General features: G+C 29.4%; 1 protein-coding gene across 3 annotated transcripts; it reads right to left on the bottom strand.

Moving 5' to 3' along the window:
- Positions 1 to 1,136: 1,136 nt before the first annotated feature.
- LOC126838451 (GTP-binding protein Di-Ras1-like) lies at positions 1,137 to 49,659 on the bottom strand. 3 transcript variants are annotated; one of them, XM_050572859.1, is made up of 5 exons: positions 17,873 to 18,043; positions 5,587 to 5,827; positions 4,174 to 4,349; positions 3,903 to 4,097; positions 1,137 to 2,301 (listed from the first exon to the last, which is right to left on the bottom strand). In XM_050572859.1, the coding sequence occupies exons 1-5, from the start codon at positions 17,885 to 17,887 to the stop codon at positions 2,176 to 2,178; spliced, it is 753 nt and encodes a 250-aa protein (XP_050428816.1). In that variant the 5' UTR covers positions 17,888 to 18,043; the 3' UTR covers positions 1,137 to 2,175. The 3 variants fall into 3 exon arrangements, with proteins under 3 accessions (XP_050428816.1, XP_050428818.1, XP_050428817.1); XM_050572861.1 differs by lacking the exon at positions 17,873 to 18,043 and adding an exon at positions 17,184 to 17,338; XM_050572860.1 differs by lacking the exon at positions 17,873 to 18,043 and adding an exon at positions 49,554 to 49,659 and having other exon boundaries at positions 1,138 to 2,301.
- Positions 49,660 to 51,832: the final 2,173 nt, after the last annotated feature.

A 51,832-nucleotide genomic window follows, 5' to 3' on the forward strand; every position in this document is an offset into this window, starting at 1 on the left:
TCTTTCAGTTATTCAAGTTTAGTATTACTTTTATCTTACCCACTTCTACTTTACCATACTCCAACTCCCATTTTAAAATTAATTAGTAGCTATAAATGTAATTATTCAAAACTGGTTATCGATTAGTAAGCGTTTTTAGCAAATTATTCTTAATTTTAAAGCTAATTAAATATGTACGTTACCGCTTAATTTTAACAATTTGAAAAAGCTCTTAAAAACAAATAAGCATTTAAATATTGTAAAGTAACATAAACTAATATTTCTCTAAAAAAAAAAACTACAAGTGTCTAGTACTAGTGTCTCTTAGTGTCTTATCCTTAATGAATCAACCTGTATGTACCTAATGGTTAACAATACAATTTGTTTCAGTATAAATATTTATTTGTAAAAAACAGTATTTATTTAATAAACAATTATATATTATTTAGGTAAATATAATAAACTTAAAAAATAATATTTCGTCTGTATAATATTTGTATTATTTATTCAATCATTAATAAAATATCTGGCTTTGTATTATTAAAACAGTGCACACATTATTGTGGCACCAATTTAGTCATACCTATTTGATATTTCTAGGAAAATTTGCTCACTATAAAACTATAAAATATTCAATAGACGGCAAGCTATTTTAAATATTATACTTTTTAAATACTTATTGTAAGGATGAATATTAATTAAATTACATTTAATTGATTACTTTAACTAATAAACTAATCACTAAAAGTTAGTGTATAAATCACGTATTAGTTAGATAATAAAAAAAACTCTTATTTTACATTTCTAGATATGATCAAGAGTCCAAATTCCGGCAATCCTTAATACTTACAAAATTTGTAAGACGACAAATTATTTAAATTATACTTATACGTTTTATAATATATTATTTTTTGCTTCTATTTTTAAACTAATGAAATTGATTAATAAAACAAACTTATTAATATAATATATATATCTATAAGTAATTGTACATTACAATATGTAAAACAATGTTTTTTTTTATAATTATATAAACTATGTTATTCTAATAATAGTGTTCAATATATTCCCATCAAATATAATGCTAATTGTATTGTTATAAAACAACGATTAGAAGCTAAATTCAAATTAAAAATATACAAAGACAAAATGGAAAATTTAATATTATATAATAAGTATAATGTTTTAATGATCTTGTGCATATTATAATATATGTATTGGATATATATTTTGTATATTTATTCATAATATATTATATGTATAATAACATTTAATTTCGAAGCTGATACAAAAAAAAAATCACACTTAATTAGCCCACGTTTTGAGGTAATACTTATTTTTATACTACATATACTTGTTTTATTTAAAACTCAATAATTATTAACTAGTTTTATCTCCTAATAAAAATTATGGTATATTTTTAAAATAATTATACATTTTTAACACAAATCGCTTTTTTAATCAATTCCATGTATAGGTAACCAGTGTATTTAGTTTGTTTATTAACAACCCAATAAATTCTAATCACAAAGCTCATTTCTGGTGTACACATTTTCCTTCAATTCGTTCTTATAATTATAATTAATTTATAAAAACCACCCTTAATTATCCGTAAACTGTTTCGTTTAATGAATAAAGCTCCTATATTTCGTTCCGTGTATTGTACTAAGGTCAATAATAATATGTAAGTTTGTTGAGGGAAAAAATGCATTAATAATTGAATAGAAGTATAGAAGTTTTCTTGGACAGAAAACTTTGCCTCTTGAAATGTCTAATCAAAATCTCTACTTTCACGGTATATTAAACATTTTTATCATAATATATATGTATATAATATATACGATATTATAGATTAATATAATTTACATAACACATAGGTTTTAATTTATTACTATCAAAAGGTGAATTATTAGCGAAAGCATTACAGGACCATTCAGCCGGTAACAATTACCATTGTTATGCTAAGCACAAATTTGAAAACGAACGCTGACCTTTAGCTGCTATGATCAATGTACAAACAAATGCGGTTCAACAGGGAAGGGGAGGAGGGGAGGGCTAGTGACTATAAGTACAATATCGTGTTAATATTCTAAACATTGTATCGTCTAGGTACATACAATCGGGATAATATGTTACCTAACTTAATATTGTTGCAAATTAAATAGTACATTGAGTAAATATTGGACGTTGTTCGTATTAAGCTACAGTGCACGAATTCCTTTTGAGCATATAACGACCTTTGGCTGAACCTGAACGGTTTTCCACGTAACTAGGAAGTGACATTCGTCTGCGTTTCACGGCCGGGCTCAGATTGTATTGAACCTAAATTGAAAACGTTAAATACATACATATCAGTTATCCATAATGTCGAACATATTATATAGGTTGTAATTGTTACAGTCAGGTTAAACAATTCATTAATCGTTAGTGAATTCTGGTTCGCAAAGTATGGTAAATTGAACATATAATTTCTTAATTCTTTTACTACTACAACAATAATACATTTCAGAAGTAAGTAAAAAAAAAAACAATTTTGACTACAGCGCTTTATTCATTATTTAAATATTTATTATATAAATTATTTATATTTTACTAATTTTTAGTTTTCTTATTGTTTTTTCCTCGACTTTCCTAATTATTATTTATATTAATGACATTCTTAAAGTATGTACATATTATTTTATATTAGAATGTACAATGGTCGTAATTAAATTAGTTTTTCTGGGAATTATGGAAACATTAAAAATTTAACATAGGAAAAAACAAACAATGGATGGGAGCCGTTTGGGTTGCATCGGGAATTATAGGACGCATCTATGACCTTCGGCCGTTTTCTCTGTGCTGTTATTTTATTCTTACATTTAAATCTAATTTATTCTATCTTTCCTTATTTATTACTATAAAAGTTGAAATTGTCTGCGTCTAAACCTATAGAGATATAGAATGCAATATTTAATATGTACAATAATATAACGCAATATGCTAATTTGTTGTTAATACGCATAACACCATTATACCTAATATCTCATTACTAGAACTTTTAACCTTCAAAATAATAATATAGTATAAAATATAAACATTAAAGAAAATATTCTATGGTGATAACGATTGTTCTAAAAAGGTATTGGTCACTCAAAATGGGTAGCGAACTAAAGAACACTGTTGGCTGTTTACAAAAACGTCTTGTCCTTTTAATAATAGATTACGGAGAAACAACTAATGGGCCAGAAACTAAAACATTATTGAGTAAACTTATCTGTCTATGATCATCAATAGACAAAAGACCGGCAATAAAAGCTTTTAGAACTATGGCAATAAAGCGTATTTTCGGAAAAGTTAGATGACCGCATTTCCAAAGAAAACGCACTAAGACAGGCTCAAAAAAAAAAACATTAGAAGCCATAACAACCCTTCAAGTGATATCTTGTAATCACATACAAAAATATTAATCAAATGAAACTCATCTAGTCAAAGAATCAAAAGTAACTAAAAAGCGAAGACCTTAATCTCACAGAACGAATAAAAACTTAAATTTACCGACACTCGCTTGGCTATTGAAAATTACTAAAAGCATACCTTTGTTCTCATAATAAAACAGATTATTCGATAAAAAATGTAATAAAAATATATATTCCTAAATTTAGTTGTATAAGGCTATAGCCTAAACTAAATAAAATGTATTGCTTATTTAACTTAAGACAATTTTCTTCATTGTAATAATATGTAGACTGTATTATTGAATTTGTGGTAGTACACTCAAAACATCTTTAATGGTGGTCATAGTCAGTAAAGTTCATAAATGACTTTTAATCTGTTACGGTTAGGTTAGGTGCATTTAGGTAAAAAAAAAAGTATGCAGTTCAACTCTCAATCTCTATATACTAAAATTTTAAAATGAGCTTTGGTACTAAATATTTGTATACCTTTGCTTGAGCTAACAGTTCCTTAAACACTTGCACGATGTTTCTATTGTCTTTAGCCGAGCATTCCACGTAACCACATTCCCAGTCGTATCTGGCAATGGCTTCAGTAATTTCAACTGGCAAAAACCTATCTGAAAGCTCACATTTGTTTCCTACGATGACTATTGGTATCTTTGGACCTCGCATTTCATTTATCTATAAAATCAAATAATCATTAATTGTATATTATGGTTAAATTTTACAATTGTACATTCAGACTTCAGTGTTTCACCTGTTCTTTAAATCGTTTCACTTGATCCCAAGTATCTTCTCGGTCGACCGAGAATACTAAGAGAAAAGCATCTGCTGTGCTTATGGATAGGTCTCTCATAGCTGGAAACTGATAGGCTCCCGATGTATCTAAAATTTCCAATGTCAACCGGGCGCCATCGGGCAGCTCGTAATCACCTATAAATCAACGAATATGGATAAAGTAAAACTACTGTCAAACTTAAAACAACAAAATGAAATGTTTAAGTATAGACTAGTTTCAGTTTTTGATCGAAATTTAAGACCGGGCTTGTTTACATTTGTATCGGCCATAAAAATAAATCATACAAAATATTCCAAAAATACAGAGAGTATAATTGGTCAATAATACTTTCAAGATTACATTAAAATTACAGAGAAATGGACTTCAAAGAGATCATAATATATTAGTATATATAATATTATGGAATCAACGGAAAAGTCAATAAAAATTGCTTGATTAAAATTTACTGGAAGCAAAGATGAGCAAAAAGTATCAAAATATGCAAATATTAACAAGTGTAAATAATATTAAATTGATCGGTTATCCAAAAAGTAGAAAAATCTATTATTTTTCACTAAATGTAAAATATAAGAAAATTAAGTTGTAATAAAATGTAACTTTGTAGGTGCATTATGATTAATAAATAAATTAAGTTTTTGTATCTTGTATCTATGTTTAGCACTAGCTAGAATCAAGATATACATATTTTTTGAAATTCTGCAAAAATCAATAACTTTGGACACATAGGGTAGTTTTGAGTACACATTTTAATAATTCAGTAAAATGTATTTAACATTTTTTCTCATAGTATTATTTGGGAAAATGTCCATGAAAAAATATATTTCACCTAAAAGAGAAATTTTAAATACACCTTAGTGGACTAGTTCCCAAATAACTCATTTATACAATATGCACGCAAGTTGTAATAAATTTGAGTGCGATAAAATTATTTTTATTTTTATAAATTGCAAAATTTAAGGCAAAAAAAAACATCACGACAAACTTAAAATCTTTAAAACAATACTTATGATTAAATTTGTATGGCTTTATCTAACGAGGGTTTCTTGTGTTATTAACCACAAGAATATCAGTAAAAAATTATTTTTTGGTGGGTAATAATTTCAGATGCCTGGGGAGGGGGGGGGGGGTACCGACTATGATTTTGTAATTAATTTTCCGAATTTAGGATATTGGATATCATTTTTTTTTAACTTGCAGAAAAGCAAGGAGTGGAGTTGTCCTCCTCTTCCTCGCTCCTCTTTGCGGGCGCCCTAGGTTTTAAATTATGCACCAGCTAGACAAGAGTATACAGCCAGATAAGAGATACGATATTTTATTTATTAACTACGTATATAATTTCGTCACAGGGTATTATCAAATAACAAATCTTACCCCTGTGCAATTCTTCGATGGTCTCCTTGTATCGGACTGGAAACCGGTCGTAAAGGAACTGCGTAACAATGGAAGTCTTGCCCACTCTGGCTGTACCCATCATCACTACACGGTGTCTTATCTTCATGACCGAATTGCCACTGCCACCGCTGCTGCTGCTGTTGCTGCATGTCGATTCGCCACCCATCGATGACAACCGAATGCGCTCTTGCTGTTGGCTCGGCATTGTTTCAACGTTTTTCTAATACATTTTTAATGAATACAATATTAGTTAATTTGTAAAAATTTTAATTTGTTTGACGACGACTTACAATATTAAAATATGAAAATTAATTTACGGTGATAGCGTGACAGATACTATTTGCACAGGATCGAAAAAATCTTTCTATCCGTTTATTTAATTAACGTCAAATTTAAAATATTTTTACTCGATAACTGCGTAATAATAACGTTTAACTGCATTATTATTTTAGTAATTTAATATTATTAAGAACAAAAAGCATAGTATTAAATATACATTTTTAGTGTTTTAAAAAAAAAAATCTAGTATAATCATGGTAATTTAATATAAAAATATTTTAGAATCGACAACATAAGACGCTTGTTAAATGTAAATTTTAATAAAAAAAATGTTTTATTTTAGGTACCTAGTAATAATTTTGCTTAGTACTAAAATTAAATAATACTTATCTAATTAAGATAATAGCCGATAAGATAGTTTAATTACAGGAAAATCCGCTACACATCATAAATGAATTTTGAATTCAAATCAAAGGAGGAAATTGATTAAAATGAGCTCATTGGATAGAGCGTACAGGAGTGATGACAGAAATGTTTCTGAAAATATAACAATTTAAATTATGACATCCATAATAATAAAATAATTTTTTTGATCAACTTTTGTTTTATTTGGGACGTGATTAAATATTTAATTTAAAATACTAATTACAATTCTCAGACAAAAATAATTATAAAAACTATAATTTAAAAAATCATCTCATGATGGCAGCGTTGGGCCTTCATGGCCCGTTAAGCTACATGATGATGATGCTAATTTAAAAAATATCGTGGAAATGTTATAAAAATATATTTGAATAAATAATAACACTTTTATTGTGTTTTAAAAATATAAAATGTTTTTTACCATAGTAACAATTTGAGAAGCTATATTATGTTTTATCTATATATAAATCAATATTCGATATTGGTTAACGTTATTGGCACACGTGGTAAATCGAAATTAAATCACATTATGTTATCACAAACTTAAAGTTCATTGTATCATAAGCTAATATGAGCATCGTAATCCTTCAATGTGAGCAATCGTTTTTACGAAGTGAAAGTCGGTAATCATCTCAAACTTTTTTAACCCTCAACAGGCAAGACTCGGTCACCTGTGACCGGAACGATTTTTAAAATACTCCCAACTAGATAATATTATCAAGAACCGATTTTACCCCACCCTATACCTTTTTGTAGACTATGAAACAGCTCGTCTGTATTTAGTTTGCTCATCTGCTTTACCACAGTGCGCTTCCTGCTTCGGTAAAATTTCAGTTAAAATAGCCTTGCCTGTGGAGGGTTAAGCATATACCTTACTATATTACCTACTTATATGTTCAATTACTTTTTGCTTCTAATTTATTTAAAAGACGTTATATAGGTATATATATTTTTTAAATTAACACCGAAACGTCTATTTTGTGATGTTGGATTTAATTTGTTTTTTAAATTATATATTATACACAAAAAACATTACTAAGAACTTTAGTACATTCATTAACTTTTTCAGCGTCTGGTTAGTTACTATTTCATTTTATTTTTATGAAATATACTTATATTGTTATATTACTTAGTTTTATTTGCTTAGATTAATATAAACTGTAATTATAACTAATATGTCTGTATATTTCAAATCAAACGTAGGTATTTGAAAAAAAACCGTTCCTTAGATAATTACACTTTTAATTTCTGACATCTAATTATTATATTTTAGAATAATGGAATAGTAATAATATTATTATTGTACATTGTACATGTTTGTTTTAATAATTTAATTATTAGTCCACATGACATACCTTTATATACCACATCTGATATATAAAGTTCTTTCAACCGTAAGAATAAATAAAACAATATAGTATGGAATTTAAGAACAAAAGCCAAAAAATAATAATAATAAAAGAGCATTCATGCGCAACGTCCTATTTCAAAAAATGTAATTTACAACGTCTGTCTTAGGCCATAAATAAATAAAAATGTTTTTTTTTCATTCGAGGTATTATTCAACTATTAGATGTTCAGATATTTGTGAATAGTAAAACTTTACAGGTTAATAAATATATAGAATAATAATTATTATTATTTTTTTATTAAGGGGATTAAAAGCCAGTGGGTTGATCTATAATCCCCTTACGAATTATGATGATCGTATAGTCTTAATTATATGTGCTGGCCAAACGTTTGCATGACAACTACGACTCGTTATTATTTCGAAGGCAACTAATATGTTATTATACTTTTAAAGTAGGCGCGCTACTTTAGTATCGCTATTTTGTGTCATTTTTCGGACTGGGGGGGGGGGGTCAAGGCTAAAACATGTTCCATGCTAAAAGAAATCTAGTTATTATTTTTCTTTTGTAAATTGTTACAGACTAATAAAGAAAAGTAGGAAAAATTAAATTAAGTTTTTTTTTTACAAAAGCAAATTTTTTTTTTTTAAACTCTGAACCGTTAGATTTTCTTGATCGGATTCAAATAGCGATTATAGGTGGCATTATATGTGGCATAATATGTGGTAACAATTTCCTTTGTCTCTTCAGCAGCCGTTATTCGCTTGACCAAATGCCAATGACCCACCCATTGAGTACCCATGTTGTAAAGGGCTTTTTTGTGCTGAGTCGGGTTGACAGGCTGTTAATTTTAATCAACCTCATGTGTATTCAACACCGGACACGTCATGACTCATGGCGACCTTTTAGTTTTAAATGCTCATTATCTAGTCCCTAAATTCTATTAAACACCGCTAATTTAAATGCACGATAAAACAATACCGTTTAGCCGACTTAAGAATGTATTGATTTTATACAAAGAAATCCTAAGTACTATAATTTTATTTTGATGACCGATTAGGCCACTTACGATTCTAACAGCGTAAAAAAAAAAAGGTGTACTAGTAGGGTGACGAGAGAAGATAGGATAAGGAATCAATAAGTAAGTGGTAGCATAGCAATAAGAGTGATAATGAAAATAAACGCAGGAGGGAAAGAAGGGAAGAAAAAAAGAGAGTTGGATGCAATTGAGAATGATATGAGGACTGCTTGTGCATGCGAAGAACGATGTAAAAGATCGTACGGTGAGTGGAGGTTTAGGACAAGGGAGGCTGACCCCAAATAGTTGGGATAAAGACGAAGTAGTACAAAGCAATAATAAATTATTATAATTAAGTAGTATTTACTCCTGTCTTCTTATGTGAAATCTTTAAGTATTAAATACTATTTAATTTTTAACTTTTCGAGGGAGGAGAATAAAATAAAGTGCTTATGTGATATTGTAAAAGTAGAAACAGAAACGTTCAGTTTAACGATTAAATGCAATACTTGCGTTTATTTATTCTGTATGTTTTTTTCTTCAAATACAAGTACCACACGTGGATACCATCGGTAAGCTTTAGACATTCAGTATTCAGCATTCAGCATACACACAACGGATCGAAACCGCACGTTATTGTTGGTATTTTTCTTTTTCGGTTCTCAATCTAATTTCGATTTCGATTCGTTTGCGTTACTTTGTACCGTACATAATGCTATAAGCCTTGTGTAAGAACCAAAGAATGAGACCGGCAGAGACCCGTCACTCCGTTTTTATGAGGTAAAAAACGTATTAAGCGATTATTGTCCCATATCTACTGCTTTACAACGGTGAATTCGCCATAAGAACCCTGCAAGTGCCACTGGGGGAAAGCGTGAACTCTTTAAGAGTTCATTTTTAATACTTCATGAAGTGGACCATACAAGAACGCTCGACTATATTCAATACTTTAGTGTACAGCTGCCGTTTACCGACTTATAGAAAAATTTGGCAACGAAAGACATACAATTTTTTAAGTATTATGATTAGCTATACCATTTAGATAAATTCTCGATTTAAAAAATTTGATCGAAAAAATTGCTGTACATTTATTTTAGATTTATTATGGAACTAACTCACCGAGGCTAACATATTGACTTGGTAAAGATCGCTTTGTTAAATCAATATGTATCTAAAAAAACTCTATACAAATATTACTTTTATTTTGAAAAAAATATAATAAACATTAAAAATGTATAAGAAAATTGATTATTGGAGTTATTATCTATGTATACTACAAACCACTATTTGAGCTCTTTTTGTACTATTCTACTATTACTAAGAAAAAAAAGATAAATAAAATAAAATTAAATACGTTTAAGATTTCTAAAGTAACCATTACAATAAATGATTACCAAAGGTATGTACAAAACTTAACGCAACTCAACCGCCCTACCAGGAATAGTAAAACATGTAAGTATAAATCATAAGAACTGTTTTTTCCTTCATATTATGTTATTTTTATTATCAAATGGAGTTTGCAATGCGTTTGTGTACTTATTTTATCTATACGATGCGCCGTTTTATAATTTTTATCATGACAAAGAAGGTGCAACTGCAAGTACCCTGCAAAACGGACGTTTGTTTCTTATCTATTATTAGGATTCTATCCTATGGACTATGGGGATAACCCGTAGATGTACTATGGAATGTGGCTAATTTGTATTAATGTTATAATACATAATTAAATGGAGTATTGTCACAGTATTACCCCCCTCCTCCCGCCAAGGCTTAGTAAATGTAAATAAAAACAACATTTTTGAAATGCTTCTATACTATATTATGATATAATGCAATATAATACCTTCACTGTTGACAACGATGTCACGTTCGAGCATTAAGTTGGTATGCAAATTTTTTACCTAGAAGATTAAAGACAGATTTTCAGCTTTTAAATCCTTGGCAAGTACGCTTAATGTACAAAAAGTTTAAGAATTTGGATTTTTTTTACTATTATGATAATATTTTGTATATATTGTTGTTGGTTACGTATCGTACGACATTTTATAACCAGACCTAACCCAACTTGTGACTGGGAGTAGTGGTGGGGTAAAAGAAGAGACGGGTTAGTGATTGTTAGAGCAATGCTAGTGCTCTATTTGCTTTATTAATGTATATTTTTTCTTTTTCCATTAATTGTAAACTTATGTCGTACATTTCAACACAATTTAGTAGTGCTCAATACACGTATGGTCGTTTTTATTTTGTATCAGTTGTCTTCAAAGATAACAGTCGGTATGATATACTTGGTAAATGCATTGTGAGTTTGCTGCAATACAATGGTTTTGTGACGGTATCTTTATGCATTGTGTTCATAGTGTCTATTCTTTTGTGTTTGTCACAAATGGTTTTCTTAATAGAACGTCTCACCACTTAATAGTAGTAAAATGTAAGGTACATCGAGTAAAGTTGTCTCAAGAAATTTTTATCGAAAAAATGAAACAAAACACCCCAAAAAGTAAGTTTTGTCAATTGTATACCATGCTCAGATTAAGAGGGTTGTATTCACAAACTACTAATTTGGTCCCAAGTGTGAACCTAAAAGTATGGTCCGGATATTTTAACAGGTAATCATAGTGTCTTATCAGATAAAATATACAAGTTTTTTGTTTGATTTCTCAGCTTGGCAATGTTCCCATGTTAATAAATTATATTAGTTTATATTGATTCTAATTCAAAAGAATTAGACTATAGTATGGTTCTTATAAGAACTATCAATAATAATTTGTTCGATTTGTATATAGTTTCACATTTTCTTATTTTGTTGGTTCTATGAGTCCTGTACGTCCTTTAAGTAATATCATATTTTTATGATTTATACGGTACTATTTTGTATTTATTTTTTTTCATGTATAGAATATATTACATTTAAAGGGTGTCCAATAAAAAAGTTTTCAATGATATTAGTTTTACTTTAAAAATAGGATAATTTATTAGAATTTAACTACGGTTGCCAATGGTTTGTGTAATATAACAATTACAGATACATTTTGTTCAAGGTTTTTATAAATATCAAATTAGTATTGTTTTTTTGGCTGCGTAAATCAATAAAACATAATACCGCTTACATGATATAATGATTTATATCATATAATTATAATTTAGCACAAAATCATACATTTTATAACATTATTTTAAATACCGATTTTATTCAAGAAGTTTAGTATTATTTAGTATTATCATATTATATGCATTACAGTTATATAATAAATTTACGAAATTAGTAGTTCTTAGTGACGTTCAATATAATTTAATAACACATTTAAATTGTATTATTTTGTGTAAATAGATCTAATTTGTACTAATATACTTAAAACTAAATCAACGATAATTTTGTTAAATGTATGTTGATTTATCATTAAGTTATTTCGCAAACAACAGTACACAATTAATAATGTAATTATTTATTTAATTAACCTTTCTTATTTTGTAGCTACTATCGTCTTGGTCTTGTTCATCAGTAAAATTATTCATTATTCGTTTCCTTACGGTAATATTTATATTAAAATTAATGCCATTCTGTTCACACATAGAACAACGTCAATCTGATACATCTTAATTATAACTAGAATAACATCACTTATAATATGAAAATAATTTACGTTACACGGCGTGGTATAAATTGATTAATTCGTTATTGTCACTGAGTCAGATTACATTCTTTTCACGAGCAAAGTAATAATTTATTGTTAAGAGTATGAATTGATAACGAAGTATCTTAGAAAACAATAAGTTTATTGTTACTAGTCACAAACTTTGAAACAATGTAATATAATATATTATAAATAGAATGACTGTATAGAAAAAAATGTTTATGAAGTTGCAAGTTTTTCATGTAGCCGACCAGATGAACCGTGACAAACTAGAACGGCAAAGTTTTTTAATAAATTAAAACATAAACTTTTTCTTAAACTTTACACTGCGTTTACCTACGTCTATTATTTCAAAACCAACAATTAAAAAAAATATTTTGTGCTGTAGATAAAAAAAACAACGGTGTTTGACTCCCGGTAGATATTTTTATTTGAGATAACACATTACTGGACAAACATATTTCCTAAAATAGAGCATATATTATAATACAATATGTCACATTTTTAATTGCACAAATTTGTGGTGAGACACACCTCGCTCAACCTAATGTTGCCCTTTTACTAAATTATATATTGATATGTGTACTTTATAAAAATGGTTTATTTTTATTTTTCGTAAATTTTTTTAGCTAACTGTATTTCAAAGTCAGTGGACGATTTTTTTTTTCAAATACCGCGTTATAGATATTATACTGTATATTATTAAGTGTAATGTGAATACTGTAAATTACCGACTGTTTTAGAAGAAAAAAGCTATAAACATATTTTTACATTAAACAAACGAAACCCTTTTGGTACTTTTACTACTACCCTTTAAGTCTAATACAAAGAACCATAAAATTATATTTACTAGTTTTCTCTGCAGTCTTCTCATATCAATTTGATACCTAAGTGTCGATTTCAGTTTAAAATAAAATACCCTAACTTTCAGTTTAACTTATTCTATACATTTTACGTTATTTTTTCTGTTAGTAACCGATAATTTTTATCACTTTGTTTTCCGGTTCCGTTATTTTTCAATAAAGTATTTTGTTTCGTATATTCTTGAAAGTAATAAATATTCAGAAGTGCGTGGAGTTCATGTTTCAAATTGCATAAAGTTTCAAATCACGGTATCCGGTGTCGCACATCTATTGAATTTATTTAACATTAAATTATCCGCACAGTCTTTCAACGATTATGTACACAAATTTAATTGCAAAACGTTTAATTGGTTCAAAGTATTGCTGTAAGCCAGTATCACACAATACAATACTACTACTATTATTATACTTAAACGTACATAGGTACGTTTAAGTATAATAATTTGTCTTTCATTTGTTAGTAAACGATTTTTTAACGACATATACGAACTTGTTTAATACGTTTTATTTAGAAATTTTTCGAAATTTTGTTTTGAAAATTTGCAAATTATGATAGTTGTACCTGTTTTGTAAGGCTGATTTATTATTTTGCTCAGATGGTTCCTTAAGCCGCGTTGAACATTTTGTACCTATAGGTTTTAAAAGCCTTGTGTGTCACACGTAATAATTGTATGTTTGGGAACATTATGCATGTATACTAAACGCGTGTTTATTATAAAATCATTTTTCATCGTTTAGATAGAGAGGGGGAGGGTGAAGAGTACATATTAGATAGCAGTTATAGAGAGCACTTTGTTGTTTAACAATAATTTTGTTTTATTTTTTGCATATAGACAGATCGAGAAGCGTGGATAAATAAGATAATAGCGTGGTCGATCCCTCTTTGCTTTATCCTGGTAGGGTTAAAGCGTATAAGAAGAATAGATAATACTCAGAGGTGCAACCAACAGGGGTTGACTTTTGATCTGGACCTCCCCCCCCTCCTTGGATCGTATAAATGTAAAAAACAAACTCTAGCCAATTTCTACGCTCCACGAAAAAACATTAAATCAAGGATATGTTCTTAGTCTTATAGATCATAAAAAACCAACTTAGTAGTAAAATTCATTAATTGATAAAAATCGTAAAACGAAATGCCACACAAATTTTGGAATGATCTCCAGAGGTAAAACATATCCATGTCAATGACACTTGAATTTTGCATAAATATAATATGTATTAAATATTACTATTGTATATTTAGATCATTAACCAGTTTTTTTTTTGTATAGTTATGGTGTTTGACTATTGCGTTATGAAATGTTCATTAGATAAGTTCAATTTGAAATTTTATACTTAGTTGTGCTATGAAGGAATTGTTCATATTTGGATCTTTTCCCCCTTCTCTTTTTAGATAAAACATAGTTGTGCCACTGGTAATATCTATGAACTATTCATCAACGTTTTCTAAATTATATTATGTGTTATTACTATGACAATATTCATATTCTTTCTTTATAAATTTAACATCATGCATCAAAAAGTTTAAGAATATTTTAAGCTTTGTTTATACAGTGTTTAAGTTTGTAACTGTTTTTATAAATGTTTGGCTGTAAATGTTTAACGGTATCTAACATGATAATTTTGTTAAAGTTATGGCCTCCAGTTTGTGTGGTATATTGGAATATTATGTTCACAGCTTGTGATTTTGCCTTGACCCGAATTTATTTTTTTTTGCTTTAGATTCAAGTTTTATTTAACATTAGCACAGTTTTAAAGCCATTTTGGACATTTTTCATTCCGATAACGACGTTATAGTTAAGTTAAGCCGGGATGAACGGTCGAGCCTGTTCTTGAAATAAAAATCTTAAGTATACCTGCCTTATTACCTTGACAATAATAATTTTAAAAGTATATTGCGTTATGCGAACTTGTTGGGTTTGAATGGCATATTATTTATACAAGCGTGGGCCGTGGAGTATAACAAATAATCAAACTAAATATTTGCTGACGGCTGCAGCTGACTGATATTGTATGTATCGAACGGTGTGGGTCAACGCTTTTGTTTCATTTTTTTCCCGTGTCGGGCATTAATGTTGTTCAAAAACATGTCAACTCCTCGCATCAATAACACCGCAGATACAGCGCATATTGTCTGAAAAAAGGCTATTTGTGTTCTCCATTTATCACTTGTCCATTATAAACTTATCATTAATAATAATTTCGGATGTGTAGCGTAAGCTAATCGCGGTAGCGTGAAGTAAAAGCTATCAATACTTAATAATATTTTTTTTCAACGTTAAGTTTTTTCCCCTACACGCGTTATGATAAAAAAACATATCTAATACAATCCATGTTGTGAGAAGGCAAAACATAATAAATTATATATTGTGTACGTCTCTAGAATTTAATATGGTTATGTTAGGTACTTGTTGTGTAGTAAATCATTTAGGGTACATGTGGGTAGAATGTTTTAGTATAGGCTGAGAACAAAATCGAAAAGCTGCGTGTATTCATTACAAAAAAACCATTATCACCGCATTGCTGGCATTTGTAACGAAAATAATATTTAGAAAGTTGCCAATAAATGACCATAATACGTGCATACGGTCAAGTAGTATAATATTATCTTTGTTTATAGGTACGTTGAGAAATTTTCATCCCAAACGCAATATAGAATTGATAAAATCATTGAGTTTTCTTTATTGTATTTGAATCGCTTTTTGTTAATAGCGCATAAAAAACTTTCAAAATGTGGTAACTTTGTAAATAATTGTTTTTATGTGCATCATGACGTGCATAATACTCGACATTTATACCAAATTTCGATACTGTAAAAATATTTAATTAAAGTTTATACTAGTTGAAGTTGCAAAACAATTTAACAAAAAATTTAACATATGCCCTTTTAACAAAAAGCGATTCATTTGTAAACAACACCTTCAAAGGCAATTATCATGGTTAACAATACTTAAAATGTTTGAAAAATGGGAAATACTTGAGGGAAACTATTAAATATATATAAATAAAAATAATAATATGGTAAACATTAATTATTTTCCAACAACTAAGTAAAATAAACCGCGAATTCTGATAATTTATTTGACTGAAATATCTAATTACAATGACTACTTGTTGTTGTCTATTACTGTCATTCAGATAGAATTTACAATATTGAAAACCTTTTTTAACGCATAGTACGCGTTCTAAACATTGGCGGTTGAAAATTATACCTATGTTATTATTAAATGATAATTTTCCACCGTTTCGGGTTTCCTCAATTAATAACGCCACTATGAATTTAACTAATAAATGAACTAAAAAACACACTTAGCTTAAAATTGATAAAATATATAGTGTTTGTCCATACACAAGCGGTACTAATTCTATTTAATAAACAGTTTTAGGAAAAACAACTTCTCTTGAGTATTAATTTGAAATAAGTAATATTCTTGGCCCTTAGGTTTAATATTCCAAACAAATAAAACATATTTTGTACTAGTAATTTAACATATTTACTTTCTTTTACAACATCTATTATTTACAGTTTAATACAAAACCTTATTTTCGGGCTACCAACAGTTCTTTGACTACAAATATCATGAAATAATTGTCTAATACACCATAGAACAATATAATATCAATGTTAGACGTGTAAAAACTAAGACAGTAGGTGTGCTAAAACATTGATAATATATTATATTTGCATTTCAACAGTATTTTAAAAAAAAAAACACCTAAAAAAATGTTAATATTTAATATTTGCCTCGTGTAAAAATAACTATTAACTTTGATATTCTTGATTCAACGAAGGAAGTAATGTTTTTCGGACTGTTATAATAGGAAGATGTAGTCCGAGTGCTTTTGTATATTGCTCATTTACGTTCGCAGTTGCCCTTCGTATTTAACCTTCTCCCATTTTTTTTTTAAAATTAAAATCGAATTAAAAATGTTACACTAAAGGTGTAGTCCTGAACGAATTAACGTCGATTTGGGAAACGAAACTAAGCAAAATTAAAATATTATGGCTCACCGTAGAACACCGGACACCGACGATGCGCTTAATGGGAGATACCTTTGAGTAGGTACATGGTTGCCGTTATTGTATAGTGTTTAAACAGTTGCAACTGGTGCGTTCACTACTGGACGGCATCTGGCTACTTGAATAAATGAGTTTTTCCAGACCGAGTTATCTCGGTAGCCGTACAAAGCCCGTGGAATATCATTAAAAAAAAAAATTAATTATCGATTTGAAGCTGTTTAAACTTCACGAGGAATTCATTTAACAAAAAAATTAATTCAAATTACATTTATATATTCCAGCGTGTACAAAGATAACATGACGACCAATGATGTGATATATAAGATAAAATAAATTAACAAACTATAATGATGTATTAGTCACGAGCGGGCTATAGTATTTTTGTAAGTAGTTTTGTTAAATTAATTGCAAACGCTTTTCATCGGAGCGCTCTTCTCCGCCTTTTCGTCAGTTAAATTAAACTGGGAGCCGATGACAAAAAAAAACGAAAACAAACGATTTGTCTTGGAACTTTGGGAAATAAAACAAAGAACGCTTCGCTTAAAATAATTTTATTTATTAAGGGCGGATTATTGTTATACTGTTACCAAGTCACACAGTCATACAGACTTTTGTAGTGAAAATGGCGATTCAAAAACATATGGAACGGCTCTGTTTATAGTCCGTATTTAGGCACTTACCTCGATTCGGTACATCTTAGGAATTCACATCTAGAATGGCAGTCGGTGGACGAAAATGCATAATATATATGTAAATTTAACTAAAAACGCTTATGACGATGGAAAAATTGCTAACAAAAAGGAAAAGTAACCGCAAGACAAGATAACAGCTGCAGGGCGTATGTTTGTGTAATGGTCTAAACGCAACTGTCGAGCGGGTGACAAACGCCGTGTAACCGTACACGCCTAATTATATTGCAAACATATGTATAACATCACTCGTTTATTACACGCATAGATGTAATTTAAAACGAGCTGCGGGACCCGCATCGTATTTAGGTCAACAGCAGGAGGAGCACCTAAAATACCCTAAAATCTTCGGCATGTAGTTTTCCAAATGTCCAAGTTTCGGCAATCGAATAGAAAAATTCAAAGCAAACGAAAATCCAAAAATAACTTGTATCATTGTGTGTCAGCACCGTATTGTAATTTGTTATCTATAATACACATAATGATTAGCTTCACATCCAAATTCTAGCAGTCAGTTTTGATGACGGAAAAAAATGTATGTATGAACGCTTTTTTTGAAAAGCATTTGTAACACATTTGGGGTGGGGAGGAGTTTAACGGGTATATTCGGTTTAGAATGGTTTGGTATGGTATAAGAAGAAATAAAAAATCATTGGCTAAATGATAAGAGATTGCTGGTATGCAAATCATCTGATAAGAGATGATTGATAAGTCAGGACCGAAGTCGCCATTTTCACAGCCAATATACATTCTTAATATCCGTTCATGTGATTATGCGATTATTGTTAATAGTATTTTTTCAACGAGATTTAAATTAATGTTGGGTTTAAAAGAAGAAATTATTAAGGGCACTGAGGACGTTTCCATGCGATTTCAGAGGTTTTTGAGAAACGCATTTCTTTGAAAACTGTGCGAATTCATTGAATCGAATCTTAACCGAATTCAACGAACCACATTTAATCTTTGCTGGTTCTCTGGTAAGAAAAAATAAGAAAACTCAATTTATTATGATCAGTGTAAGAAAGATATTCATAGTTTTTTTTTAATTTCCTCTCCTCTTCCACCGATATTTAAAATAAAAGCAGGCCAATATCTTTTTTAGATCTCCAATTAAGATTCTTGAACAGCAAAAAACATAATATTACAGGAAACGATTGATTTTTGTATGATATTAAGTATGATTGGCCGATCTTAGCATCTTCAAATAATTATATAAAGTGTTTCCAACCTTGTAAATATTTATTATTGTATATTAAACGACGCAGAATAAAAAAAATATATATAGTAAAAATAAAAAAAAGATCTTTTCATTATTTCGTCGGTGCTTTGTGTAACTATATATGCTATATTTAACTATACAATTTTAATGTTTTTTTATGTCTATTATTATATGTATGTTGTAACTATATAAATATTTATATGTTGAAATATTTTCATGTTGAATGGCATCTAAGATATTTTGTGTTATTGTTTAAATATTTTTGCTATCACAGGTTTCAAATAAGGAAGGATTTTCACTTGTCATTAGATGTGTTATTAAAGTATGCAATATCTTTAGTCTATTTATCAAAACTTCTATTTCTCTTGGTAGATATAGAGGTGGCCAATTGTACTTATATATTGATTTTTATTTCATATAATATTGTCCTTTGATTTTTCCAGTGTAGTTAGGTATATGTTAAAATCTTTTGACTATAATATATACATTTGTTTTTTTTTTAAATTATTTTTTTGTGATTTACAACGTCACTAATGTTGCATTTGAGACACTATACATTTTATTCATCTTAAAACTCGTGTATATTAAATGTATAATATAACAAGTAAAAACTAACGTGGACACTTAACTGTGGAGATGTTACCTATAACTTAAGTTTTAAATCTGAGCTCAAATATACATGCACAAAGTACATACTACATATACCAAGAGATTTTTCGATTTTGGGAAGTACTATTACATGCGGTTATGTCCTGGTTGGTTCGAACGTCTGTAAAAAGAATAGGTACTTAATGTTTATTATCTTTTTTGTTAGTTTCACAATATTTCTTCGAGGAGCTATTATTTATAGTTATACAACTTTGACAAAGAACCTATTGATTTTTTAAGGAACTTTAAAAATATTCATTCACACAGAATTCTCAATTCTTCACGCGCTTTCTGATGTTTTTCAGTTTTCTTTTGTAATGCAGAATACTTGGACATCTATACTTGGATATATTGCTATTTCAAAAGTAAAAAAAAAAAAAATCAGAATTTAAAAATCGATCGCTTTCATGTTGTTCGGCGTCAAGAGATATTACAGCCAATGGATGTGGAATTCGTTTCGATTTGGTCTGACTAGCTCCCATGTTGTTTTATTACCTATATCACTGGGATGTGTGCGATAAAATAAAAATACTTAGCACATAATATTTACCCAGAGAGCCTGCTGCTTTTGAGAAAACATGATAAAACCATCGAAGCTATAATATCCTGTATGGGAAATACGGTATGAAATGGGAACAGGGAACCTTTTTCTAAAAACACTCTTTTACTATAATGCCAGACGATAAATTAATTTATTATGTCATAATAAAATTCAACGGTACACAAAAACGTTTATACTTTAATAGTACGTCATATATAATACATATTAAGCTCTCAGCTAATAATATAATTAAGCTATAGTTAAGCTTATTAGCCAATAATCATAGTATATTCTATCTAATCATAATTGAATACGAAAAAAAAAAAAAAAATATATATATATATATATTATCTTATTTTTTTAAATATTAGCTTCGCATCAAAGCACGGTGCTAAAAAGCTATTTTGTTTTACAAAGAAGTATTTTTATTTATTTTATTTTTGTGTCCCGCGATATTTCCGAAACCAAAGGAATAAATAATAAAAACAAGTTTTGGAAAGATTATAATCCTTGAGCTTTCGGTCAGGTAAGCATTTTTAATCCCAAAATAATAGGGGGCTACCGGAATAAATATGGGAAATACTAACGTGGTGTTATACAAGAATTTTGCAAATTAATTTGTTTTCCAATTACCGACATCTGAGTTTCCAAGAAAAGAATCATCTTTTCTGTTTAGGTTTCAGGTGCGGACATATCCTATGGTAAACGCTTAAAGAATACACCGATTTGGGACGACCGTTTAGCGAACAACCCGGAGACGTGAGAAATGGTTGCGGATAATGAGGCGTAAAAGGGTTCAAATTAGAGCATCTGACCTAAATAATGTAAGACAAGACGAAAAGAAATTTAGCAGATTAATCTTCGGAGGAAAAACTGCTCCTTCATTACTTTTATTTGAAACAATTCCACTTTCGTAGCCATTAATATGCTAAAACAAGGGAAGGAAACATGTTACGTTTACCTTAAGAGCCTTCATCCATAATATTTTTACTGGAAATCGTTAACCGTTTAGAGTCTTTATTCTGTTTAACGATTTTTCAAAAACAATTTTGCTACATTTCGTTCATTGCATGTTTTATATTTTCAATACAAGACACTGTCGTTGCATAATGCATTGTTTATAAAGAAAAATAGCGATGGGACGGGTATGATTAATTTTTATGTTTTTTTTTAATTTATACTTTTGCTTTCGTAGAAAATCCTATACAAGGGAGATATGTTGTTTTTTATGTGAAAAAGTTAGTTTTAAAACGTAGGCTGCCTAAGTGTTATATTATTATTATTTTACTGTTATTGTATAATGTTGTTTTATTGTCTGCAACCGACTTGGCCATGCGGTGAACGCGGTTCGCTCTGTCGTTTTAGTTTCCACACTATACTATATCAAAGTTTATGCGATGGTCTAGCTGAAATATTACTATACACTAGCATAACTTCCAGATATAATGTATTTGTTGTTATTAATATTTATTTTCTTTTTGTTTTAGACTGTTCGTGTCACTGAACTCTTATAAATATTGCAGATTCAAACGTCAGTCGTCGAACGTGCCTGCAATACTATATTTTTTGTTTGGTCTCGCTTTGCTTTCGGTGGAAAGTTGGGAAATGATTAGCTATTCCTTGTATGCATAGTTATATAACGCATGCAAAACTAAAGTCTGCACAACCGACATATACACAAGATAATATTGTATAGTGATTGTTAACCCAAACACATAGTATACCGATATCGTTTTTTATTTTTCCCCTTTCGTAGTTTAAAAAACAAATTTGCAGTAAATTACATATTTTATTTCGTTCCACGAGAAAATTTCAATAGAAATTGCATTCGCACATGGTATACCTTTGACGTGTTCATACATAAATTGTAAAAAAAAATCAATACCTACACCATATTATTATAAGAGACAAATTATTTTCGTTGTACGTTTATTTTCTAAGACACTTTAATACCCTTTATGCGGGTAATATACGACCCGAGTGTTCTTACATCGATACTAAATAATACTCTTGAATACTTTTGAACTATGATAATAGTTTTGTTCCAATTATGAATTTGAGTAACAATAGAAGCTTCATTTTTTTTTGAGAACAATACGAATGCAATTCGAATTTTTAACGTGATATTTCAAACTAAAAATTACATGTTTGATAATATTTTAAAATATTGTTATAAATAATATTGTATTTATTGTTATAATACATATTATTATTATAGGAAAGGGGTATTCAAATTACAAACCCAATATCGCGCGGTAACTTACACCTTAGGGACTTACCCTTAACGACGAGTATAATAAGATTATTTAAGTCTAACTGATGTTAATTTAACTTTCGAACTTTGTTTTTGCTATACTCTAAAACTTTCACACATGGACTACTGCCCTTCCTCCCCTGTGCCCTTCATATATTATACTATTAATAAGGGATGATCTTAAAACCTATTGTAATGTTTAAAAATTGGTTTTATGGTCTATAAAAATCGACCTCTAAACATTTTTACATGTTTATTATATATTAAGAAATGTATTTTGAGCGAAAAGCTCTTTAAAAAATATGACATTTGATGTTTTTCGGTCAGTCTAATATGTATGTATATATTTATTAATGCATATAGAGTACATGTTACTGTTACCAACAAGAAAGAACATTATACAATTTCTTTTATACAACATATATTATGTAGTAATAGTGTTTTAAGATGTATAGAAAAATTATAGTATCAAAAAAAAAAAAAAAACTGAAGGGGTATTCAAGTCACAAGAAAACCAATGTTTTTGAAATTATCATCGTTGTCTCTATTTGTCATAGAAGGTCTCCTTTGACATTTTCACTAAGTTCATTCTGACAAATTGGTTCTCTTGACCAACCTTTGTCATTTTCTTCATTCTAGATATAAAAGTTGTCGTGGAATCTTTGGTTTTCTCATCCATATCATTTTGAAGTATAATTGTATATTGCACTAATAAATATATATTTTATAAAACGTATGTATAATATATATATATATATATATTAGGGTGGTCCTTAGTTATAGATGAAGAATTTTTTTAAAAGGTTTTTCATTGGGCTACCCCGCCATTTTGTTCATTACTATGAAAAAAAAATTTGGGTAGAATTTGATTTTGATATCTCACCCCCTTCACGTGCCGCAAGGGGGTTGAAAAATGACCAAATGGGGTAGTTTTATAGTTTTTCGAGTTTAAGTAGAAAGCTATTGCATTTAGCATAAAATTACATATTAACTTTATGATAGATCATTAAATTCTCTATAAAAAAGATTCCTATACATTTTTCAAAGAATGCATTATTGTCCAAGAAAAAAAATAAAACATACCTTTTTTCATTTATTTGGAAAAACTGGTTTTCTACGGTTATTTAAATATGTTTGATGAACGATTGGAAATAGAGTAAAACGCTTTCAATTCATTTTATACAAAATTAAATTTCCTACAAAATAGAATATTAGGAAAAATTTAATACGATCAACCATTTTTTATTTAAAGATCGTTTAAACAAATATATTGTGAAAAACGAAAATTATCGTTAGAAAAAAAAGTATAGAAATTGACCCGGGAACAAAATAAAATAATCATATTTTTCCTATTATTTAAAAAAAAACAAATACATTTTAGCTAATATTTATTTTATTGTACACATCACATATAACGTTATTTAACTGTTAACAGAGCCAATTAAAGCATACTCCACTACGTATCTCTTGAAACTCTATGTTAAATAAAAATCCTTTTCATTGTGTTCGTTATACAATAATTCATTGACCAATGTTAAATATTATAAAATATTATTTTTTAAACTTTTAAGTGATCTTCTTAGTAAGGTGTTTAATTTGTTGTTATTTAAAAATGTATCACTATTTCCACTTTAATAATTACAATTTTGTTGTTGTCCTTTTTGAAAACATTTTATGTTTTTTACCAATATTATAAAATCACTAAATATTTACCTTTTTGTAGTATTTTTCAGAGCTTTTTAAGTTAAATGGTAACTTATATATTAAATTACCTTAATAAATTAAGAATAATTTACTGAACAATTTGATTGGTCGATAACCAGTTTTGGATAATTACTTTAAACGTTTTAAAAGTTAATAGAAATCTGGTAAAAATATAAAATATACAAGTTTGAATATTGCTTAATATTATAAAATAACAAAATAAAGAATCTCCAAAAAGAAAAACTATAAAATTGCAATCATTTTAAGAGAAAATGAGTGTTTTATCCTTAATAAATATACCTATAGCTATATACAGCATAATGGTGTACAGCAGAACTTGTAGGAAAAATTTTCAAAGAAAAATAATTATAAATTGCATTTAATAATAACAGTTTTCATCGTGATGTGTAATTATTACACAAAACTGATAACAAGTTCCGAGAAATGTCAAAATTATACATGTTGAATTTTTACTAGTGTAATTATTTGTCAAACATATTACAAGATACAAGATACTATTATATAATGAAAGCGACCAATTTACCCTAACTATTAAAGTTATGTAGATTTTGGAGAAAAAAAACACTAGCCACTTTGTGTTTATTGTAATAAAAAAAGAGGGTTTCATTTGAATTGCTGTACTTTTATTAATGCTTCAAAGAATAGTTAAAAATGCTTTTTAATTTTACAAATTTAAGTTCTACCTAATATTCTATTTATATTTAATTTTTTCGAAAATATAGTAATTCTAGCGTTTAAGGTCTTCCGAACTTATACAAATATCATAAAATAAACTCCCATAAAAATATTCTGTTCTTTATAACTTAAAAAAACTAATAAAATTTGACGAATTTCAAGAAATTGACGGGAAACAACTACGTTTCTCGGAAACGTTTTGTTTCAATAGAGCTGTGCAAGATATATACATATATTTTAAACTAATTAATTAATCATAAACAAGTAATTGTTAAATCGACTCGCACAGCAAAAATAATTAAAAATCACACGTTGGAAAGAAATAAAATATTAATAACACAAAATATTTCAATACCTAATAGTTCTTAAACATTCAAATTATTTTATATATTAATAGGGGTCACACACCGCATGGCCAGAATAACTAACAAATTGTTAATAAGAACTGTAATTAAGCCAAGTAATAATAATTGAATTATTATTCCGAAACTCGAATGATAAAATACCAGAAATGCAAACACCAGATGTATATATGAACTATGCACATGCGGCGATCCATACATTGGACTAACCGGAAGAGCAATAGAGACCCGGATAAGAGAACGTGGAAGGGATGTGGACTACACAATAAAAAATAGAAAAATTTACAGCTGTAGCCGAACATAAAGAAAACAGCAGACATAAGTACACAACGTTCAGTTCGACGAGGTAAAAATACTAAGCAATGAAGCTAACTTAGGAAAAATGATGTTGAATGAAGTAATAGTAATAAAAAATTTCGCACAGCATTTCAGTAGAAAAGATGTTTTTTTTCAAAATTAAAATTATTACATTAGTTAGTTCAATAATAATTTAGTATGAATGAAAATCATTTGGCTCTAAGATCCTTAATGAAGGAGAGGGGGGGGAATGCTTTTAAACAAAATACATAGGTAATCTGCGTCTTCTTTGACAAAATATGCACCTCTCGGACATATATTTAAAATTACTTAACAGCAAAATCGTTTGCAGCTGGTACACACAAAGTGAATTTATATTTAAATAAATAGCCATGGCAATGGAAATAACGGTTGGTAACGTGAAACTTAGACCGCGTATGTTGTTAATTACGTTTTGCAACTACCGCCAAAATGAATTTAAACCGAGTATGAAAACTTACCAACGTTTGTATTGACCAAGCGAGTAAGGATATTATATGACAATTAAATAACAATAATATTAATAATAATAATTGTACAAGTATTTATTCAAAACCACAGACATTCTAGGACACCGAAACGTGTATTGGATAAGAAAAAATACCGGATGGTATATTGACAAGTTTATCCCAACTGTATTTGTGGTAATTGGAACTCGAATCAATATTATTTAAGGAAGCGTGTATAACTTAAAGGATCCACCGAGCCGAAATGTAATTGTGTGCATGCACGGTGGTATATAACCCACACAATTATTCGCATTACCACACGAGCGTATCGTTAGGGAGGTATAAATACGTTACTAAATAATTGGTAACGCGTGTCATCAAAGTTTTGGAACAGCGCTAAGTGCTGGGTAAAATTCGGATTTTTTAGAATTTTAAATTTTCATAAATGTTAGTATCCCATTAAAAAAAAATGCGTGGATGTCGGGGTATAGTAAAGACAGATTCTACTGAAATTGGTAAATACGCTGTTCTTTCAAGAATAATTGTTACTGAAAGTTGATATTTTTAAGAAAAAATAAATGACAATATGACTGAAAAAACTGAAAATAAAGCAAACTTATCATTCCTTTTAGAGCGAAAGGGTTTTTAATGATTTTTTGCATTTTTATTGTACAGTGAATAGCTTTTGTGCTATACTTACCATTACATTTGGAAGCAATCCGAATATTTATCGAAAACTAATAAAGTGATGATATTTTAAAGTATAACAATCATATTTTACCTGGCCGTTAGAAAAATAACATACATTTTAAAGGGTTTTTAAAAGTTTGTGTGTTACATCTTATAAATGCCTTATTTTTAATTTTCTCTTTAACTATAGAAGACAGAATATTGAGTATAAGTTCATTAGAAAGAGCTTGTCACTAAGATATAAAATATTAAATAAAACAACTAAAAATAAATGATGTAAGTATTTTTTATAATTAAACAAAATGTCTATTCTAGCTAAATTTTTCTTTAGCAACGCAAATCTCTGAAACCGTTGTACGGATTTTGTTATTAAGGGTCTTATTACAATCACCTTGGTCTGTAGAAGTGCAGTGAAGAGTTTTAGGACTTATATAGTTCATTCGCTACATAGTTTTAAAGTTGTATATCATATCCCCCTACATTTTTATACGTTTTGAATTGATTGCTCAATAATAAAAAATTAATTTTAAATAATTCTTAAAAAATTAAAAATCAAGAAAGTTTACACGCCGACTTGGCAATCGTTTTTGTACAATTTCTGATCTATAGATTTGCCACATAAAGAAATGAGTCCTGACACAAAATTATAAAAACAAACAATTCACACCGAAATTAAACATTTCATTTTGGACTTTTAATCATCCTGGTTGCGCCAAATTATGACTGTTGGTGCACACCGCGTCGATGGAAAAGCAAAATGACATTTTCACAATTCACGATTAAATACAAGTATGTAACGTTACGGACCAAATATTTTGACATTGGTACCGTTCGCTGTTGTTGTTGGCACGCCAGGATTTCAGTATGAGCTCGAAAGCGAAAAATGAATTTAAATAAAAAAATAAAAAAAAGAGTTATTTTACCTCCAAACAAAATATATTTTCACAGCATTTTATTATGTGTGAAGCCGACGATATTGCTATGTAATATATTTTTTATTTTTGCTTGTTATGTTCAAGTCACATACGATTCTAAGAATGTTAGTCGACGGCTTACTACCGTACGTGCGTTGTCGGCGCAGAACTTTGGCTTTAACGCAAAGGTTATATAAGCCGGAAACCGAAGGTGATTTTATGGTTACTGAGGAACGTGACTCTGAAGTTGCCCGCCCTTTATGGGGGAGAAAAATAATGCGGAATTTTAGGCGAAAACGTAATTATATCAATTTTTATAATGGCAAGAATTGATTTAATTATATGAGACTCGATTTAATTAGGGCGGATACAAGGGGGGGGGGGCTATGAAACTTGAAGCTTTTCCCTTGTGTATTGTACCTATGCATTATAAGTGTAGTTTTATGTTTATTTTTTTTTATAATATAATATATTAGATTTTTTTTTTTTACTAACCAAACTATAACTCTATGACGACTATTGCTTATATGTATATATGCTAGCTTTCTTCTTAATATACCTTGCTCGCCTCATAATTATACGCCTTTGACCTTGGTCTGTCCTCCCTAGCTGAGCGCCATCGTTTCGCTGGCCTTAAATTCCTCGCAGGGTTATTAAACCATAACATCGATTCACCTGTCCTACTCTCTCTAATTTGTTTTAGAGTTCCACCTCGTTTATCCCGTTCCTCCGCCCAATTCTATGTCCCGCATGCCACCTTAAATTATATGGCTAATGAGCCTTTAAGACATCTAATGTCGGCTGCCAATGCGGATCCCTCCTTTAATGATTTATTAATAATTTAATTTTGTATAAACTATATTTTCGATATTGTATTGTATTGTATCTATATTTTAGTTTGTATTGTATTATGTGTTATCTCAATTGTTATATCCAAAAGGGCCCTGCCCGTATAATCTAATAAAGTGAAATATTGTTTTCCTTGTCCCTTCCACCTTTTTTTTTCTAGATCCGCTCTGCTTATCCAAGTTTCAAATCGCATTCAAGACCGGCACTTGATGGATACTGTGAGTAAACACATAACACTGCGTCACTGTATGTAATTTGCTTATAGATTTTCAAAATATGGAAATCATTTTCTATCATCTTAGGAGATTGCTTGGACAGAAAAAACTAACGTGATTTTGCAATACAAAGTAACTTGTGGAGTTAAAACGTAATTGGACAATTAACGTTTAACATTCTACTGGGCAATGCACAACGTGGTCGGTTTTTGGATTACGACTTTCATTTGTTTTTATTAACCAAATACTGTGATTTTATGATTGCAATGTGAAAAAAGTTAACTTCGTTCTTGAAAATGTTCAAACGATTGGTACATAAACGCTGTATATTATACTACATTAATACTCGACTCGTGCCAGTTAATTCTATTAAAACGTTCTCAATTCTCGATACACTTAATTGGATTGCTCTAAAATATCGTTTCGCAGCCATTTTATAGCCTTTGATATTTTATATTTTTAATGGATAATTTAATGTGATTTCGTTATCGAGTTCCACCCGTCACTTTTGTAATTAAGACGCAGATAGGACTTTCAGCCGTAACTTAATATATTCTTTAGCCACATCTTAATTTTTCCCTTTTACTTTATAATGACCGGAATAGTAAATATTATAATCAGGGGTTCGGAATTCGTTCCTATTTGACTCATTTCTCTTTTATGTTCCGGAACAAATACCCGGAACTCGTTCCTCGAGATATTCGTTCCGGAGCAAATACTCGGAACTCGTTCCTTTGATATTTGTTCCGGAACAAATAAAATGTAATTGTTCCTTGTCATTATTAATAATTTATTAATGGAGCAAAATGTATTTGTTCTACGTATTATGTTGTTTCGTTCGAGTTTATTGAAGGTGCACATTTTTTTTGTTACTTTATTCTTTGTGTGTGGTATTTTAGAAACAATAGACACATTAATGTAAGTTAAATATTAATTATTTTAAGTTAAATGTTAATTAATTTACCAAAAGATTATAGTTAATGCATTTAATATAACAATCAATGTTATTTTCAGTGTACATAAATGTATATAGTATATACATGGTGAAAGTTAACAGAGCTATTATAATATATTTTTACATACTGACAAAAATGTATGCAACTAATCCATCAAAACCATCAGTCCTTTAATCATAAATTAAAAAACACTTAATTTATATTAATTTAATATTTTTTTGGCTAATTATTTATGATTAATAATACATTTTCAGTGTATTTTTTTTACATAGCATATACAGGGTGATTCTTTTATCATGAACCACTCAATATCTCACGGGGTTTAATAGGAAATTAAAATATTTTTTTTTCATATTGTTGTTATACAATGTGATCTCAATTTTTCACAATTTTTTTTGTTTTTACCCCCCTCAACTAAGTTTTTTTGATAGCAACTTTTGAAACTTAAATGGTAACGTATATATTTTATTAACTTTTTAAATTGAGAATAATGTACTAAAAATTTTGACTGGTCGATAACCAGATTAGGATAACTATTTTTAAAGTTATAAGAGTTTTAAGTTAGGATGGGAGGGGAAGTGCGGTTTGGAAATGCGCGCAGATAAAAATAATCTTACATTCCTCCTTTCCTCCTGTCCTAAACTTGAAGCTCCATCACAAGTTGAGAGGGGGGTAAAAACAAAAAAAATTGTGAAAAATTGAGATCACATTGTATAACAACAATATGAAAAAAAAAATATTTTAATTTCCTATTAAACCCCGTGAGATATTGAGTGGTTCATGATAAAAGAATCACCCTGTATATGCTATGTAAAAAAAATACACTGAAAATGTATTATTAATCATAAATAATTAGCCAAAAAAATATTAAATTAATATAAATTAAGTGTTTTTTAATTTATGATTAAAGGACTGATGGTTTTGATGGATTAGTTGCATACATTTTTGTCAGTATGTAAAAATATATTATAATAGCTCTGTTAACTTTCACCATGTATATACTATATACATTTATGTACACTGAAAATAACATTGATTGTTATATTAAATGCATTAACTATAATCTTTTGGTAAATTAATTAACATTTAACTTAAAATAATTAATATTTAACTTACATTAATGTGTCTATTGTTTCTAAAATACCACACACAAAGAATAAAGTAACAAAAAAAATGTGCACCTTCAATAAACTCGAACGAAACAACATAATACGTAGAACAAATACATTTTGCTCCATTAATAAATTATTAATAATGACAAGGAACAATTACATTTTATTTGTTCCGGAACAAATATCAAAGGAACGAGTTCCGAGTATTTGCTCCGGAACGAATATCTCAAGGAACGAGTTCCGGGTATTTGTTCCGGAACGAATATCTCGAGGAACGAGTTCCGAGTATTTGCTCCGGAACGAATATCTCAAGGAACGAGTTCCGGTATTTGTTCCGGAACGAATATCTCGAGGAACGAGTTCCGAGTATTTGCTCCGGAACGCATATCTCGAGGAACGAGTTCCGAGTATTTGTTCCGGAACGAATATCTCGAGGAACGAGTTCCGGGTATTTGTTCCGGAACGATTACAACAGGGAGTCATGAAGGAACATGTTCCGGAATTAGTTCCGAACCCCTGATTATAATATTATAGAAACACGACGCCAATGCATTTTAGATAGATTTTGTCAACCGTTGGTGTTAAATGTAATAAAAATTGATTATTTCACACTTGCACTTTATGGCGAATTAAATCAGTTAGATGTACACGTGTAAGTACTCTTTGTAAGTTAAGACGAGCACAAAACTAACAGATATATCCATCATGTATACTTAATCTTGTTTTAGATCCGACACATGCTGTTCAGTAACACACAAATAAAATGATGGTAACAAAAGTGAAAAAGACAAAATTATATTATGTGAGAAATAACACATTCGTGTCACGCGTGGTTTTATTGATTTAGGTAAAATGCATCTCACGTCTGTATTTTTTTTATAGGAAAAAGTAATTTTACGATTATTAGAATAGAAAAAAACGCTTGCCAAATCAGAGTCGTCATGTAAAATTTCCTGGTTTAAAATTTTTGGAGACTTGTTTAAAGTATATCTTTTATTATTGAGAAATCAATTTAAAAAGTATGAAAATAAAAGGGGAAAAAATGTATTTCACTAGTCCATTTGTTCTCCGTTAAAAGGATGAGGGTGGGAATGGGGTTGGGGTGGGGGTGGTTTTAAGGATGAGGTTGGGAATAGGGATGAGGATGAGGTCATGGATAAGGATGAGGATGAGGATGAAGATGGGGAAGGGATGTTAAATTTTTTAAATTTTTTAAATTATGTTTTGTTTTTACAACGAACAAACTTAAATTAATGGTTAATGAATTACTAGCCAAGTAAATGTTTTGCCAATAAATTGATTAAGGCCAATTATTAAAAAAACTACTAAAAAACTTTTGGCCTTAACATAAAATTAATCATCACCTACCATTCGAGTACCGTGTTTACCATTGTCACAAACCAAGTGTTTATTTTGGGTTAGCAACGAAAAAAAATTCGAATGGTAGCAAGGCTTTGGATTTCAAGCGAAAAAAAAGGACCGGACGGTACTTCGCAGAACGAGACATAAAAATGTATCCCGTGGTGTTGCGTACTTGAACGCTAGCTGTTAAAGTATAATATGTAATACCTTTCTTAGAAAAATAACTTTAAGCCATTTAACATAGGTTTCATAACATTTTTTTTAAACACAATCTAAGTGATGTTTCTACTTCGTGGAAGATTTTTCAAAATACCTAAAGAAATGTTTTAATTAATTTTTTTAACGTTAACAGTAAACAAATAATAAACAATAATGCATAATACATTTTGGCGATCGTCTCAGAATAGATGATACAATATTATGGTATATAATATTATTATACACACTATACTATTGTCACCATCTCATTATTAATATACTATTATAGTATAATATATTATTATTATATATATTTATAAAACAAGTAGACTAATAGCAAAACGGGAAAATAACCATATAATTATCCTTTTAATTTATTAACGGGAATATTAGATACACATAACGAATGTCTATTAATTTGTTTATAAGTTATTGGTATAAATTACCCAAGAGAATCATATACATAATTTTAGAAGAAATAAAGTAGCATATTAGGTATATTACCTCTCATACAATTTTTCTTGGTGATTTATTTTCTTTTTGTCGATTTAATCGAAATTTGTAAACTAATCTAGATTTTAAATCGAGATCTAAATAACGAGGTCAGAGGAAGTAAATACACCAGGGAGTTATATTCGTAGACCGTATAATACAATAAGTTTTAAGAAAATTAATTGCCTTAAACCCATTTAACGCTGAATTAATTTTGCCCAGTGTACACTACTGTGCTGGGATACAATTTTTGTTTTAAATGTTGAATCTATAAATCAAAACATTATACACCCCTAATTTATATATCAATGGTCGAGCAGAAATGCAATACGAGTAGTGTAGTCGTGAACTCGAAGAGAAAACTACAAAATATCTTTTTAAGAATTATAGTGCAATAAACATATTTTCCTTTAGAATTTTTATTCTGTTCCTACCTAGGATGGGTAATTTTAAATTGTGTGAGAGATGCAATGCATACTGGGGCTTAGTCTGCCATCTAGCATTTGTTTGTGGAGTATTTCGGCATTCAATATTTGTGTCTTAATTAATATTTAACCTTCTTGAACCCTTGTCCATAGCAATGGTCTAATTGTTTAAAAACATTGTTGGTGTTACGATATTTATCTAACAAAGCAACAAGCATTAATACATAATACCATTGAGTATAAATTTATTTATACGTATTAGTCTAAGTATACGACTTAGATTACTTCTCGAAAAGATAACAGCTGCTTTTCGAAATTTTGTTAAATATCCAAACGTCTTCTGTACTATAAAATAACAGCTACATATTATAATAGAGCTATGTATTATATTATGGTCTGTTAATAGAATTGACAGCCAGTATATTAAGTGCGCATACATTACTAGTATGCAAATTTGATTTAACAAAAGGATAGAGATTGTAAATTAGTTTGGTAGTTTACGGCAAGTACAACGTTTAATGTTTGCGATATTACATTAAATGTATATTTTAATATTTAATTAATTGTTCGCTGTTAAAATCTGCTGCTTCAATAAAGATGCGTAACAGCACGTGTAAAATGTAAAACTTTGTTCACTGTTAAGCTTTGCTAGTAATTACTTAACAACTGTGTTCTTTTCGATAAGCTAGTGTAATTATGAATTGAAATGATCCATTGTTTGTATGTTTGTTTGCTTAGCGCACATATTTTATCAATTTAATTATTGTTTGTAAGACAGTCCTCGAATTAAGCAGATGTACAATCTTATCGTTATCGAATTTGAAACTCGTTGTTATTTTTAGCACAACTTTTACATTATTTGTTATTACAGTAAATTGTACAATAATGTTATTTGATTTACATTGATATAAACCTGTCGTGACCAATGTCACATCTTGGCATTTCTATTGGCTTTGTCGTTTTTGTCATCTTCTTTTTGTGGTAATTTTATTTGCCCCCACTGACAAGATGACAGCCGTTAACAAACTTGTCAGATAAGATAGCGCTCAAAAAAATAATATATACTATTCATCAGTCTTCAATATCGAATTTACATGTCAAAGAGCTAAATAATGAAATCGACAACGTTTCAAAGACGCCGATAAAAACGTTTTATGTGTCATATAAATAAAACATACAAAACGTGTTTCTTGTACCTTACTGTATGTATCATTATCCTTACACCGTTTGTCAGTAGATAAAATATATAGCTTATATAGCGCATCTGAAATGTTTTAATCCTGGTAAAATGAATTTTGTACCTTTTTATAAGTTTCACTTAATTACAATGATATAATATGTACCTTTCAAATGATTTATTGTTAAATCGAAGCATAATTAATTAATATACAAAGCTAAGTTTAAAAATTTGCAAATTTTTATCAATTAACTAGGCGCTTAAAAATAATAGCCTGTCATAGTTTAATGATAAGGTTATATAGTGAATTTAAATAACGTCCAAGTGAGACCAGAGCTTATCTGTACAGACGAAATGTTAAGCCAATTAAATGCGGTCCGTTACATGTTTGGAAATAATAATGTTATTAGATTTGCTTCAAACAGTATTTGAAAATAACCATTAAACTTAAAAATGACCGGGCTTACTCGGTTGAGTTAAAACTAAGAGTAAAATAGTTTTCCTATATATTTAGCCGTCTTTTAATCAGAAAATTCTGCTATGCGCTATTAAACTACATTAAAGGCGGCGATAAACATAAAAAATATCAAAGAAAATACTAAAATGTTTTTTGTTCGCCAAAGACAATAAATAAAATACAAAAAATAAATTTTGACTTTTATTATAAACTTTCTTTTGGGCCCTAAAAGTTAGATCGGATGGGAAATGTAATTTAGAAAAGCATTAATATACCTTCATTTTACCTGTTTTTTTTTCTTTAGAGTATAGTGTTTTTGTGAATATATACGTATTTTTTTTATTAACGTATAAAAACTACCCAAACCCATATATTAATTATAAAAGCTGTTGTATGAAGTATCGTGAGTTTGATTTTTTATTAAAAACTTGCAAAGGATGAATATGGAAGAACCGGCATTATCGTTGCCAGAACTTTGACAATTTTTCTATTATTAACCCTGATGTTTGACAAATAAACTGCTGCTTGGCTGGATTTCTTTATAATAATGTATGTCTTCAATACGAGATTGGTAATATATTAAGTGCACATACATGTCACATGCAGGGCGAGCAAAAGAAAGTGGTGAGTGTCGGGGACATGGAACTAATACCATATTTGCATGGTCTTCGATGGAATGTGTCGAAGGTGCTGTGGGTTTGTATGAATACATATTATTATAGAACCAGATTGGGATGACATTGGATAGGCTAAAATATAACTGTCATCGCACGTGCCAGGTTGTTTCTGATTTAGTACACAAATTTTATCACGATGAACATATTATTATAGTGTGTAACACTCGCTGAAGACAATAAAACCGATTAATATTGTTACTGTTCTTCTATTCTACTATCTTGCTAAGGAGATAACAAAATTTATTTCTATATTATCCAATTATACATGCAAACGTTTCGAAAACTTAATACTCTACCATCACTTGGACTAGGTGAACGACGCACTGTAATACACTACTTAACTTTACGTGGGCTCAGTGTAGAAAGATATTTCGACATACACCGTTTTTAACTTTTAAACGGAATCTTAAATACGTCGAAGGTTAATTTATTATGTTTTTATGTAAATCATATGTTGTGGGTCACATTCCCAGACAGCAAACATGTATTTATATTTTATAAATGTCGCTACAATATTTATTATTAAGGTAAAAAATTGTATTTAAAATATTGCAACATTTATAAAATATAAATAATATGTTTTTGTTGTCTGGGTTTTAAGGAAATATCTTGAAATACTTAATTTAAATAGTTAAAACATAAAAGGTAATACTAGAATTTATTTCCATTATATGAAAACAAAACAGTATGAAGTGTTTGCAAAGCTTTTAAACTGTATTAACGTTAATTTGTTTATAATTAGCAAACTTATTTCTTAAATGAGATACCGGGTACCACTTATAAGCCATAAGTAAATTTACATGATAAAATAGTGTTTAATAACTGAAACTTAAGAGTGGAGAAAGAGTGGAGTGTAGTATAAGTTTTATCTGTGCATGTTTCTCAAACGCACTCCACTTTTCGTTCTAAATTGTAGACTTTAACAATATAAATGTAATTATCAACCAGTTAACATTTTTAGAAAATTTCCTCTTAATTTTAACAGTTAATTACTACTTATGTATGCTACCATTTGTGTTTTAAAAGTTGATAGAAATCTGGAAAATACAAAAAAAAAATGGGAATACTTAGCCATTTTATATTATTATAAAATTAGTAATTACATAAAGAAAAACTACAAAATTGTAATTATTTTGAGAGAAATTAGTGTCTTGTGTTTAATGAACCTCCCTGTACACAACTGTTATTTTTTAATAATAACGTTTTTTGTATTTCTAGTAGATTTGAAGCTAAAGGTGTTAAATTTGATTTTACTTCTTTTAAATACATATTTTATTACCTTTTAAAATCATTTAAGGCTATTGTATGTTTGTGAGACCATAGATAAATAGTTAATGTTTATATTGCCTTCTGTCTATATTTTAACAACAAGTATTAACTTGTTTTTATAGAATACCAATGGAAGACCCAATGATTGTCAAGGATTTTTAACGCATAGGATAATCATACATTTTATAAGTCTTCAATTAAATATAATTTAATTAACATATAAGTACTTTTATTTTTATTTAGACAGTTTTTATTTAGAATCGTGAAGATAATTGTGTTCTGTACACGTTGGGGTACAACTAAATAAAAAAAAATTGGCACGATGGTACCATATGTAAAATTTTGTTTAACTATTGCACATATTACGAGCATTTAGCTACCCAACTTTGTTCTTCAACTATTTACAACCAACAAAACAATTTGTAACTTAACAGACAACAAACCTACCTTTTTTCTCAGAAAAACTTATTTTGCAACTACTCACAACGGGGTATTTAAAATTCCAAACTTGAATTTTTTGCTGACAAATACATTATTTCTATCATTATTTTTTTAATACAAAATATTTGTTAAAACTTTCTAATGGTTTTTCCCTTACACAACTGGTATTTTAGACTGCAAGAATTAAGAGTAGGCTGTGTCTTTTAAACTGTTTACTTAACAGCCGTTATCTAATTATTACTTTTTTAGGCTTTTGAAAATTATATTAATATTTCTTAAATAATAATTATTTTTTTTTATTTTAAAAATAAATTTTAACATACTTTTGTAGTTTTTTTTTTATAAACTATAATTTTGGTGTTTAATGGCTATATAATTTTGGTACAATATTTGTCAAAAAAATTATTGCATATATTTAAGATACTAATTTGTTTTAGTAAAATCTAAAGGGATGAGAAACACGCCGCCATTCCGCTTTTGATTATTGTGCTGTTGCACATAAAAAAACGTTGGTTTCTACTAATATACATTGTAAATATTATACAGTATACACTATACATAGTATAAATGTAAATTATTTGGTCGACGATAGTGGTCGTAATAATCATACCCGACCGACTTGGTGGTTTGGAATAGTAGGCTATCTACTCTATAACATTAATAACTTCAGAAATTTAATTAACTATTCAACTCTAACAATTATTGCTACGTCTATAAATGTAGATCATAAGACGAATAATGATTGCTTTTTTTTATTATTATGACGAGAGTGATTAATTTTTATCGGTCATCGTGGATACTGTACATTATGGCCTACAAGAATTAGAGCTAGGTAAAAAAGATTTTTGTTTAAACTATTTGTTGAATTCCTATAAAGTTTATTTTAGTTAAAATATTTGTACACCGTTTCTATGATTTAAATCGAGTAGAATTTTCAAATTAAATAAAAAAGGACCATTTCAGTTTAAGTTTATCGTATTAACTATAATGAAATACTACTATGGTCTATGATACTATTCACAAAGGAAGTTTAATTTGAAATCGGTAAGACAGAAAATAAAAAGGTAAAAAAAATAGACACTGGTTAGAAATATGAAGGCTAAAAATTCAAATTTTTACTAAAATTGCGTGAATACATTATTTTACGTTCTAGTATAAATACAGATAGATGTGTCATATCTATGATCTGTGTTCTGTGATCCATTTCCTAGGGTCGTTGAATTATCATTAGAGTTAAGACTACAATAGTGTTTGTGACGCGTTGCTTCTGATTTACATGTTAAGGCAAAAACTATGCAAATTAAACACACCCCAGGTATGTATGGATAAAAAAAAAATCAAGGGTTTTATCGTTATTAAATGTTTAATAACGGTTTGCATGTGTGAGTCACACTATGTGTATACCTTTCTCCGGTTAAATCCTTTCTTCTCTCCTTACCACTCATACCTGTGCAGATTAAAACCACGTTATCTCGATGGTTGTCGGGTAAAGAGTCTTATTGGGTATTGCGGGTCGCCAGCTGTTACGACAACAAGGGTGCTTGCCCTTTTCGGTTAAACGTATGATTTTATTCACTTAAATAAAAAAAACAAAAACCGTTAATATTATAGGTTTTAAGGCAGAAATGTTTCGAATACGCCTGATTCAAACCAAGGCAAACCCATGCTTTTAGCTTAGCCCCGAAGCTGAAGGGCCATTGTCGTCGATATATTTTACTTACATATTTCTATAACTACAATGATGTGCATTTCGACAAAAGCTGTATAATATTTACTTTAAACGTATCCCATTCTGACCATATTCCAGTCCGTATTTGTCTACGAATTCAGACTATCAACGAGGTAAGGTATCGAATTCTATTGAGGATCGTTCAATAAAAACCAAGTGCTCTTAAATTGAAGCCAAAAGCGAAATTGACAAACCAATAAAAAACGTACTACTCGTGTCACGCGTGTAGAAAACCTCTCCTTTTAACCACGGGTATACTATTACAACTCACAAGACTCGGTTAGGTTAAAACAGAGAAGATTATTTAAACATTTTCATCGGGAAAAAATGCAAAAAAATTCGTTAAAAATCATATAATTATACTTTCTTGATTTTTTGAAAAGTCATGTATGTATGGTAATTGATGTCGATAATTTTGAGAACTTGTTATGAACAGGGAAAAAACTAAATGATATACAATTATAATGAGAAGATAGATATTTGTCTTAGCTTTATATAGGTAGATTTCATACCCATGCGGTATAATGATATGAATTTGAAAAAAGGCTGTGTTACATCTTTAAAACGCTTAATTTTTAATTTTCTCTTATACTATAATAAACAGAAAGTTGATTCTAAACTCACTAGAAAGAATTTGTCAAGAAAATGCAAAATAATAATTAAAAAATTATTTAATTAAATTTTTTAAAATTAAAAAAAAATTGATTAAATTTAGTCAAATTTTTCTTAAGCCATGCAGCTCTCTGAAACCGACGAGTGGAGTCTACATACCGACTACGACTTGGCAAGCGATTTTTGATAAATATTAAATTAAGTTATAATAATTGTAATAGTTGGTTTTTATCAATTTTTTACTAAACAAATAATATTTATACAATTAATATTATGTTAATATTAATATTAATATTATATAATAATATTATGTATAACATACTTGTATCTATCTCCCCTAGATAGCGATAAGCAAACCCTTGGTCCGCAACGTGGAAATCATATCACATCTTCAAAGACTTTGTTAACTTCATCTTAGTGTACGCGTACCTAAGAAATTGGGTACTTACATAATACATTGGACTTGACGTATTTCCTGCTAAATGACAGTGAGAGTCGCTTGAGTGAACAAAGTAGACATTGCCCTTATTTTCTTAGAATGGAAGACGGTTGTTATTTAAAAATTTAGCTTTACAGAACGCGTTTAAAGCTATTTTTAAGCATTATCGGTGACGAAAACGTCAGTAATATCCATAACCGCAGCATAATTAATGTTTTAGGAGGAAACTGAAGAATTTCAATCAACAAAAAATAAAAATTGTACTAAGTCGATATAAAATATAAAATAAAATGTAGCGTTGAAAAGTCAGTATGAAAAAATATGTTACAAAAGCACTATTGCAATAATATATAAATTATATAGATATGTGATTTATTTTTATTTTTTGTTAATGTTTTAATAAATCGTTTTTATATTTTTCTTAACTTTTATCACACACTCAAATATCACTTTATATCCATAAAAGCTAAAAAAAAAGAATTGAAAGTTATTTCCGGGGTCACTTGTGCTGATATGTTCGTATGTTTAAATAATCAATTATTTAAGTTTAAAACTAATTATAAATAACCTCGTAACTTTACAATAGCGACATTGCATTATTATATTGGTGATAGTTAAACTATAAAGCTACCTATACAACTATTAAATTTGTTTTCTTTTTTCCCTCACTTTAATTAGACCATTTATTTAATTAATAGGGTTATATTTCTCAGAAAATGGGATAAAAGAAGTATAAACTGTCCTTAAAGTATTTGAGAACGTCAAATTAAGCTCAGCGTAGATCCTAAAAAAGTTCATTTTTGAGTATAATTGTTGTATAATATTTTATTCACGTTTTAGGAATGAGCTGTGTTAGAAAACTTTTTTAGGAAAGGAAAAAGAGAGCGAATTTTGAGAAACCTAAAGGTGAAACATATTGTCAGCATTAGTGTGCAATGACAGTTTTAATTAATATTCCCTTATTTTTAATTTTAATGGGTAATATAAGTAAAAAACAGAGTAATTATGCTGAGAAAAATTAAAGACCAACACGCTAAGGTACTCATTACTCAAGACATTTTTAAGTACACCCGCAAGCTGTACTACACTTGTAATGAGTGTCAATGAGATTTTCTCCATTCTAGCCAACTGTGGGCAAAATTATAGTCTATTATAGTTTATTTTAATCACATATCAACATTAACTTGAAGAACTACACGAATTTCCACTTTTCTTCATGGCGATCTCTTGAAAGTTTTGAATTTTTAATATGACTTATTGGATAATGTGGTGTTTAAATATTATAAATACAATTTAAAACTGTATACTCTTAAAGCGTTTTTTTACTATCGAATATAATAAAAATAGATTAAGTATATAATATTAGGCAGTACTTCTGTAAATAATCATTATTATAAACCCCAAAAATATGAGTGTGAATTCTTGTAATATATTTATGCTGTGATAGGAGTAAAATCGCTTTAATGGGAAATTTTTCTGACTTGAGTATCTAAACGCAGTGTATAGTATACATGCATATAAAATTGGCTTCTATTTTCTAGCACATTTGCCCTTGCATCAGCTAAAGCATATAAATTCATATGTAGATCTACGACAAAGATGTTTTACAGTTGTTGCAAATACTCAATGTTTTAGACAAATGATCATTATTTTAAAAATTTGTTGACCTGTAAAAACTATACTTTAGTCAACGTTAAGTTTGTAATACACTGTTATTATATAAATGCATTTTAGGAAGAACAATTAATATCATTTTTCAGAATAACTGCCTGAAATAACTGACAAGGATTAAGGGCTTGCTAATGCGAAACTTGAAATTTGCTTTTAGGTTTTAAAAACGACAACGTTAGTATATTGGTAACGATTTTCATATAATCGATTTCGGGTCCAATGGGACTTGTTCAATCGTTCACGGTTCATTGAAGCCTATCTCTTTGTAAGAAGGTATAGAATACAATTATTATTATTATTACTATTGTAAGGTAATTGATAACCAATGTAGCGCTAAGCGTTCGCCAGCAATGACAGAACCCGTCTTCAATGTAATGTACTGTAAACAAAAGACGAGGAAACAAACTTTAAAATCAATAAATCAGCTATATTGTTCATGAACAAACAGTATTTCGTACCGTGTAACGGTTAACTACTTCAAAAGTATCCACTTATGTATAATACTATTCAAATGGAAAACTTTTTAATTGGTTGGGTCCAATGTTCTTGGATTTGTTACGTGATTGTGAGTTTCATAATAATTTTTTAGGTTATATTATAATAATTAGGTTCGACAAAACGATTTTGCACCACTCGCTGTGTCAAAAACTAAAACCCAAAACGATTCAACTATTAATTAGGTAGGTACTTAAAAATAAATCAAATCAAACTGAATAACTGCGGAAATCTAATCTTGACTGTATAAACTTCCGCGTGGTGGCATTATAATTAGTATTGTGTTATATAACAGCCATCATGTAGGGCTTAACTTGCTCCGATTCCGGAATAATATCATTGTTATTGCGACTCTTGGAAACAATTCATACAATATATCTATTTACCAGAAGTACTATAAAGTAAGAGCACATTACACAAACGTGACACAACATTATATAATATCCAGCGAGGCCGTGGAGTAGAGTTAAGTAGTGCCAAATTCATTTTTAATAAATAAAGGAAAAATTTATAAAATTTATCTTAATATTTAGATCATATTTCCGCAGCTGACCGCGTGAATAACACTATTGACTTGAATATGCTTTATGGCGTGAGTCTGTCAAAAATGTTGCGTCACTCTCCCCGCCTCTTTAAGAGATTAGTCGCATGAGAAAAAAGATTAGTGACAAGAGATTAGATAGTAGAGGTATGATATGAGATAAGAGATTAGAGATTGATTGGTGATGAGAAATAAGCGCTAAGTGATAAGCGATAAGAGAGAAGAGATCATAATATGAAGGTCTTCCTCTTTCTTTCCCTGATTCCTTATCGGTTGATCCACTTCCACTATTCTTACTCTCCCTGTCAACATGCTTGAAGCGATAGGAAAGTTAAGTTTTAAATTTAACTAATAGGTTAATAAGATTTCCGTCTTATATTCGTCTTACAGCCACCGAGTATCGTAAGACATAATCATATTCTAATTTCCTTCGAGGGAAAAACTAACCATTTTTTAACAGCTATAATGAACGAGATTAGTTTGTTTTATATTACAGAATACAAGTTAGAATCTGTATACACCGGTGATCATTATTTTTGACACTCTCTGTAGATCTTCGTTTTTCAAACTTTGCCAAATTCGCTTTTCACCAACAGAAAAGTAGTTAAAAGTTTAAAAAATAATAAATTGCATACAGTCGCGTTGCAACTTTATGAAGTCGGAATGCTTATAAGTTAGACATGGTACGGTTAGTTTGGAAGTCAATATATTATTTGTTTCTCGACAAACAAAAATTGATTACAATATGAGTTAAAAGTTAACATGCTCTCTTCTAAATAAATCACTGATGTGCAAACCGCCTTAAATCTTAATACGGTAATAAATAGTCTAAGACTTCGGCAATAATTCAGTAGTTTTTGACATTTATCGCTGTTCAAAATATTAATTTCTCTGCCTTATTAAGTTTTTAGTTTAATCATTATTGGAAATAAATGCACCGTACTTGTACACTATCGCATACATGTCTTAGGCGTTAAACATATTGTGTACATTTATTGAAAATATTGTATTTGTGTACACATGACAATGTAAAATAGCATCATAACAGTATTTGTATGCGATATTACTATATTCTTTTCAATTTTCTTTTGATATTAAATAAAAACAATCATTTTTCTTCAAGTATAAAGTATTACTGTACTTTTTTCCCCTCAAAGACTGCGAGTTTTCGATAAATTTCGATCTCGTGTGTTTTATTAGATTTTCGCTTTATACGTTGATTGCACTATTTGTTTACTACCGTATAGGTAAATAAATGACAGTTTGATAAAATTCATAACGGTAAGATGATTGGTGAACAACAATAGGTTCTAAGATTTCGGAAAACAAATCATAATTAATTGAAAATATAATTAATGAGTGTATACTAATAATTGTCTGTTGTACTAGAAGAAAATAGGACCCAGAGTGATAATGGAATAGGAATTGTGCCCGACTGCCAGTGTCATCGTATCAATGATGACAATGGCAGAAAATCAACATTAAAAACCAATTTTCATCGAGAATGATTGATAATAAATATGAAGACAATAATGAACTTAGATTCGAGACAATGGCGTATTTGTGTGAAGTAAACCATTCTGCGAATTTTGACTGTATAACAAAAACTGGATGTAATCCAAATTGTATAGGTATGTTATCGTTTCGATGCCACCGGCAATGTAGTTATAAAAATAAATTGAATGCTGAAAACCAAAACCTATATCAGCTATATTATGTATTTTAAAAAAAAATGACGGAGATAATATTATTTCAAATACTTTTACTTTCAGCTAAATCTCAACTAAAAGATTTTGTAACGTTGTATCATTCGTCTGCGGTCTATACTGGGCGTCGCTCGTGGTAAACGCCTCTAGCGTTTTCAACTTGGCACTATTCAAATTTCTTGTCGAATATTGTTGTTTAGGCTACGAAAGGTTCAACTCTGCTTACAAGGCGAATAAAAGAAAACAAAATAAGAACAAAAAGATGTACCGCGTTACACATGTAGGCAACATGATGTATTAATGCTCACAATGGACACAAATACAAATGCGAATCATCCAAGTGTAAGTATGCGTTTGTTCTAGGACCTATCTAGTGTTTTTTTTTTTAAAAAATAAGTAATTCAAAATTCAAATTGAAGTGTCAGATGACAAACTGTACAGTTTTGCTCTCCAGACGATATTGGCTCGTTACTTACGTCATGTACAATCCCAAAGCACTGGCCGAGCGATTTAAACAAACAAGGATACATTGGCTGTACCGAACCGGACGTAGATTGATACTTTGGGAAGTTTTCACGTGGACAGTTTTCCGAAAACTCTATTTATATTGTCCGAATAGATTTCCCCGTAGCTGATGATATACGGTCTTCGAGAGGCGACGGAGGCAAACAGGTGTATACACAGACAAATCGGACGTGAAAAAATATTGTGCAATTTCCTATTTCAATAAATATGTCGAAATAAAAAAAAAATACATTTTTTATAATAGTAAAATTATAATAATGCATTATAAATTTATTTTACATGTTTATAAACTATTATCAATGTGCATAAAACGTGATTAAATGTACATATTATAGTTATTTAATTATTATTACTAATTGTTATTATAGCTTCTATGCAATTTTTTTTTACTAAAAATAACGTTGCTCGCATTATCTTTTAACGCACATTTAAAAATCTCTTCTAAGCGTTTTTTTTTATACACGTGATGTAAACTGTTTTAAATGCGGTAAAAGATTGACCTTGTCATAATATTTCCTCCATGATTTCGTAGTGCTCATTGGTTAAATCCTATATCAATTTAAGTATCAAAAAGAAAAAAAATGTCTAAACACCAGCAGTGCTAGATCGTTTTATTTAGCTAAAAATATTTTAACTCTTGTCTCTTCTAAATAAATAAAACAGTTATCTGAGACTATTTATTTAGATAGAAATTGATAATATTTGTTGATTTAATACATTTGTTAAATGTATTAAATTTGTTGAATATTTGCATTTAATATGTTGTTTTTATATTTTGTGCTGTATGGAAGTTTTTGTATGTTTTCTATACGTTATACTATGTGGGAGTTATTATAATATGTAAGAGATAACAACATCTTCGTTTATTTAACATAGGTACCTAAATGTTCGAAATTTGTTAGGCAGTTTAACTTTTAATGTCATTTGACGTTATTATATTATAATATTTGTTAATTTGTCTTTTATGACATTTTTTTCAGAACGTTATGTAAATTCTATTATTTAGTATTTTTTATTGGGGTATTTACTCAATTTGTGTTCATAAAAAAGGTATATATTTTTTTAAATATATTTTATGTAGCTAAAAATTTAATTTATTTATTCTTTATCTAGATAAAATTGTATTGATCTTTATCTTTATCTAGATACATTTTTAGTTAATAATCTAATATCTTCTACGGATCATTTTTTAGTTGTTTCAATATTTCTCAACACAGAACACTAGTAACTATCTTATAAATTATGAGTATATAAAAATGGCCCCACATTTTATTATAAAGTCGTTTGTTTGCGCATATTCGGTTTATACAAATTGAACACAAACATAAATAATATAGTTTAGGAGACATTTAAAATAACACAATTTAAGTTTTAAAAAAACAATTGTTTAAAATAATATTGTCTGCGACAGCGAAGAAAGACGTGACTTTATTTTTGAGTTGATAACTAAAACAAATAGTCCTTTCTTTTCTCTATTTTCGATAAAAAAATTTTTTTTCAAAAATCTGTCTTGGTTTTTGAAATTAGGAAACTTGTATAAGAATACATAACAAATTTGCGACAGTTGATATAGATAATTAAATTAAGTCGATAAATTTAATTAAAAAGAAAAACGTTTCTATAAAAATAGTTGATATAAAATATCGTTGCACACTTTTATTACTTTGTATTGAGTGTTTATTCGACCTATATAACAAAATTTTAGTCGGATAATCGAAAAACGGTGTGTTTATTTTGTGGTATGATGCACTAAACAATAACAGTGCTACGTGACTGAACTTTGTTGGATTGTACTTTGTATAGATAGTGAGAATACTCGGAGAACCTTTATTTATATAACTATTGCCCCACCTCCATTGAAAGTGGTAAAAACTCATTTCGACCATCCCTATAACAAATTTGGGATAAAGCGACATCTCAAATATTTCAAAATATACCTATATATTTAACGATTAAACAGTTGAAGACTATTTCCGGAAAAATAACTATTGTTTATGCCAAGTGCCGGCTGCTTTTGCTTTTCACGATGCATTTTATATATTTATAAATATAATTTACTATTAACAAACGATTATGACGTTACCTGAGAACGTTTTAACGGTGAATTTAACAATTTTGTCAATTTCAGCCACTTTAAGTATACATTTTGAACGATCCAATGCACCCGGATGGTTAAAGGTATGTAATTACTAATTAGTTAAAATATTCAAGTTAGATGTTTACGTTAGTTCTTCAAAAATTCTTTATGTTAGCACTTCCAATGATTGAGTTTTTTAATTAATGTTATGCGGCCCAGAGTGAACAGCTATGGAAATTTAAAACGCATTACATTAGAACAATGCATGAACTAATTGAAAACTGTAATATAGTTAAGTTCACTAAAGCGCTAGTAACATGTGAAACGAGTTGTTTATTTGTCAAGCGGCTCCGCCGTTACTGATATTTTTACAAATGTATAATAATTAATAATGTACATCTACGGTAAAACCATAAATCAAATTATTTCTGCACTAAAAACATGCATGTGTAAAAAAATCATTGTACGTAGGCATTGAAATCTCTAATATACTATTCAGCTAGGTCTGATGGAATAATTAAAATGTTCTCACTTGCCAATAGGGGTAGACAATTGTACGACTCATTCATTAAGCCATTTTTATTACTGTGGTAATGCTTATAAAATAATCGAATAGTCGAGCAACCAAATGATTATACGATTAATAAAAACATTTTGCCAGTATTGGTAAATATAATAAACAAATGATTTACTCCTAAGTATTTGTATATATAGTTAAATATTCTTATAACTTTATAGTAATGTATTTTTATTTATTTTTATGATTTTGTGTCTGAACCCATGAAATTGTTGAATGACTTTTTTAAAAATTATCGATTTAGTTTCCAATTTGTATGGATTAATTTTCACCCATAAACAGAGCTTTGGTCTCTTGCAACCAACTAGATAATACCATGGACATTTTTCATTCCTGTCAGGCGAAGTTGCGAATCTGTACCTACATTACGGTTTTAATAATCTGTATTGTATTAATTGTCAATAGGCTAACAGTTTTATCACCTATTGTTATTTATAATTTAATATTATGTTTATTTTATATAATTACTTATAATTAGTGTAATTATTAATGCTTATGTGTCAAATGTGTATTATAATATATAGCTGTCAACTCAATGCCCTCGGGCGTGTGTTTCAATAAATAAAAATAAAATAAAATTATTGTTTCGACGTACCGATAAAAGTTTACAAACCAAACAAATATTATAAACCCTTTCTCCTAGAAGGTGTAAAAAAGGTTTCTTTGTTTCTCGTATTCGAGCGAAGTCCTAAGACGTAAGGTCTGAAAATTAGACTATAGGTAGATGTAGAGTGGGTCTATAATATGTACAACTTTCTTAAAACAAAAATTACACTTTGACCTTAGTAAATTTCTATGTTGCTATATGAGAGCGAATCAAGTGTCGACAGTTACCTTAAAATTAGTTTCTTTGTGTTGCTGATTACACTATTATATGGGAAGCAATGGCAACGTATTATCAAATACAGACGATCAACGCAATTCGTATCCATACTTTACTGAAAATACACTTTTAAGGACATTATTGTCACCACAATGCTTTTATCAATATTTGTGTTTCTACTATCTACAGGTTCTTCGCATCGAAGCGTTAGTTTGAAAGTGATTCTATCACTTTCAGTTATAATAACTCCTGAAGACCTGTCACCTCCCCCCATCCTAATATGCTTCAACCTCACTTTACTAGCTTTACATTTTAACATTATGTACATTTTGTATTTATTACCATTCTCAATGTATATCGTTATTTTACAAGTAGGAATTTAATTTATTTAATGTCAAGTCAAATAAGTTGAACAGTTATTTGATATACTATATTAAGTTTGTGGTAAGACGATAAAACTTGACGGGTAAATTTTTGTTAATTTTTATTTAAAATCTTACATTCAAGTTGAGTTTATGCTTTTAACAAATATCAACGGGAAAATTCTACGGGATGGAGAAACAATTATACAAATTTAATAACGTCATAATATCTTAGTGTTCGATCAATTGGTTAATTATATTATATTATTACAATTAATCAATTATTCGTTTGAATTAACGATTAAACAATGCGAAAGCCGCTTTCTTTTGTGGTCACGGACGGACGAGATTAATAATAAATGTGGGGGCATTGATCATTATAAAAAATCTTGATACATTCATAGTCATAATGAATCTATAAGTGGTAAACACTTGATACATTTTGATTGCATGTTTTGGTATACATTTACAACGGTAATGTTTATTAATTTTATATAGTAAATTGGTACGATCCGAATGAGTCCGAATACCGCTGTTACCGATTATCCAGAGATCTGAATGAGTGTTCCTTAGATCTGGGTAATATCCTAATTGATATGCTTTACTGTATTATATTATATTGTTTCGGAGGGAATCGCGAGCATCGTGAAAACATTGTATCTTGTAACTTACCCGCCACCTGTGAGCGAAGCCCGTTGGCCTTGTAGCAGCGAAGGTCGGAAGGCGGTCGTCGAGCGCGCGACAATGGAAACGTGGACACGGGTAGCGGCCAACTAAACACCAGACGAACGCCGATGTGTAGCACAACAGCCGTTAAGTTGCGACAAGCCTGCCCGGCGGTTGCGGCAGAGCACGCGCACCTCCGCTTACGGCCCTGTTTTACGCACGCACCCTCCTCTACGTTTGCCGTTGCCTCCACCGCCGGCATTTGTGTACGCGTGCCGTAGCGTAAACGTCACGGCCGGTCCTGAGCCTTTGTAGTACTTACCGCTACGTCGGCAGCTTTGTCGGCGAGAGCGGGTGGGCTACTCTTCTTGCGGGAAACCGAGACGGGACAAAAGCGGGGTACTAACATAACACATATGCATAATACTTATATTATGCTGTACAAAGGATGGGTGCGTTCGGCCGAATTGGATGTCGCTTCCGTAAACAAACCAAGAAGGAACTAAAGCACAGAACAGATGAAAGCTAAAAGGCCATTTTCAATGTAAACAAAAAAGTGACGGTCATTTTGTAAATTCTATTTAGTATTGTATGTTATATGCTATACACAATTAAAAATAATAATGTATAGGTGTAACATTATGGCGGTATGTAGCCTTAAGAAGATGACCGCCGCGTTTTTGTACGATAATTGCCTTGCCCTTAAACTGTATTGTTAGGTAGTAGATACACTCATAGACCTAAAACCACAGAGATAAAGTTCCTGGCTAAATCACAATTATTAGATTTAATTTGTTCCGAATTTGATCCCCGTAGCCCGTATTGTAATAAAACACTGTTATTGGCTTTTTCCGATGATTAAAATACAGTAAAGTGTGCATTAGAGGCGGATTAGACAGGCCTCGAGCCAGTGGGTAAATTTTAAAACAACCTATATATTTTGAATGATTTTTATTATATTTATTGTAAAATCGGCCAACAATTAGTATATCCGTGTTATCTGCCTTGACGTGACTAGAAAACTGAGTTCAATAATAATTTAGTTGTATGAGAAAACAATATTTTCGAGCAACTCATCGTCTCGTATTTTGAAAAAAATACAAGTATTTTATTACGCAATTGGCACGGATGTTATTTGATAAATAACAGCAGGAAACCGTAAACATTTGAAGTAAACAAATTAAAAATATTGTTTATGTATTTTCAAAGAGTGCGAAATTCAATCCAGATACACCCTGTATACACAAAGCGCAATTGTTTGGGGCCTGGAGGGGGGGGGGTCTTGTATTCCAATAAAAGTAATAAGAAGAAGTGCGAAACCGACAGGATGAAAACTTGCGTGCCACGTGAGTGTTTATTTAAAAAATTAATGAAATATTTATTTGTACAATGAAAAAAAAAACAATTAGCATACAATATAATATAATATAAGGTCTATCAGAGTTTTAAAAAACAAAACCACTTGATATGCTTATGAGTTGTATAAATCTGAGTCAAAAATTGTTTTTAATTTAGCATTACAACACCTTAACCCAGTTCTCATAAAAAAATAACCAGCACAGTCGAACAAGTACAGTTTAAGCCAAGCACAGTGTAATAAACCGGTACCGTCCAAATTAGTAAAGTTTAAACCAGTATAGTAAAAACCAAGTATAGTAAGAAATTACCAAAGTGGAGTCCAGTATCCACAGATTCGCATCGAAGCGTTTTCTTAAATGTGATTTTATATTTTCACCATATAACTTGATTTCGAGTACTAGAATGTAGTGCGGTAAATTCTAACAAATTGACGTTTCTGGCAGACCTATCTTCAGCCTAATTTTTATCTCTTAGGTCTAAAAATTGCGCTTAAAATATACATTTTTAAAAAAAAATTTCTACCTCTGCGGAGGAAGGGGGGTATTAAAATTTAGATTTGAAGCTATTTGTATATACATAGGAGATAATCTATAGCAAATTTTCGTCGCAGATTCTTTGAAATTTGCAAAACTCTACTATATACTATGTTGGTAATAATTATATAACAGGCTTAGTATTTCATACCTAGTTTTATTGGTAGCGATCACCAAGTTATTCGAAATTGTTATGCAATTATAATATACCCAAACCGGAAGATAGTTGTACAATTGTATAGCTTAAATAATAACAATACTAGCAAATCAAAGTAACTTTTGGAGGACTTAGTTACTGCAAACAAAGATATATACGAGTATTATTGGAAAATACTAATACACTGTAGTGTTCCGAATAGTTATTATTATTATTACAATAAACAACTAAAACTT

The sequence above is a fragment of the Adelges cooleyi genome, unplaced genomic scaffold (assembly GCF_023614345.1).
Source record: "Adelges cooleyi isolate 19-005CV unplaced genomic scaffold, UGA_ACOO_1.1 ACOO_flye_CR_arks_rails_tigmint_CR_PRNA_30, whole genome shotgun sequence".
In the NCBI taxonomy this organism is placed as follows: domain Eukaryota; kingdom Metazoa; phylum Arthropoda; class Insecta; order Hemiptera; family Adelgidae; genus Adelges; species Adelges cooleyi.

Bases quoted from the DNA above. Each gene is read 5' to 3' on its own strand.
- LOC126838451 (XM_050572859.1), bottom strand. The intron at 4,350-5,586 runs GTAAGATTTGTT...GTTGATTTATAG, and splicing joins CATCGAAGAATTGCACAGGG to GTGATTACGAGCTGCCCGAT. The intron at 4,098-4,173 runs GTGAAACACTGA...TTGATTTTATAG, and splicing joins TGAAACGATTTAAAGAACAG to ATAAATGAAATGCGAGGTCC.